This window comes from Phyllostomus hastatus, unplaced genomic scaffold (assembly GCF_019186645.2).
Source record: "Phyllostomus hastatus isolate PE091 unplaced genomic scaffold, TTU_PhHast_1.1 phas_contig_17, whole genome shotgun sequence".
Lineage (NCBI taxonomy): Eukaryota > Metazoa > Chordata > Mammalia > Chiroptera > Phyllostomidae > Phyllostomus > Phyllostomus hastatus.
In genome coordinates this window covers 15,964,462-16,034,211 of record NW_025333664.1, presented here as the reverse complement: position 1 = coordinate 16,034,211, position 69,750 = coordinate 15,964,462, and the positions used below count along the sequence as shown (strand labels likewise).

The following is a 69,750-nucleotide window of genomic DNA, read 5'->3' as shown; positions in this document are numbered from 1 at the left end:
GTTCTGTGAGAGGGGACCGCTCTGGTGATACATCCAGCTCTGAATTTTCTAGGGTAATGGGGGACCCATATCACACATGTAAATGAGATCTACAGAGAATTTTTTAAAAATCTTAAAAATCTTTTCCTACTAAAATTTGTTGCTAAAAGGATGGGCTACAATTGACTCTGCTCTTTCATAGCATTTTTAAAAATGGAACAAGTATTTGTGAGCCATTTCTTATGTTTTGCATTTTCTAAGATCAGACTGTCTAGATTTATGCCTAGCTAAACCTACTTGCTAACTGCGTGATCTTGGGCAAGTTGCCTGACTTTTCTAAGTTCCTCATCTGCAAACTGGGCTGGCGGAAGTATCCATCTCATTGTGGTTATGTTAAGATGCTTCATGTAGTAGTTAGCACAAAGTAAACCATCCTGAGGTAAATATTGTCATAATTCTTAATTCTGGTATCCTTAAACCAATTTTTTAAGGGAAGTGATGCTATCCTATTTTATAGATGTGGAAACAGAGGCTCAGACTGTGAGCTAGCTTGCCTGTGGTGCATTTGGGTTTTGCTCCCAGGCCTCTTTGTTTTGGAAAGCACAATTGAATGTTGCCAAGCAAGAAGTTGCTTATTGCACAACTTGACCCCTTCCCTTACTCCCTGGCAGCTACTTGGTTAAAGGCCACTTAACTTTTTAGGAAACCAGGGGGAACTTTGTGTCTGATTTTGGGTTTCAGCATGTAGATGGAAAATATTTTATGTTGTAGAGAAGCGAGTTGTTGATGGGGAGTATGAACATGGAAACTTTTAAAGTGCAGAAGAAAAGAGGAAATGATGAGAAATACAGTGGCAAATATGGAAGGCAAGGAGCAAAAAGATACAAGCTACAAATGATTAGTTATATTCCTCATGAAGAAAATTAAAGAGTCAAATAACAATAAAGGTACTACTAGGAGAAAATTATTACGTCCTGTGGACTGAAAGGAGACAAGACGAGTCCTAATAACACTGTCCCTGAGATTGTAATTATCCATTCGTGTTACCTATTTTAGTTAAAATTTTTAAGTTTTCAAGAAAATAATTTTCATACTTTGGCATCTATGTCAGAACATAGAAAGAAATCAGAAAGTTAACTGGTTTATTTTATGAACCTCAGCATATTTCTTATCACTTAAACCTGATAGCACATGCATACAGAAAAGCTGTACACCAGTCCTTCTTAGGAATACATTGTACAAATATATGTACAGGTACTAAGGAGAATGCTCGTAAAACTGAATTCAGTAGCATGTTAAGCAAATTACCTTCCACAACCAAGCAAGTTTTTTAATAGGAACTCAAGGAGTGTTAGTTATTGGGAAATATTAGTAAACCCATTAAAAAATTAATTTGCTTGTGTTAGTAGATCAGTCAGTGAAACAATAAGTCAGTGATGTAGACTTCTCTAAGTAGTAGTAGCCCGTGAGAAACTGGAAGAGTAGCCTTGATAAAATCAGGCAAAGGATATTGACCTCGACCACTGTAGGTATCATTTGATTCATTCACTTTGGATGGCTATTGTTGTATTGGTTATTGTCATTTTTTTATCTGACAATCTAAGGGAAAAGAGGTCAGTGCCTCTGACTAAGCAGTCAGGTGTTGCATGTTTTAAGAATTCTTGAGGCACACCAGTTGAAAATCGCTGACTTAACAGAAAGACATCTTGGTTGCTTTTAAGTTTTGGCAATTGTAAATAAAGCTGCTATAAACATATGTGTTTAAGTTTTTGTTAGACATAGTTTATCATTTGGATAAATAAATGCCAAGGTGTGCGATTGCTATATTGTATGGTAAGACTGTGTTTAGCTTTGCAAGAAACTGCCAAACTGTCTTCCAAAGTTGCTGTACCATTTTGCGTTTCCACTAGCAATGAATGAGAAAAAATGTATTAAAAATGTTTCTAGAAAGCATGATATATTATAGAGAAAATAGGATCCAAAATTAAATACACAGCATGATCTCAATTGTCTTTTAAAAAAATGGAAATAAAAGAACTGGAAGCAGGTACACAAGAAATGTTAAATCATTTCTTAAGATTATGGTTGTGCTTATTCCTGCTTGTTTGTAAGTTTATAATTAATATTTATTAAACGATGAACAAGTATTGTTTTTATAATTAGAGTAGTGAAAAGAGGAAGTAATTTTTCCTTTCTTCCTTTGGTGGTAGGAACCTGCAAATAGCCGCCTACCTCCTCACCTTATTGCACTTGACTCCACAATACCTGGATTTTTTGATGACATTGGGTATCTGGATCTCTTGCCATGTCGCCCTTTTGACACAGTTTTTATTTTCTATATGAAACCAGGCCAGAAAACAAACCAGGAGGTAAGATTTCTGAATTTGGGGGGTAATTTTTATGCTTTTAAATATAAACAATTTTATATGGCTTGTGTTTATCCATGGTAGATGAGTTATACTTGATACTTAAAGCCTCGTGAACCAGTTCAGAAACCAAGTTAATGAAAACCACGATGCTTGGAGTCTCAAGCCTTGACTCTCAATGAACTGATTTATAGTAGAGCTATAGCATGTTTTTCTTCTCAAGGAATTCAGATTCATAGGACAAACTAGCCACAAAAAGCTAAAGCTAGGCCTGATTGCTTAAGAAGAGTAAAGCAACAGATATTTACTGAACATTCTTCCCTGTGACTCAATATACCAGGGTATAGATGTGATTAACAATCCTTTCTCATAAGGAGCTCATCTTCCAGGTAATTTCACAAGCAAATAATTTTATTGGAGGCATGCATAGTTTGCAGTGGGGAAATAATATCTAAAAATAGGGGACAAAAATAAGACTAAGTAAAACACAGTTGTATATGTGTAACCAAGTGACTAGGAGAAGCATGGAGAAAACTATAAGATAGGTGAGAATGGAAAATAGAGCAAATGGCAGGCAGGAGCCTTAAAGTGTCTGTTTGAAATGAATAGTAGAAACATGGAATAGGCAGGTAGTTACCAGCTGTGACCAGGAAGGGGCCAAAGGAAGGTGTGTGAAATACAGCATGCAGAGTGCAGGGCACTGTGACTGTATGGCCTTGGAATTTTAGTGTAATCATTGTAAGACCATAAGCTAACCAAATTGAGCACACCTTAAGAAATTTATACAGGTTAACAAAATGTTTATACTAGAAGCACTGTTTCAAATTCTTGGTGACCTACTAGAAAATGAGATTGATTTATGAGAAAGTTCTTCATTTCATGTAATTGATTCTATAAGTATTAAGTGTCTGCTCTCAGTTAAGTGCCAGGGTTACAGGCATGAACAAGCTCTACATGATTTCTGTTCTCCCAGAACTACTGTTCAGAGGGAAAGACAGATGATTAAATAAACTATCATAGCAAAGTGTGCTAATAGGAGGATGTTACAGGTTGCCATAACAGGAAAACCTAGGCTGCTTTTAAGAAGCTGTCTTTAGAGAAAAAGACATTTAAGCTGGTATTTGAAGTATGCATTGACAATGGGTAAAAAGTAGATGCAGGTTACTGATAAGTAATAGCATATGTAAAGGCTCCAGAGGTAAGAGAGAATTCAGTCGTCACAAAATGCTTTGAGGGTTCAACGTGCTTGGGTCTTGGGAGAATGTGGACTGCGGGTAGCCAGGGATGAGACTGGTGGACTCAGGTTTTTTGGGAGAACCTCAGGAGAATTGGATTAATTGCAGGGGTTGGGGTTCTGTTATGAAAGAAGTCTAATGCATAATTTATGGGAATAATAGGGCTATTTTTTCCTGATACTTGTAAAAGAAGACACAAACCCTTAAGGTAACTCTTAAACTGTTTTAGTTTGCTTAGCTGTCTAGCCACTGAGCATGACTAGGAAACATTGAAGATTCTCTGAAGCCTCTTTTGTAATGCCTGAAACCTGCCTTCCCTAGCCATAGGGTAGGTTTAGATTAATTTCCAGCTGCCAGAGAGTGGCCTTCAAGTTTAATTTGATTCACTTACTGCATCTTGACTAAATTTTCAGAAATCATTTATTTAAAAGTTTTACTTATGAATACAAATTTTAATTGGAAGAAAACTGGCTATCAAATCTGTTTCCTGGTACTTGTAAGAATATGAAGGGATATGGGTAAACTAAGTATACTTCTAAGAAAAGTGTTTAGCGCTGGCTGGTGTAGCTCAGTGGATTGAGCACGGGCCTGTGAACCAAAGAGTCGCTGGTTCGCTTCCAGGTCAAGGCACATGCCTGGGTTGCAGGCCAGGTCCCCAGTTTGGGGTGCTCGAGAGGCAACCACACATTGGTGTTTCTCTCCTTCTCTTTATCCTTCCCTCTCCCTCTCTCTAAAAATAAATAAATAAGATCTTTTTTAAAAAAAGAAAGAAAGTGTTTAAGAGATGATGTGTTTGACAGATGATGGGCTGGCAGTGATGCCCAGTGGATTGAGAAGTAATAGATGTTAACATCTCATACTTTGATTTTTACCAGGCCTCCTGATGACCTTGACATAACTAAGCATTCTTTGAACTACATCAGTGATATGTGGACTGGCCTCATCCGTCTTTGTGGGGGTGGGGAGCTACTGAAAATAGTGATTCTGGGATCCTGTCCCTGCTCATTCTGAATTGGAAAGTCTGGAGTGGGCTTAGAAAGTGTTAGGTTTAATGTTAGGAATATCATTTCCCCCTCCCTGTTTAATTTGTAGAGGATGCCACACCTTTCTTTGTCATAGGGTTTTCATCAGCAATGCTATAGCTATTTTGGGCAAGATAATTTTTTGTTAAGGGAACTGTCCTGTAAATAGGACATTTAGCAGCATTTGAAATAACAAAAATGTCTCTAGACATTGCCAAGTGGCTCCTGGAGGACAAACTTACTTCTGTGAGTACCACTGTCTTAGAACAAGGAGCTTTTCTTTTGAGGGGCTGTAAAAAGCACAGGTATTATATTTAGTACTTACTGAAGAGGGGAGAACCTTCTGGTCGGTCCTTCATTTTTTTTCTGGAATGACTGCATTCTCTTCTTTGGACTTAGGGAAACATGTTTTTATGCTCATTATTATACCTAATCTTCATTGAGTTTTTCATAGGTTTGTATTTCCAATAGCATTTGTCAAGGTTGGTAATTAAATAACCACATACCTAGATAATGTTTTTCTACTCACCAGACAGTAACCTCTATGAAGGCAGGGACATCGTGTTTTGTTTACTTTTAGTAAACATGTCTGGTTTAATAATTGTTTTGCTAGGGAGGGAGCTATTACTTGCATTATCTCATTTAATCTTCACAGTCATCATTATTTCCACTGTATAGATGAAGAAACTGAAACAGTGGGGTTAAGAAGTTTGCCTAGGTGCAGCAAGGATTTGAACTCAAATCCAACTTGAAAGCATGCATTTTTAACTGCAGCAATATGTTGCCAAGTTTATCCTTAGCTTAGGATTTGTGAGATATCTCAAAGGTAACCAATTTTTATGAAGATTTATTTTGATATGCTTTTGTTTCTTTTACTGTAGCTGATGATTGGTATATATTTCAGATTTTAAAGAATGTGGAGTCTTCCAGAAATGTTCAGCCACATTTCCTAGAATTTTTGCTCTCCCTTGGCTGGTCAGTAGATGTGGGCAGACATCCTGGTTGGACTGGACACGTTTCCACCAGTTGGTCTATTAACAGCTGTGACGACGGTGAAGGAACTGAACAAGGTAACACTCACAACGGTCATTTGTCGTCTTCTTGTTTTGTTACTCTTGAAGCCCCCTTTGCTATGAGTTTGTAGTCTTATTTAAAAAAATTAACAAATAGAGGTATATAAAGGAAAGCCTCCTTCCCCTAATCGTAGTTCTCATAGGAGGTCACTTTATAATAGTTTGTATATTTTTCTAGACATTTTTTGTGTTTATGGGAAAAAGTTATAAATAAATAAATAAGCACATGTCATATATAAATATATTTAATATAAAATTGATGCCTTAATTATCACAAAGGTAATATGTTCCTTTTATAGTGTGAATAAACAAATTTCATTTTCTATAATAATATTGTAATAAATTTAGTTTATTCAAACAATACAGTTTCCTAATAAGTTCTTCTTTGTCTAATAAACAGTACAGTTTTCTATTAACAGGTATGTTTTATAGACTTTGTGGCTATCGTTAAAAATTACCTTCTAGGGATATTATATAAAAACCTTTGTCGTAAACAGCTGACTGTCTCCGAGAGATTCAGGCTCATCTCTACAAATCCTGAGGAGCTGTAATGAGAATAGCAACTACCAGAGCAAGTTTAAATTTACACTTGAGGCCTTTGCCCCACCTGGCTGATGCTCTTTGCTCTATGGTTCCTGCAGTCACTGGAAAGTTGAGGTTATCTCTTTGCCGTGGGTAATGCTTGTGTCCAATGCTTTGAATTGTCCATTCCTCTTCAACATAAATATACTTTTTCAAGGTCTCCCATTATATACCATTGTGACTTGTGACCTGCAGTTTTTCTTCCTAATTTCAACCAAATTTGAATTAAATTATTTGGGGACATACTGTAATTTTAATTTTCTCATATTCCTTAATATGTGCTTGAGTATATTTATAGACTAAATTCCCACAAGTAGAATTGATAAAGGATATGCACATTTTTCGATTTGATAAATATATCAGTTGGATGGCTATGGTTGCAAGTAACAGAAAACCTGACCCACGCTGGCTTAGATTTAAATGGTCATTTATTGCCTCATGTAACAGATTAGTGTACATTTTTATTGTCACTTGATCAGCACTCTTGTTCTATAATATTTCTCTTCAATTTTCATTTATCTCAGCCCACCATGCGTTGGTTTCGTCTGCAGCCTGGTTTCTCTCCTAGTGCAGGAAGGCAGTTCCAGGCTTTACATTCACGTGCCACACGAGCCTGAAGGGGAGAGATTAGCGGGGTTCTAGAACTTCTCTACTCCCAAATCCTGAGATGCTCAGTGATTGGACAGCCCCAGCCTGTTGCTGTGGCAGGAGAGCTGGAATGGCCCTGATAGAGAGCTATAGACCAGGCAGAGCTGGTGTGACGAGTCAGTCCTAACCACAGTTCACACCTCCTAACACAGAGTAGGGAGAGTGGAGTGGATATTGGGGCAGTAGATACAGAATGCCTTCCAGTCTAAAACAGGAGTCAGCAAACCATCGGCCGTGCCTGTTTTTGTCAAGTTTTATTAGAACTTTAAGTAACTTACAAAACACTTATTTATGTATTATCTAAGCTACAATGGCAAACTTGAGTAGTCATGGCAGAGACCACATGAGCTGCAATTACTCTGTGATCCTTTACCGAAGTAGTTTGGTACAGTTTGTTCTAAATTTCTTGTTTGTCACGTTCTCACCAGCATTAAGTATCTTTCAGTTTGTTTGGTGAGAACCTTTATATTTTTAATTATGGTTGAGTTTTAGCATCTTTCAGCATGTTTTTCTTTCTTTCCTGAGGACTACTTGTTCATTTTTTCTTCCCAACTTATTGTCAGATTGTTGGTCTTTTGTGTACTGTTATCCAGTACTAGCAGGACATTGTGTTCATTTTAATTGAAAACTACACTGATTCTTGGGAATGTTACTTTTGTTAACTCAGTCTTGCAGGCTTAAGCAGATGCTATTACTAAAAGCACCTGTACATTTTACACTATATGCCCCATTGGGGAAGGGAAGCAGAAGCAGAGCTGAGGCGCAGCAGAGAGAGACCAGGGACAGAAATGCTTTGAAAGCGAGAGTACACACACGCACGCGTGCACACACATGCCCCAGCTCTCTTCAGAGGGACCATGGGAATCTTGTTTCTTTTGGTTATGACCTTTTCCAAAGAGACTGTTTCCTTAATCTGCCCCATACAGGTGAACCAAAGGCCCTGCTGATCGGAAGTGGTCTGACTTAGAGAAGTTTCAGAAACTATGAAATTAAGATTTTATGATTTACAGTTAGTGTAAAGATATTTAATGAACATTTATAATTTATTCTTTTTACACACTAATTGGTTCTTGTTGGAAATATGAGGTCTGTCCGGAAGGTATCCAGCCATATACTATGAAAAACACATATTATTGAAGAAGATACAAGGAACATTGTACATAGGACAATGATGCCTCAGTCCTCTTCAAAGTAGGCGCCTTGGGGCCTCATACAGTTCCCCCGGTTGCCATCAGCTGCCCCGTGCTATTTTCCTGTATCTCATCAATGGCCTGAAATTTGTTCCCTTTCAAAGGTGTTTTGGGGAAAGCTAGAAGTCACAGGGTACCTAATCTGGGCTGTAGAGGGGCTGAGTCACCCGGATGATTTGATGTTTCATAAAAAATCTCTGCACAAAAGAGATTTGGTGCATGAGCTGGTGCATAGTTGTTACGAAGCTGCAGTCACCAGTTACCCATAGCTGTGGCCTTCTGGATCACCCAAATAGTTTCCATGGAGGAATGTTCAAACTTCGTGAAAAATTTGATGCAGGTTCGTGGCTGTGTTTGCCCAGTCACTTTGAATGTGACAGCCACACAATACACATGCTCACTCAATGGCATCTCCCGCCCCCACTGACAAGTACAGTGAAGTTGTCGTTGTTCACACATTTGCATTCCAGTCCACTCTCCTTGGCTGCCAGGTTACATCGATGTCACACAAACTATTCCCGTTACATTAACAATGGCAGGGCTTTTTCTGGACAGACCTCGTGTACCTTCTGTTTGTTACTACTTTATAAATAACCAATTCAAATTTCATGAAGCAGGATGATATTGTTTTTTTCCACTTTTGGAGCAGTAACACACTGTTTCTCATTCCTAGATGAAGTGATTTCCTCTGAAGATGTTGGAGCTAGTATTTTCAATGGACAGAAGAAGGTGCTGTATTATGCTGATGCTCTTACGGAAATAGCTTTTGTGGTTCCTTCTCCTGTGGAGTCCTTAAGTAAGAGCATTTTTTGTGGTGCTGTTTTAGGATCAATTTTTGTATTTACTGGTTTGTGCAGTGTTATTGCATTAGGGGAGTTTCTGAGGTAATCTAAGGCATTCTTCTGTTTCTAAGGCATGATAGCTTTTATTATTTTATTATTATTGTTGTAATCCTCATTCGAGGATATATTTATAGATTTGAGAGAGGAAAAGAAAGAGAGAAACATCGATAAGTTGCCTCCCGCATGTGCCCTGGCCAGGGATCGAACCCACAACCTAGGTATGTACCCTGACCAGAAATTGAACCTGCAGCCTTTCGGTGTACAGGGTGACACTCCAACCACCTGAGCCACCTGGCCAGGGCAAATATGATAGCTTTTATATTATACAAAGGTACAGGAAGTTAGCTCCTCTTTCTAAGAAAAGTAAGACAAGCAGACTGACCCTCTAATACTAATCTTCAAATTGTGAAGGAGACCCACTTCAACCCATAGTTTGTCTTTCTTTAATGTAATTATTACCAGTACATAGAAGCCCTGTTTATTCATTTCACTAATTATGAGTGAGCCCCACCTGCTTCCCTACTTCCTGTGAGAGCCTTTATAGGGATCCATAGGGTCTTACAACTGGAAGGCTCTCATGAAGGCTGCAGATGGAAGCAGGAGAAACTTCAGCAGCCTAGAAAAGATGGTGATGATCTAGCCTGTTCTTCATAAGGATCAGGAGTGATTGTTACTTTTCAGTCAGAACTCATTCTTACTTCTAGAACCTTTGCTTCTTGCAAATTAAGCCCATGTCTTTGTGACTGACCGAGCAATAGGTGGAAAACTTCACTTTCTTCATTGAGACCATCTGTACGATGGAATGCTACTACCCATCATGTATTTACTGCCTCATCTCCAAGCTAATGACTTTTCACGGGTCCTGCCATGCAGCCTTCTAACCTTTGTACTTGGGCCCATGATTTCCCTGTCTCATACTGCGGGGCCAGTTGTATCTCTGGCAATAGTGGCCTTCCATGGTCTAGGTCAGTATCTTAGCAGCTCTTTGCCTTTGTGTTAAGGCTGTGATCTACCACCTAGTTGCAGAAGCCAGGCCCCATCTGTCCTCTGTGGGCTGAGTCCCTGCCTGGTGTATCTGGCCCAGCCTGTTTGCACCACCCCAGTTATCCCACAGCTAGAGCCATGCCCTTGCACTATAGTTCCTACAAGTGAGTCTTCATCTCCTCTCATGAAAGAGACCCTGTGCCAGCTGTGCCCCTGCTCCAGATCCACCTCCTTCTGTTTCTTGAGAGTTACCTGTTTTTGTTTTTATAATGCCCTGTGTGTTTGTCTCCAACCCCATCACTCCTTAATCACAGAAACTGTGTGGTCTGTAGCTTTTGGATGCCTCAGTGTTGCTTGGCCCCATGCTACATGTTGAATATACAACCAAAATTATTCAGAGAATAATGGAATGCTTTTATTATATTCTATCTCTGAAAAGTCAAATGTTTTCAAATCTTAACCTCATTTATCCTATAGGGCAGGAGCCGGCAAACTATAGCACACAGTCTGAATTCAGAACAAGAAGATCAGTTTTTACCTTTTTAAAGGATTGTAATTAAAATATAAAGAAGACTGTGCAATAGAGGCCTGTATAGCCAGCAAAGCCTAAAATACTTATTACTTAATTCTATATGGAAAAAGTTTGCCAACCCATGCTATAGAAGTAATACTTTGCTTAAGTGACTCAGGTTAGACTATTAGCCTAATCAGTTTACACACTATTGCTCCAAACAAGTAGAAGGTATTATAATTATTTTTTTTCTTTATCCCATAGCTGATTCATTGGAAAGTAACATCTCGGATCAAGATAGTGATTTAAATATGGATCTTATGCCAGGAATTCTGAAACAGCCATCCCTGACACTTGAGCTTTTCCCTAATCACACAGACAATCTTAATTCCTCACAGAGGGTAAGTCATTTTGTTGATACATCTCCAAAAATTTATAGTGGGGATAATTATAGAATCATGCCTGCAAAGCTTGTAACTTTAACCCAGAGAGTAATTATAACTGTACTGATTCATTAGTGTCTTCATTTATTAAAAGAAATTCTCACTGTTTTCTTTTTTCAGCTTGCAACAAATACTTCATTCTAAGACTCTAAGACAGCCTTTGTTGTTTTCCTTGATTTAGCCATTCTGCTACCACGCTTGGTTCTCTCACCCATTTCTTTGCAAGCCTGGGCTTTTATTTGGTCCCAGAGATATCCACTAAAGCTACAGTAGTAGCTCTACGTTTCACATCTTTAATCATGCCACATTCAACCTAAACAAGTCTGGCTGTATACAAGTGGTAGCAATTTGGAGAACAGTCCAGTGCATGAATGAATGAACACACTGAGTGAGGCACACAGCAGCTACTACAAGAAGAGAGCATTTAACTTTTATATTACTTTTTCCCCATATTAGTGGATGTTACGTCTTTTTCTGTGTTTTCTCCTCATGTTACCTCTTAACCCTTATTGGAAAGTGACTAAGTGATAGCAAGAGTGTAGGACCAGTTCATAAGTATAAGAAGATTGATTTAAAATAAATAAAAATGGCAAAAGGAGTATAAACTTGGCTGAGGCCCTTCTTCCATTATAAGGATTTTAATTTGGTTCCTTCCACAGTGAAAATTATTTCTAACAGAAGCATAGGCTTAAAGTATATGGGAGAGGTTTTCAACCTTAAAATTGATTTGGGCAAAAAAGTTAAGGTGTATAGGACTCTTTGAAGTAGACTGATTTTGAAAATCAGGAGTTGCTGTATTTAAAAAGTTTCGCAGAATATAGTTGGGAGATGAGTAAACCTGTGTGGGATGGTGATGCAGGATTTTAGGCACATCTGAGTACTTGCACTTATTTTCTGAATGCCCGCACAGTTATTCCTGAAAATCCAAGGAATGACAACTCTTAAAGCACATTGTTTTTATTAATCATATACTTTGCAGACAATTAACAAATTAAAAAAAGAAAGATTGTTATCTCAATAGATGTAAAAAAGCAGTTTAGCAGGGTTGCAGAAAAAATGTATTAGGCGGCATGCTAAGATGACCCGCAGTGAGTCTTGCTCTTACATAATATCATCCCCTTGCAGGGGTGAAACTTGTAAGTATGATGAGGTAGGCTGTGACTATGTTACATTTTATGGCAAAAGGGGTTGGTGGGTGTAATTAAGGTTACTTCAAGTTAATCGAAAGGGGGGATAATCCAGGTAAGCCTGACCTAACCACAGGGGCCTGTTAAATCTAGGGCTGGAAGTGAGATGGGGGAAGTCAGAGATTCAAAACTGATTGGGATCCGTGGTACTAAGCAAACAGTCTCTGAGTGTGGCTGGATCTCGATCACTAGTGCGGGGAAAATCTCTTGGTCAGTCGTTTTCTGTGAATGTCTTAGCAAAAACAGGAATTTAGGGGAATTGCCACAGTCTCTGGTCTAAGACATCTGTTTAAGACAGGTATATTTTTATGTTTACAAACATAGTTATTTTTAAAATTCATCCTCGGTGTGGGATTTCCCCTTCTGACACATAACTTTGGGCTTTAGCGTACACTCGGCTCTGATGCATGTCCTGAAAGCGATGGGGCTCAGAGTGCCAGTTTTGCTAAAGGGGGACTCGCAGTCCTCCTAGCCTTTCAGAGGGACTCAGTGCTGATTGGGCGGTCAGGAAAGCCAGAGCAAACTGTGTGGTTGTGAAGACCTAAGCAACGTTTTTTCTCCTTTCTGCAGACAAGAAAAAGGAATTTGGGGCATGAGGAGGTTCTATTGCAGTTGGTCTGAGAACTAGGAATAGCTTGCTGATGGGACATTCAAGAGAAAAGGATATGCGGGCAAATTATGATGTTGCCATGAAGAGGAAAGCATACTGCTTTCTGGCCATACAGAGAAACACGGATGATTTTAAGTGCTCATTAAGAAATTGCCTGCAAATTTTATTTTTATTATAATTCTAATTGATAATTATAATTGTTCAATGATTAATTGTCAATTACAGTATACCTTATTTCCTTTGAGGTTGTTCAGCCTTCATTTCCTTGTTCTAGGCTGAGACTTGAGAAGGAGAGGAGCCAAAGAACAGCTTGTTTGGAAATGTCTCTCACGCTTTTTGCCTAAATGGTTTCCTATGACCTGGTCCTTATGTCCCTGTGCAGCTTGATGACTGCATGGTTATAGATTTATTAAACCTGTTGTTTTGTTTTATTTTTGTTTTCTCCTCTTCTGCTTTTCTCCGGTTCATATAGCTCAGTCCCAGTTCCAGAACGAAGAAACTGCCTCAGGGCCGCCCCGTGCCTCCTCTTGGACCTGAGACAAGAGTTTCTGTAGTCTGGGTGGAACGCTATGATGACATAGGTACTATATGATAAGGACTTTGTCTGTAAATAAAAGTATAATAGAATGGCAGTGACTTACTAAATGTGTATGGGAAGCGGCAGCATAGGTGTGGTGTGGCAGCCGAGAGCTGTGACTGGAGATCAGCGGGCCTGGGTCTACATCCCAGCCCCACCACTCAGTTTCCTTAAGCCTTAGGTTGTTCACCTGTTAAGTGGAGACACTCATGGCACTTAGTTCATAGTTGAGACGATTTTATGAGACCAGTGGATGATATAAAGTCTAGCTATGCTTGGTATGATAGTTAATGGTTTGTTGCCAGTTGATCCTGCTCACTGCAGGACCTTGGAGAAGGGGGAGTAACTTTCCTCACCTTCTTCCAAGGAACCCTACTGTCTAGTTTTAGTGTAAAGATTAATTTGTCCTTAAAAATTCTACTGTGGGTAAGTTTTTCATGACTTTTATGTAAGCAACAAAAGAGCTTTAGAAATGCATGTTTAGCTTAGAATCTCATCCAGCTTGGAGTTGTGGGAAAGTGTGCTAGTTGCTTTCCAACACCTCCAAAACTCCTTCCAAGCCCTCAAAGACTACAGATCATATTCTCAAAAAACTCTGCTTTAGATGAACTTAGCAAAAATATGTCTTGAAGAAGAATTTTTTTTTTGTTTGTGAGGAATAGTTAGGATTATCTATTATAAGATAGCACAGTCCAAATATTTGTTGCCTGCTTGTGTAAAGAGATTAGAAAATTAGATTTCCTATTGTTTGGAAAATAGGAGGGAGATATTAATTACAATGCTGTTACTTTCTTCCAGAAAACTTTCCCCTCTCAGACCTGATGACAGAAATCAGTACTGGTGTGGAAACCACTGCAAATAGTAGCACTTCTCTGAGGTACATTACACTCTTATTTGCTTGAAGTTTATCAGTATGTCATTAAGTATAGAGAAACCTATTTTTGAGAATATGTTGATTACAGCTTAATCAAGAAAGCTTATGAAACAAAAGGAATAATGGCAATAATAAAAAGTTAGAGCCCTGGCTGGTGTGGCTTAGTGGATTGAGCGCCACCCTGTGAACCAAAGGGTCATAGGTTCGATTTCTAGTCAGGTCACATGCCTTGGTTGCAGGCCAGATCCCCAGTTAGGGGTGCATGAGAGGCAACCATACATTGATGTTTCTCTCCCTCCCTTCCCCTCTCTCTGTAAATAAATAAATAAAATCTTAAAAAATAATAAACAATTAGGGAGAGAATATCAAAGGAATTTGCAGATAAATGCACAAGGTGATCAAATTAGCAGAATTTTTAAATGGCATAATTGCTATTTTACATTTATCTGTAGCAAAAAGACAAATGGAGGCAAATATTAACAAAGACTGTGATAGTAGGGTAGCAATATTAGATAGGAATAATGGAGTTAAGTTGGTCAAAACATTCTGGACACACAGCCATTAAAATATCCTCATCACATGAGCTCTTTAATGAGAAAATATTTGGAAATTTGATTAAAACGTTATGACTTCTGTTTTATCTGCTCATGCACAAAAAAGATAAAAAGAAAATAATACGATGGCAAGAATAGTCACAATATATCTACCTAGCCTTTATAGTTTCAAAGTTTTTTGCTTACCTGTTTTTGGTGTAAACACATACTTTAAAGTAATTCCAAGGGTACAATTAACATTTTCATTTTGCAATTGGGATAAAATAGGTTTAAAGAGGTTATTTCTCATCATCACACATTCAGTAAATGAAGGAGATAGGAATCTAAATCCAAATGCTAACATGATCTTGCACATCTCACAGAGCTGCCCTTGACATCAGGCTAAACTTGATGTTGTAGCTTTGAGTAAGTTCCTGCTAGTTACATGATCCGGTTTGTGTTGCATGTAAAGTAAATTTAGTCTCACATTGTTAGATTATTGTTGTAGAAATGAAGTCAGTAAAGATCATGGATTTACATTATTATGTTTTAAAATTTCTAGAAGAGGGCAAGTTATTATTAAAACCTGGTGTTTTTTATGTCAAAGTATTTTAAAGCAATTTAGAGATACCCTGAAGTTATAAGTGCATCAGTATGAATTTAAAAATTAGAATACTTTTTAAGTAGGTAAATATAACATTATCATGATAATAAAGTTAGTAACAATTTCTTGATTTCATCTGGTAACCAGTTTATATTCAAATTTTTCTGTTTTTCCTAAAACATCCTTTATAGCTAGTTTGTTCAAACCAGAAGCTATCCAGGACCTTGCATCTGGTATTCATTCCTGTGGTTTTAATTCAGAACAGTCCTGATTTTATTTTTTTTCTATGTGACACTCACTTGTTGAAGAAATTAGTTCAAAACTCTTTCTAGTTCAAAAGAGAACGTTTAAGTTTCTGATTTTTTTTGTTGTTTTATTTTCTTTAGATTAAAAATTTTAATATGATCAGACAATTTGTATTTAATTTGTAGATTAGTGAAGTTTAGAATTTGTCTTGGACAGAATTAGTATAGGATTGATTTTTATTTAATGTCTTGAAAAGTTAACTCACTGTTGCTTCTGCCAAAATCACTTTACTTATGTAGAAGGAAAGCTTACTGTGTTGCAAAAATAAACAAGCAAAAAACCAACCCTGACATGTAATAACATCACAGAGTCACACTGGTACCCCTGCATGTATTGGCACATCTCTGGCACGTGACAGGTAACTGAGTCTTCCAAAGGGATGATTGCTGACCTGTGGCTTTCTTTGGCTGTGCCAAGATGTGGCCTTTTATCACCACTGTTGGGGAGGCCCTCCCAACTTCCTCCCCAATCCCTGAAAGAAATTCTATTAGGGGTTCCCCATAGTGGGTTCCACTTTTGCTCTGAGATGCGTGCATTGGCTGTAACGGAATTTCCTGCACTCGGACTGGCTCCATTTGTGTTCCCGACAAGAAGGAGGCACTAAGTAAAAGTCTCATAGCTGGTTGCTGGGTTCGTAACTCCCCACAAAAGGTTCCTCTGGCCTTTTCTTTCACCTCGTGTCCCCACTGGATTTCTAAGCATGTTTCTAGTGCCTTTTTTGTCAGTCTAAAAGGCCTGACCACAGTGATGGGTATTTAGGGTCAGGCGTTGGTCAGGGGCTCCCTGGAAGGGGCCTGGCAGACTGGGCCCTGGACTCTTCTCACACACGTGCGGCAGCAAGCCACTAGGTGTTCTTACGTATGAGGGACTTCAGCACTCGACCGTCTGAGTAAAAAGAGTTTTCTTTTCTTAAGATCTACCACTCTTGAAAAAGAAGTTCCTGTCATCTTCATTCACCCTTTAAACACTGGATTATTCCGGATAAAAATTCAAGGAGCCACTGGGAAATTTAACATGGTCATCCCTCTTGTGGACGGGATGATCGTCAGCAGACGAGCGCTCGGTAAGGCCCTCACGTGTGGCTGAAGGGTTATGGGTTCTTTCTTTCTTTAACATTTTTATGAGCCAAAAAAGTAGTAGAAATAAGGAAATGCTGATATTACTTACTAGGGCCTACACGTTAAAAATGCTGTGGTCTTGTGCAAAAGGAAGCATCTTTTGTTCTGTTTGGAACTGTGCTCAACCTAGTAAGTATGAGTGGAACTATAACTTCCAGTGTTAGAGAAAGAACATAGCTGTTTGTGCTCCAGGGCAGGGCCCGGGTTGTCAGACCACATTTTGATTCTGGTTTTCCCTGTCATTGTTTCATCCGACCGTTTTATCTTGGCGGAGCTCTGTCTTGCTCTCTGGGGGCAGGGAGAGTTTTGCAAATGGGAAGATAGGGTTTGAGTTTATAGAAAATAGTTCGCTTCAGTACTGAGAGTTCACCTAGCTGAGTGGTTATTCACATTGTTTTAAAACCCTCTGTTTTCAAGGTTTTCTGGTGAGGCAGACGGTAATTAATATTTGTAGAAGAAAGAGGCTGGAGAGTGACTCCTACAGCCCGCCACATGTCCGCCGGAAACAGAAAATCACCGACATTGTCAACAAGTACCGGAACAAGCAGCTGGAGCCAGAGTTTTATACGTCACTTTTCCAGGAGGTTGGACTCAAGAACTGTAGTTCTTAGACTCTTGAACTGTCTCGGACTCTCGAACTCCAGTTTGGGGCTGTAATATCAAAACAAAACAATTTAATAGGTGATCACTGTAAAAATAAAAACAAATCACTCCCCAAAAGCTTACTGTTTAATCACCAGAGTAGAAGAAACACATTTAAACCCATTTGATAGAAGACCTCTGGCTTCCTAGAGAAATGGGCTCCCAGACACAATCATATTCCTGCTGGTAATGATGATGCACATTTTAGCCATAAACTTTCTTTTTAAAGTGACAATTTTAGTTAAAGCTGAGCCTTTTGAGGAGAAAGGCTTTTATGCATCTCAGTTAAACACGTGTGTTGGTAGTATCAAATCTGCAAATTAGAAGTTGAAGATAGTTTTATACCTCACTTTTTAGGAGGTTATGTTCAAAGTTAAAATCTGTCTCAGAATCTTCAGGACCTTTAAAGACTCGCAGTGACAGCATGGAGGAGGAGGGAAGAAATCTCAACTTTCTGTTCACTCGTAGGTCCATTTGTCATCCAGTGTCCAGCTGACAGAAAAGGACATGTTTTTTTGCTCACTATGAAGTGTGACATTAAAATCTTTCATATTTTCTCCACATTTCAAAAAGTTGCTCTCGTCACTGCACAGACCTGTCTGAAGGCTTCCGCTTCCGGGCAGCCCAGGGGCGGACCTGACGTGGCGGCATGGCCCTGCCCCGAATGAGGTGCTGCTGGAGTTTGTGGCGTTACAAGCTGTCAGGCAGCGGTGATGCACCCACTCTCCCCAGTGTTGTCTAGCTTGGTGATGTAATGACAGGTTAAACATCAGAGATTTTGATAAACATGTTTGATAATTTCTTGGTAAATAGTTAGAAATGTAAATTCACAACAAGGGTTGAAAATTATTTGGTTTTATCCGTTGTCTCTTATTTCAGGACCAAGCAGGACACTGCAGTAGTTTATGAAGGATTCTGATTTGGGGTTCAGGAAATAGCCTGTCATCTCTACTAATTCAGATCTCTCCCAGAGAGCTACTGGACTCCCTCACGATTGACAAACATTAGTGACCACCTCCTTGAGTGGCTGCTGTTAGAAATGGCTGTTGTCTTCTTTTCTGGACTTTGCCAGCTGAAGACACAACAGATTCCAGCCTGGATTTTGGAAATGCTTCTGTTACCTCACCGCTACTTTTCTGCCAGGATTACATGTTTTGAGGTGGCTAGACCCAGAACATCTTGGCTAGACCCAGAACATCCTTACAAGGATGACTGTCACAGTACTAGAGTAGACAACACTCATTTCTCCTATTCTTGTGTGCTTTCTTCATTATTAAGATCATTTTATGTTAAGAAAATAAGTGACATTTAAAGTCCAAAGAGAAATGATCACAGTTACGTACGGGGTGATTTCACACTTGAACTCTGACGTCAGTAGATTCTGTAGATCAGAGCTACATAACAGTCTGTTTGGTTTGATGTTAGTTTAATTAGAGGGCAGAGGATAGTGCGTAGGGCCTAATTCCCTGTGCAGATACTTTTGTTCCAGAAGTATGTATTTTTTCATCTTTGAACAAGAAACGTGGGCGTAGTGGCTCTTGGTTTTAAGTTTGCTATAATTTTTTCTTCATGTTTGTTTTAAGCTCAGGTAAATATAACCTCCACCTTCCGTGACTCCAGTTTCCATTCAGGATATAGTCTTATTCAGTAGTTGATTTTCTCTGTAAAATGGGCAATAAATTTGATGTTTCCAGGTGGTAGCGTGGGGGAGGGGTACATATGATAAAGTTTAGAAAGATCTACTCTAAAAATATTGTAGTAGCTCAGCAGGTATAAGGTGAGGTTTAGCAACTTTCATGGAAGTTCCAGGTTGACGGTTCAAGGGCAAACTGGGCCCTTGTTCTAGTGGTTGTGAGCAAAGATGGCTATACACTGGTGTGCAGCTTACAGCATTGCGGAGGTCGAAAATAGCTGATGTAGGTGTCCTTCCTCCGTGTGATCTTTCAGATAAAACTTTTACCTTTGTAGCTTTACTGTCAGCAAAATGTCCTGTGGTGTGCATGTTGGGGGCTAGGCTTCCTGATCCTTCAGTTTGCTCTAATTTCTGACAAGTCTTTGTAATTTGAATGGCTTTGGTAAGTGGGCAACCATGTCGGATGGAATTTGTGATCCGAAAGACTTGGTGGTCTCCCAGGGAAGGAGGGATGGATGCAGGACTGTGCAGTCCCCAAAGGCACGAAGCCCCAGTATGTAAGGCGCGGACAGTACGGGGCACACAGACCTCATCAGGTGCCGGTTCCTTCTGCTCAGTGTAACAGCTACCTAAAAAAGAAGTGTGGTGAGAACCCTTGCACCTTTCACTAGTATTATGGGTTTGAGTTCACAGTCACTAAGTTCACCCAGCTGCCTTTGTTAAAAATCGCTTTGCATAGAAAAAATGCAGAAGAGCATATTTAGTTTCTAGTAATACTTTTTAGAAGTCCACTTGATAAGTTCGCTAGCATGTGTTCATAACCTTTTCGGGGAAGCTGGGACTGCTTGGATCTGCGGCTTAAACAGTTTAGTTGCTGCATGTGACAAGTGCACTGGGAGGTGGATGAGCATGGCATTCGGTGACAAGGAAGGCAGACCCGAGGGACAGCGGCAGGGAGGCCCTCATGCTTCTAGCTCACGTTTGGTGGGTGGGGGCTTCCCTCCCCCTCTCTCCCTGGAAGCACTGAGGTCAGGGACAGGGCTTTTGCCTTTTTAACCCTTTCCTCATTCAGCCAACTCTCCCTTTTGTCCAGTGCTTCCTCCTAACTCCCTCCCCACCTCCTGCCCATTGGCCCTTTGACGGAAACAGCTACATGGAGGGTTGATAACACACACACAACACATCACATCCACGCGGTCCTCCATTCCCAGGTCCTCTACTTCAGGGCAGGCCGTTCTCCTCTGGACTCGAATACCGAAACCTCTATCTGTGGCAGCAACGTCGTGAGGTCTGCATGAATGGCTGCTTCTGCATCCACTGAGGGAGTATCTGTCAGGTTCTGCAGACCGATATTTAGGGAGGCAGAGTCTTCAAGGGTGTTTGTCTCTACGGGTAGGTGGGACTTTACCCAGAGTGGGAGTCAGCCTTGCTTGCGCCCAGGCACCCTGTGTGGCAGTGGGTGAAAGATGTCATAGAGGTCATTTGACACTCTTGCTGGCGGAAGTACTCTGTTCGGCATCTGAAAACCCATTCAGGCTACAGCTTCCTAAAAAGAGTTGGTTTCTATGTTTACATGAAATGAGCAGTTGCATTAGATGGTCTGTTCTCGGATTTCCACGACAGCCTCTTCCCTGAGACAGAGAGATTGGGGGTAGCCCGCCCGCTCGGCGTGGAATCAGACGGGGTTCTCGGTAGCTAAAGAAGCCATGTACTGTACAGTGTTTTTCTTGGAGTATCAACTCATGTTCTCCAGATGCTTTTCTCTTTTTTTAACGGTGAGGGAAAAGGAAAAATTTGGGATTCCACAGTGCCTTGCATCTAGTAGGCGCCCAATAAATATTTGTTGAAGCAAACCAAGTTTCCCAAGTCCTTGTCTCTTGCAGTGACCAAGAACATCTTTCTCCTCTGAAGGGCTTGGCAGTTGTGGCTAAAAACTAAGCAGTATCATTATTTGCTTGAGATCACATATACAATTTGTATGAATTTCGGTATGTTGCCAAGACATGATCTTTTTCTTATTGTATTTTCTGTAAATATTTCTGGCAATGAACTGTAAAGTAAAGGCGAAATGTAAATAAGGCGTCCCTGCGTGCCCTCGCCTCCTGTGTTTCCTCTTCGTCGGTGAGGGAAGAAGGCCCAGAGGCTGGTTTGTATTTATGCCAACCCTTCGTCCGGAGCAAACCCATGGAATACTGAATGTAATACATTTAGTCAATTAAATTTTAAGGCGATTCTTATCTGCTTAATGTCCCATGTGCTTTCGGTCCTGGGTGGGGGGTCTGACTCCTGCGTGGGTGTTCCTAGTGTCCTCTTCCCGGGAGCTCTGCTCTGCCCCGGCTGCCCTTCCCAGTTCAGGTCTGCGGCTCTGCCCCCGGCTTTATCAAGTTTCACATGTACTCAAAATTCCTAAAACTGTTTGGCCTTCTGTGCTGGAAGGAGCTTGTACAGGTAAAGCCCTGCCAACAGGGGCAGCGGTCGCCAAGGGAACAGGGAAATGCCAGCTGTGCTGTCTGCCTGCAGGAAACAGTTTTGCCGGGCTGGCCCATCAGCAAGGGGGAGAAGTGCAGAGGGGTGACGCTCCCACCCCTCTTAGAGCAGGGTGGGCTGTGCAGGGTGCCACGGGGCCACACTGACATCTCACCGCCTAGATGACACGGTGGGTGGTTGTACCACTTGAGGGGACAGCAATGGGTGCCTTTGCCGAGAGCCGCCTCCTGCAGCCTGACACTGATTCCACGGGAAGCTAGTGTGCAGCCCTCTGACGGCGCCTGGGAGCTGCGTCCCCTGCGGTGATGTGTTCACGCCTGCCTGCCTGCCTGCCACGGGACCCCCGGCTGGGGCCCGGTGGCCAGGGCTGCTTCTCCCTGGGCTGACTGCACAGTGGCCCCATTTGGGGATCCAACAAGAAAATGGCTGTTTAAGCCTTTTCCACCTGTGCTGTTCCACTCTTTTGGACCTGTGTTGTAGTACCATCTGCCCAGACCTTCTCTTCTGGGGTCTCTGATCATCCCACAGCGGGGCTAAGACTCCCTCTGAACACAGTCTCCAAGCCCCAGCATTCCCCTCCCTTTGTTGTGTTGTGGCTGGCCCCACCTGCGCTTCTTACAGGCCGGTGGCTTCCAGGGTGGCCACCCTGGAGGCAGTGCTTATCCCAGCACCCACTTCTCTAACTTAGTAGCTGGGGGAAGTGAGAATTAGCCCCACCCCAAGAGGATCAGGGAGGTGGCATGTCCACCCCATAGCAACTTAGCAGCCATTCAAACCCAGGCCTGCCTGCCTGGGAGCCTGGGCTTTGTTGTCACTGCCCCAGCTCCTGACCATTCATCCAAAACAGCCCTCCCTCCCTTTGCCTGAAGGACACTGTGACTTCCTTGTTACGACATCACCGGCTCAGTCACAATTGGTTTGAGGGCAGAGAGTGGCCCAACCCACCAGATCCCCAGGGCAGCCCTGCCAGCCCAGCTCAGGCTGGCCCGGCTTGGCCACTCACACACCATGAAGTACCCGCTGGTGCCGCTGGTGAACGACCTCACGTTTTCTTTCCTGGTGCTCTGGCTCGGCTTGCCCGTGGCCTTGCTGTTGTTCTTGTTGATCGTCTGGTTTCGCTTCTTACTTAGCCAAGGTGAGCCATCCAGTCTGGGCCCTAATCCTGGAGCTGGGCAAGGGGTCCTGAAACCTGTGCAGAGAGAGGGGCTTCCTTTGGGTATTTGCACTGCAGGCTCAGAGCTGACAAGTGGTCCCCTGAAAGACAAAAGGACCGACTTGGTAGTTTGGAGTTTCCTAACCTAGAGGCCAAGAGTGAATCCCCGAGTTTGGGAAGCACATGCATGTGCATGCCTGTGTCCCCTCAGGGCCACTGCCAACGCGTAAGGTCTTTGGTGGTGGCACTGGCCCTGGAAAGTGGTGGCCCCGCTGGGCAGATGAATTAGTAAAAGGTGCCTGTGAACGCAGCCAGGACACGAGACTCAGTGAGCAGAGGATGGGCTGGGCTTCAGTCCCTCCGGCCCCCTCAGCGGGGGCTTTTGTGCAGCAAATGGCTTGCACAGTTCGGTGGCAGCCCTAGGCCCTGATCAGTGCCCGTGACTACTCACCCTTGTCTGCCCAGAGCATACATCAGGGAGGGTCTGGGTGCACTGGGACGTAGGATCGCAGGAGCGGGTCAGCGTCTGCCCTGAGCTCAGCATGCCGGGGTGGAGCTGGCCTCTGGGAAGCTGGGGGCCAGTGGGCCGGGATGCAGCCATGGCCACATGGCAGGAATGATACTCTGCTTGCCAGGCATCCTGTCTCCCTGGGCCTCTTCCTGGGGTTAGCTTGACCTCCCACCTTCTGCTCTGCAGCCCCATAAACTTTGGCCAACTGGGCAGGCAGGGAGGGCACCCAGTGTGCTGCCACCTCCGATAGGGCGTTGAGACGGGGTGAGGAGTTCACCCCCTAACCTACCCCATGACCTCAAGTGTGGAGGCTGGCCATGGTGTACTTATTGGGAGTTCCTGGTGAGAGCTTTATTATTTTTAAAATAAATATATAAATATTATTTTTAAAAGATTTTATTTATATATTTTTGTGAGAGGGGAAGGGAGGGGAAAAGAGAGGGAGAAAAACAGTGTGAGAGAGATATTGACCAGTTGCTTCTCATATGCCCCCAACCCAGGACCTGGCACAACCCACAAACATGCCCTGATCAGGAATCAAACTGCTGACCTTTTGGTTCACAGGCCAACTCTTAATCCACTGAGCCACACCAGCCAGAGCCTGGTGAGAGCCTTTAGAAAGCATTTAAAATGTGATCTTATTCCCAGGGTGGACCACAGCCCTCCCCGAGGAACACATCTTGGGTGTCAGGCCAGTGGCGGATGAATGTCAGAGCACTTGTCTGTGCAGTGGCTATAAAAGCTGTCTATCTCTCAGACTACAAGCACCTACTGTGTGCCCTGTGTGTGCTCCTCCTGTGTGGAATCCAGGAGATGTGGGCCCAGATTGCAGCCTTGCGCTTTAATAGTTCATAATAATTGCGAAGCTTTTTCAAATGCTGTGTTGGTACTAGGACTTGCACTCAGCACTTGATGTATATTATTTCATTTAACCCCCAGGATAACCCTGTAAAGTAATCCTCACTGGGCAGTTCAGGAAACTGAGGCTTGGAGAGGAGAGGAAAGCTGCCCAGGGGCACACACCTGTGGAATACTTCAGAGTGCCGATTGGTGTCAAATCCTGGCCCTGGCCCCTACCAGCTGCGCGGCCCTGGACAGGTCCCCCCGAGCCTTAGTTTTCTCATCTACAAAATGGAGATGAGAGTGGCCCCTGCCCTTTTGGAGAGATGTACATCAAGGACAGAGTGCACAGTATGTGTACACACGTGGCACACAGTAGGTGCTTGCAGCCCGAGAGATAACCTAGTCAGTATTGGTTTTGTCCAGGTAGGAGGAAGCGTAGCAGCGGCTTTGGATGGCTGCTCTGGAAGGGGAAGGGACACCTTCCCTAAAGTTTGAGGCTCTACCCTCTTGTGGTGATTCACTCTTGGAAGCCCCGCTCCGAAGCTGTCCACAGCCTGCCCCGCCCCGCCCCACCCCTCCCACACTTTCTCCCGGCAGGCTGTTGACCCGCTTACATCTCACGTGTCACTAAGAGAGAAGTGCTTTTGTTAATTTTGCGATAAGCGGAAACTGTCCCTAAAGTGATTGAGTGTCACTGCTTCAAGGTCCTGGGCTTCTTGGAACTCTCAGTATTATTGCGTCTGTTCCGTCCTTGTGCCGGGAACTGGCCCTGCTCCAGGGTCTGAGCCTGCCAGGGTTTGGGGGACTAGAGCTTGCCACGCCCTTTTTACTGGAGTCAGTTTGCCCTGGAACCCAGTGAAAAGCAGACAAGAGTAGCTCTGACTCTGATCCCCCCTCCCCGTGCCCGCCTGCCTGGCCTGGCTCTGCAGGGCAGTTTCCGGGCTCAGGACGCAGAGGGTTGAGCAGCACGCCATGTGGCCAACCGTGGCCAAAGAGGAGGCAGTTTCCCAGGTTGAGGGAGGAGAAAGTGGGTGGAGAAGGAGGCTCCCTGGCGAGACTGGGGCAAAAAAAAGATTGTGGGCAGCTGAGCCCTGGGGAAGCTGACCATGGGGACAGCATTAGTCCCCTGCCATGATATAGGGAGAGGGGACGAAGCCAGAAGTGATTGCCCTTCAAGGGCAAAATGCTCTGCTGAGAACAATTCCTTCGTGATTTGAAGGGAATTTGCAGAAAGAAGGAAACCTCCAAAGAAATGGATTTAGGGCTGAGACAGAAGTGGGCACCATGGGCTACCCTGTTCAGGGTTTTGACCGCCCCTCATGTTGGTCCATGGAGCGAGCTGTTAATTCCGAAGCTCCCTTTGAAGTCCCAGATCAAACAGGCACCCCAGTGGGCCTGCATGGGGCTGTGGAGGGGGAGGCGGGTTTGAGTCCAGCGCGAGCACTTCCTGGCTGTGAGCTGGACATCGTGTTTCTGAGCCTCCCTCATTGTAGAGCATGAGTAACATTGGTAGCTGCCCCAGGAAGTGAAGAGGATTAAATGAGAGCAAACATGTAAGACATGTAGCACATAGTACGTGTTCAGAAAACAATCACCACATCTCGTGAAGAAAAGTCACTTTGAGCCATTGTGCTGGCTTTTTAACTCATGACTGTCAACGTGGTTGAACGCCCATTTTACATGTCTTATTTCAGTTAACCCTCATTACAGAAGAGGCTACTGTTGTGCCCATTTTACAGATGAGGACACTGAGGCTAAGTCTTTTCTGTCTTTGGCTCTTGGTCTGCAATCCGAGGGCTTTCTCCAGCCTCCTTTGCTTCTTGCAGCCCGCAAAATAGAAGTGTATGTAGTAAGAAAAAGGACATACCTCCCCTGCCCCCTCTCCTTTCTCACCTTGCTTCCCTAGGTGAGCCGTGTTAGCAAGCTCATGCCCCTGATTAATAACGTCTTCCAAAAAGAAAAATGGAGAAGAGCGTGTTCTTTGTTTTCCTATTTTAAAAAAGAGATTTTGCCGTATACATTTCTCTGCAGCTTGCTTGTAACACATCACAGACATCTGCAAGTGGAAAGGTACAGACGGATGCAGGTGTTTTAGCAGCTTCCTGACGTGCCATTGGGTGGATGGCCATGTCTCCTGAGGTGTGGGTGTGCCACACTGCAGTCGACCAGAACCCTCACTGATGGGCGTGCACGCATGTGGTTTCTAGGGGGGTTTATTGTTGTGTGTGTGTGTTACCACAACACAGTGGGGCAATGGAAACCGGTGTGCACATACACTCAGACACTCGTTCATGAATGACTGCTGGACAGATGGAAGGCTGGGTTTGTGTCTCGACCGTGCCCAGTACAGGTAGGTCATTTGCTCACCTCTAGGGTCCTTCCCGGTTTAGTAGGTGAATGTGGCCGTTTCTCAGTTACGAACCGCCTTCTCTGATCCCTGATCACCTTTCAAGGCCTGAAGTCTTCCCGAGGGCTCAGGGCTGTCCCATTTGCAGTCAGTCACTTGTCCTTGGCCCCTGCCCTCAGACGGGGCTGCAGGCACACCCAGGCCGGGCAGGGGGCTCCTTTTGGATAAGGGATAGGAGACAGGATGTAACCATCCCAGAGGCCTTGTCTGTCTGTCCACAGATTCAGAGGAAAATGACCCAGATTTATGGTTCGATTGGGATCCCTGGAGCAAAGGCCCAGCTGAGTCTCGCTGGCACGAGACACTCCACAGCCAAGAGGAAGAGAGGCCTGGCCAGTGAGCCTGCCCTGCCAGGTGAGGCCCTTCCAGGGAGGTGCGGCCGGGGGCAAGGGGAGCCTCAGAGCCTGCCCTCAGCCTGGGGTGCTGCCGGGGGTGGGGGAGCCGTCTCCCTCCACCACTGGCGAGCTCGCCATCTCGGCCGCGCCAGGGAACATTCTGCCTCATGGCGTTGGAGTCCTGTCCTTGCCCTGTCGCAGGACCAGCCACCTCTGTCATGAGCCACTTCCTTACAAAGGCGCCCCTGTCCTTTACTGCTTGGCCTCCCCTCCCACAACTCCCCCTGGGGACTGCTCCCTGGCCTGGCTGTTCCCTCTGCCTGGGACCCTGCTCCCTAGACCAGGGGCATCAAACTCATTTTCCCCGGGGGCCACATCAGCCTCGCGGTTGCCTTCTAAGGGCGGAATGTCATTTTAGGGCTGTATAAATGTAACTACTCCTTAACTAGGGGCAAGGAGCTCGGTGTTGCCACTGGGTAGAAACAAGGTGCTGGGCCGGATAAAACAAGGTGGAGGGCTGGATTCGGCCCGAGGGCCTTGTGTTTGCCACCCGTGCTCTAGACACACACTTGGTGGGCTCCCTTACCTCAGGTTTTTCTCAAATTCTCTTTTCCTGCAGGGCACCTGACCACGCACTTTATTATGGACATACATCTCCCCAGCTTCATGCACTGCGCCCCCTTTCTCTTTTGCCACAGTGGGGGCTCAGCAGCTACTTGTGGAAGGAATGAAACAATGTAACAATAACATTAACAGCTGATACTCACTGGGAGCTTCACAGGTACCAGGGCCGGTGCTGAGCATTTCCCTCCGTGAGCTCGTTTTTGAAAGCCTACACAGAGCACATTATTCTTATCTCCGTTTTACAAAGGAGGGTGCAGAGGGCAGCGCAGTAAGGGATGTGCCCAGCACAACGGCCCTGCAGCCAGTGTGCACCTGGGGGGCCTCGGCCACTCCGAGGGGGCTCAGTGCCATCCCTGCACCCGTGACCCCCCACGTGTGTCTGTCCTGCTCCAATCTCTTTTCGGAGCCTGATAGCCCTTTGTGGCCAGAATGGAATATTTTTATTCCCTTTGCTAACCCCAACCTAGCAAAACACGACACGTGATCTGCCAACCTCTCTCCACCTGCGCGAACGGCACTACCATCGGTTAGTCTAGCTGCCTGAGCCGCACCCCTGGGAGTCAGCCTCATGCCCTCCTTCTCCTCCTGCCCCACGTCCGGTCCCAGCCTGTCCTCCATCTCTCACACATGCACTCCTCTCAGTCTCCACGGCCTGCCCGGCTCCAAGGTCTGCCCCTGCAACATGTCGCTAACCCCCGACTCTGCCCTGTGGGTCACACCTCGGAGCCCCTGCCTGTCTGAATGGAGGAAGGAGGTGGGACTGAGAAGCAGGGACCCTCAGTTACAGCGATTCCGAACCTTTCCAGGTCACGACCTCGGCGGCCAAGGGCCCTTGGCCCAGAAACACACGTGTGCATGCACTCAGCGTTCCGTGTGGGGGGCCGGCTTCACGGGGTGCGACTTGCGTGGCCCCACCGGGCCCTGTGTTCAGAAGAGCCCAAGCTTGGTTGAATACTCTGCGTGGTTGTTGCTGTCTTGAGATTTTATATATGTTTTAACAATTTTTAACAGGGGCCTGCGTGGTCATCTTTAATGGGGCCCACAGAATATGTAGCCTGTCCTGTCCGAGAGCAGTTAGTGGGGCAGGAAAGGGAGACATTCAAACTCTGCCCAGGGGCTCTGCCCTGTATGTAGAGCCCTTCCCGCTCCCACGGTGTATCTGTCCCTCTCTTACTCTCGTGCCCTTGTCGTCCCTAGACCCAACCTGCCATCTGTCCCCAGCTCGGTTTTCCTGGAGTCAGCGGCGCGGCAGCAGTGGACGAAGTGGATGGGAGAGACTGGCCGGGGAGGGAGGAGGACTCGGGCGAGTGAGGGGCTTCCCTGAGCCGCCTGCCTCATCTCCTGCAACGATGGACACGCAGCCCCCAAGGATCCCCCAGAGGATCCCCCGGGGCCCCGGGGAGCAGCCCACGTCTGTGAGGACAGTGTGAGCAGGCACGCGCGGAGGCGTTGGCCAAACGAGTTGGGAGGGGGTCCTAGGGCAGGGCTGGGCCAGGGCGCACGGGTACGTATTAAAGAACACAGGGGCTTCCAGAGCTCAGGAGACCCCTGAGAATGTGCTGGGCCTGACCACGTCCACTCACTTAACAAGCCGTGGGGCCTGGGCCTGACCCCGGCGCCGACCTGAGCCATCCTGACCCCATTCGGGCACCCCTGGCCCTCCCTCCCCTCCACGCTAAGGGCCGGGGGACTCCGCTCCAAACTTCCGTTTCCCCATTTCGAGCTCACTCCTGGGTCAGCCTTCAGGTTGTTTTCACCGCCACGGACTTTATAAACACCTGCAGAGTGTCTACCACAGGCCTGGGTATTTTAACAGTACTTCACGTTCAGTGAGCGCTTCCTATGTCCCAGGCGCTTTGCTGTGACTATATGTATTATTGTTTTTTAACCCTCGAAAGAATTTTATCAGGCAGGTTATCTCTGTTTTGCAGGTGGGGAAACTGAGGCACGGAGTAGTCAAGTAACTTGTTGAGTTGAAGTGGTAGAGCCAGGATTTGAACCTAAGTCCTGTGACTCCAGAGCCCAATGTTTTCCAGACTGGACTGTTGCGGGGAGCTGTGGGGGAGGCATGCTGAACAAACCCAGTCGGTCCTTGCACCCCCCCTGGCCACCCCAGAGGCAGCGGGGTTGACGGACTGTAGAGGGGACCAGCCCTCTAGGGAATCACCAGGCGCCACCTTCACTCCCTGCTTCTCTCTCACCACACACCCACCAGGCTCCACTGGCCTTTTCAGTTGTCCACCAGAGACAGAATGGAGCCGGAATGGTTATCTGGTCTCCTGGACCTTGGTCTCCCTGCTCGGCCCTGCTGGCATGAACGGTCCATCCAAAGCACAGATCAGAACCTATGGTCTCGCAGCTCTGGCTCCGGGCGAAGGCCCAAGTTCCTCGCGGGGGGAGAGAGCCACCCTTTGGCACCTGTGCCTGGCTGAAGTTGCTGGGTGAGGTTTCTGTTCTTACCAGCCAGGCTGCAGGAAACACCCTTGACCTTCTGCCTTTGCACACAGCTGTCTCCGGGACAAACTCTGAAAGGAGAAAGTGTTGAATGGAAGCTCTATGCAATGCCGGTTTGCAGGTACTGCAAAGTTCTCTTACCCACAGGCGGCCCCAGGAATGTACCTAAAAGGGCCCATTTTTCCTGGCCTTTGCCCCACTGTGCACCCCTGACACACATGCAACACACACGCCCGGCTCCTGCACGTGCCTTGTTCTGGCGCATGAGCATTTGTCAACCCCGTGTTCTCCTGGGAGCTTTCCGGGCATTGAATAAACACTTTTGGTAACAAACCTCCCCAGTGGCTGAAGCTTCACTCTGGCTTTGTCTGGCATTTTCTCCGACCACCCTGCCCCCGCTCCCATGCTGTCTGCCATTGTTCAGCCTCCTGTGCTGACCTGGAAAACTGAGATGAGTCACTCCCCCCCACCAGCCCCTTGCCCCCGACCACCCTGGAGGAGCCAGAGAAGCCCCGGGGTGGACGGGGCTCAGACCGTGAGGGACAGCTGGCACAGCCAGGCTCTGCCGGAGGGCGTCTGGTCACACTCCCAGGAGCCCCCATGGCAGAAGGCAGGGGAGACAGCTGCTGGGGGGTGGCCCTGGCAGGTGAGTGAGTAGCTCTGGGCGGCAGTGGTGGGGGCTGGAGGAGATGCCCTCCTGCTTGAGGGAGGGGCTGAGACCCTGGGCCTTCAAGGGTGTGGGTTGGGGCCGCCCTCCTGGCAATTTGTCCTGTTAGGCAGGACACGTGTGTGTGTGTGTGTGTGTGTGTGTGTGTGTGTCTGGTAAACACACCTGTTGACCTCCTAGTGACAGCCTCCCCGAGAGACATCATCCCCACCCCACCCCACCCCTTCAGCAGCCACGCTGAGTGTCTGACCCAGTGCTAAGTGCTTTCCCCTGTCTTATCTTTGCCCTTCCCAACGACCTCGTGAGGTGGGTCACAGTTCCATTTTCGGATGGGGAAACTTAGGGGCACGGAGGGTAAGTAACTCACCCAGAGTCGCATAGCCTGGAAGTGGCCTGTTTTTCTGACTCTTAACTGAGATGTGTTTCTCAAGACCCACAAAATACCCCGGGCTCTTCCTGGACTGCCTGTGCTGTCCATGTTTGCAGTAAACACAGCCAACTCAGCACAATAAGTGTACGTGCCTCCCCAGCCCCAGGAACTCAGGGGTCTGGGAGGACGGTCACTAGCATAGGCGGGGGCACTGCGGGGGCTGTCAGAGATGAAGTGTCCATTCAGTGGTCTCTGGGGCCCTTTTCAGGTCTCATCTCTCAGGCCTGCCCTTACTTTCCACCCCTGAGCTCTGGAACCCTAAATGCAAGCCCCTCACCCACCCCCCACCATCCCATCAAGCCTAGCTGTCACCCTGAGCAAAATGGAACCCATCTCCTCTGTACTTGCTTCCTGTGGCTGTCACATGCAAACAGACCGGGGAGCTTGGAACAACAGAAATGTCGTGTCTCCACTTCCAGAAGCTAGAAGCCCAGCATCGAGGCGCAGGCAGGGCCAGGCTCCCTCCGAACCTGCTCGGGAAGAAACCGTCCTCCTCTCGTCCAGCTCCTGCCCCTCCTTCACTTGTGGCAGCGTCACTCCCGTTTTGGGCTCCCTCTTCACGGGTGTCTCTGGGTGTCGCGTCATCTTCCATCCGTGCACGTCTGTGTCCGAGGCCCCGTTGTGTCAGGACCAGTCATTGCATTAGGGCCCACCCGGAGAGCTGCGTTTAACTTGATGGTCGCTGTTGAGACCCTAATTCCAAATGTCACATTCTGAGGTCCCAGGGGTGGGACTTCCACGTACAGTCCTGGCAGGACACGGTTGAACCCCAACACCCTCCGTGTGCGGCCTGAGTGTGGTAACCCACGTAAAGCTCTGAGCATAGCCCTCGCTGGCGCTTCACGGTGTGCCGTGAATTGTTGCCAAAAGGAAACATTTGAGCAACTTACAATGCTTGGTGCACCTCGTGTGCCAGACACAGCCTGGGTGCTTGGCATGTGTTACCCCACTGACTCCTCACAGCCGCCCCTGCAGTCAGTGAGGTTTGCAGAGACGTTAAGGCCCTGAAGTCACACACCCTCAGTAACAGAGCTGCGGGCGAACCCCAGGCCTGCGGGTGTCCACTACATCACACCGGGCAGGACATCGCCACAGTGGGGAGTGGGAGCGGCTCAGAGGGGAGGGGCAGGAAGGCAGGGAGGAAACGCTGAGCCCGTAGCACGTGACCCTGAGGAGCTTCCCGGGTCCGAGGGGCACGGAATGCTCTTGACGAGAGCGAGTGGGTGGGCTGGGTTGCAGGTTGCCCAGTGAGGCGCTGGCAGGCTGCCAGCGTGCAGGGCCGCCAGCGTGCAGGGCCGCCAGGTCTGAGTCACTCGCTGTGACCTAACCGGCCCGGCCGATACTCCAAGGCTGGGACCCGGCCAGGAATGTTGCCCGGAGCGTGGACACACTTCACTTCACTCTCAGCACACACGGCGCTCCAGGAAGCCGAGAGGGGGTGCTTCCTTAAAGGAGCTTGAAAGTGCAGTTTGTTCACGATTCAGGCTACTCTGTCTTCCTCTTGCTTTCTTCCCAAGGCTTCCCTACACGTAAGGGAAGTGGTAAGTTTTCTGTTCTGCACTAGAAACTCACTTACTCAAGCACTAACTTACTAACTTACTCAGGCATCTATTTATTCATTCGTTCATTCACTCATTTACGTATCCACCCATTCACCTAATGGCTCACTGATTCCTTCCTTCATTCCTTCGCTCGCTCAGGCACTCATGCTCACACATTCATGTGCACAGGCATGCCCTCTTCCACCTGTCAGTCACCCACCCACCCATCTTATCCGTCAACCGTCCATCCATCCATTCAGCCTTCACTAAACACCTACCATGTTTTCCACACAAAGCTTCTTGTGCCTCCCAAAGCACTTGTTCACCCACTGTTACTGCGACTTCAACTTCCACACGTGGGGAGGGAGGGCCATTGCACCGGTGGGGGGGCCCCCAGGTGCTGGGCCTTCCAGGGGTGCAGTTCCGGAGTCTCGCGACCAGGCTTGGGAGAGATGTGGGCAGCCAGTCACCTCCGCAGCCCCGGTCTGCACGTGAGAGCCGGCGATGGCTGCGTGGGACTTGGGGCTCCCGAGGGCCTTTGTCCTGAGGGCTCCTCCCATATTTCGATGCCAGGACGGCCTATCTCAGGGCCTACCCCTGGGCGCTGTGGAGTGATTTCCTCCAGGCCGGAGCAGACCATGGTGACCTGTGGACTTGGGCCCCTCCTCGAGGAGCATCCTGGGGCCGCTCTTCTTCGTGTGAGGGCAAATGCGCTGCCTGGGAGGGTCACTGACTCCCAGCGCCTTGCATGTGGGCAGGGTGGGCCAGGGCAATCTGGTGGGTGGGGGAACCATGGCTTTCGGTCCCAGCCAGGGAGTAAGGGGAGGGACTCCCGGCCCATAACAGGTATGAGAGTAGGGCACAAGCTAGGGCAGCCAGGAGGAACGCCCCTCCCTTGTCCCTACCACTGCACATCCCAGGCTGAAAGTCAGTTCCCAGGGAGACTCTTCCAGACCCCCACATCCGGGCACTTCCGCTTCCTGCTCCCTTAGTGTCCTTCCTCCCCTAGGCACGCCCTGCCCGTTCGCACCCTCAGCACACACCTGCTGGCTTGCTTTTCTGTTTCCTGGCGTTTCCCAGAGGAGACCCGGGCTCAGAGCAGGTGAAAGGCCTGCTCACAGGCACACTGGGCGTGGCCAAGCGGGGGGTGAAGACCCCAGGCCACGGATGCTTTTCTCCACCCCAGTTAGCCAGGTACTTTCTTAATGCTGTTTCATTTACAATTGAATGGCTGTAAGTAACAATGATGGCAACACAAATTATATTTTATGACTGTTTTTCAAAGGTGCCATTTTCACTTTGCCTTCACAGTGTGGGCAGGTGGGCAGGGCTCAGGGGTGTGTGTGACTGCCTGTAGGTGGCCCTGGCTGAGCCAGCCCCGCCTGGGAGGAGCTTGGACATCTGTCCTGGTGAGGGGGTGTCTGGGAACTGGGTGTACAGGCTTCCTCCTGCTTGAACTGCCGAGTTGCTGACTGAGTCAGCCCCACGGCAGTAGTAGCCACGACGGCGGCGGCAGCAGCAGCAGCAGCAGCGCGGAGGCTCACCTGTGAGCTCATGGCGGAGCCTGCCCTTCTCCCCACCACCCAGATGGAGAGGCTGGCCCCGGTGTCCCTGGCCTCGCCGTGCCCCCGGATCCCGCGGGCCCGCATCGCCAGGTGGCCAGGGCGCTGTGCCCAGCGTTGGGCTGACCTGGGCTGCAGGTACAGGATTCTCGGGAGGAGATGGGGGAGGCTTGGGTCCTGGGTGCCTCAGGGCCAAGGCTGAGGAAAGAGGGGACCATGTAGAAGACCTACTATGTGCTGGCAGTGTATGTTGTCTCAGTTCTCACATCATCTCTCTGAAGCAAGAATTCCCCTCCCATCCTACAGATGAGCAAACAGCAGCTCGGAGAGGTCAAGGAAAGGGCCCAAGTGGTGTGGGTGGATGTTAAACCTTGGTCCAGGAGGGCCCTAAACCCCAACTCTTCCTGGGACTCAACCCAGCTCTGGGCTCCTGCTGCTGACCTACAGGGTCACTGATTTTTGGATTCTTAGAGATAGGAGTGATTCGAAATATGTGCTATTTCCCGTTCTTCTGGATATAGAGAGCGTTAGGGACCCCAGGGATTATTTGGGGCTAAGGATCCAGGACCTTAAGCTGTGAAACCTTGGCTGGATTAGTGTGGCTGTGTGGTCACCGGGCCTGACAACCGGGTCATTCCTCCATCCTGCTCAGGTGGCTCTGACAGCCAGACCAGAATTTTTAATAAGTCCTTTCTCCCCATGTATCATTATAGCTCATTACCATAGGGTTATTATAGAAATTCAAACAGTGCAGAGGTATGTGTGCCTACTCCCAGAACTACTGCTGCTAAAGTTTTGGCATGCTCCCAGGGAGAAGTTTCTGATGTATATGAGGCTATGTATGTGTAGTCCCGCACAAATAAGATCATGCAACCGTGTGCATCTAGGTTTCCTTCATCCCCTTAATGAAGGCGATGGGCAACAGAGGGAGTTTTGTTGCATTCCCTTTGTTACTTCAAACAAAACAAAACAAACAGAAATTACACTCTGACTTCCAGAACAGTAGTTTTTCAAACTCCGGAGTTCTGTAAATCTTGTGTCTGAATCCAATCTTTATGATGTTCTTGAGTACTTATACTCAAACTGTTTATACTGGCGTCTTTATATTACATGTCAGTGATATAAAGACCTAACTCATTCATTTTAATGGCCTCCCAGAACCCAACTCTGTGGCTGTTCTTTGGTTAATGTGGATCCGTCGCTGGCTAATGAACTTTTAGACTGGCTCTGACATTTAACAGTTCTAGGCAATACTTCAGGGAATGTCTTTGGGGATTTGTGTGGGTAAAACTCATTCCTAGAAGAGCAATTGCTGGCTTAAAAGGAACAGTTTGAATCTTGATAGATCCTGCCCGATACCCCTCCAAAAGTGTTTCCACCTGTGGCAGAGAAGCCCCTGTTACCCCATTCATTTGCACCCGGGACCTGAAGACTGACTGTGGCCTGAATGTGGAGAGTAGATTCGGGGAGTATGAGACCTGATCCCAGACACCTGAGCCCATGGAACGCCCTGAGACAGGAATGACTTCCAGGCTCAGGGAAGGGGCAGGAAGCTCGGGGAGCTCATTTCATTAATCTGTATTCACTGAGCTCCTGTGCACGGGGCGCTCTGTCCCATCCTGGGCAAAAGTTACTCAGGACAATGTGATCTTATGGACAATTGATTTTAATAAGCCAAAGCCATGTCTTGTCTTGTCTTGTCTTCTCTTCTCTTTCCTTCCACCAACCTACCTACCTATCTATCTTGGCTGTTCCCCTGACCTCCGCCCACCCTCCCTTAATTTCTTGATTCAAGGCCATTGATATTGAATTCACTCTAAGAGTGCCTGACCCATTGAATATACTAAATATTTACCGAATGAAGGAAAAAATGAGTTTTGTTGCATTCCCTTTGTTACTTCAAACAAAATAAAACACAGAAATAACACTCTGACTTCCAGAACAGTAGTTTTTCAAAGTCCAGAGTTCTGTAAAGCTTGTATTTGAATCCAATCTTTATTATGTTCTTCAGCATTGAAAAACTAGTCAAGTCATCACACACCTCAAGTGTGTTATATCCCAAATATTTTTTTGGTCCATCAAAATGATACAGATTTCAGGATCCATAAATGCTTCCGATTGAACTTACACATGAGTTTACAATAGTGTCATTGTTCTCTATTTTGTTTATTGAAAAGAGATTCCATTGCGGAAAAAAAAAAAAAGGTGAAAACCACTTCCCTGAGACAGGGCTGGTTTGTCTGCTCCAGCGCAGTCTTCCTGTGTATGGGTTCACAAGGTCACTAGGTCAGTTCTTCCTGCCCTCTGCGGTCGTTCATCTCAGTGGCCACTCATTCATGCGGCGTTTATTGACGTAACCCCCTAAGCTCCCAGACGCCAGGCTGTCTCTGTTTCGTGCACTCCTCCAGCGCAGCGCCCAGTGCATTGTGGGCGCTCACGGACTACTCGCTCCGTGAGTGAGATGCTCGCTGCTGCTGTGGGAGTCCCGCGATGGCGTGGGGATGTGAGGACGAATGAGATGCTCCCGGCCCCTACAATGTGCGCACGCTGGCCCCGGAGGCAGATCTGGGACTGACCCACTGGGCTAAGGGGCACTGATTGCTGACCAGAAAGGTCTGAGCAGAGGTGACCAGGGTCAGCATTGCCATCAAGTAGAACGTCCCAAAAGCGAACGGGACGCAGAGTTGGCTCTCTGTGTGGGCCGCATCTTAAAGTCAGGCAGTGCCCCAACGTGAGCAAGATGGCTCTGGAGGGGGTCCCTCCAATCTTGCTCCTAAATCGAAATATATTTTCCATTAATTCAGGATTGCTGTAAAAAAGCAAAAAAATAGCGAGTGAAATGCACTTCCTCCTCCCACCTCCAACCCACAAGAACAGTAATTGTGAACAATTCAGTGTAAATCTTATAAGATTTTGTGCTTCATAAATACACATTTCCATGTATGTATGTGGAAAACATATGTGATGTAATTCATGTACACAGTACATATGCCTGTAGCCTTTGTATTTGGCCTTTTCCACGTGATGACATCCTTTCATGGAAACGGAGAGATCTACACTGTTCCCTGTGAAGGCTGCGCGATAGTTCATTTTGTGACTGAAACGCCTTCTGGTATCTAAGCCTCCTGTGCTGGTCTAGGCTGTTTCCTCTCCTCTGGGAGGGGGTTGCTACCTGTCTGAACTAGATGGCATCGTCTTGGACACGTATCTTGGGGCACTTGTCCTTACGAGAAATTCCTGGGGTAAAAATCACCGAGCCCAAAGGTATATACTTTGAAATGCATCGCCGAGTGGTTCCCAGGAAGGTCGTATCCAGTCACAGGCTCACCCAGTGGGTGCCAGCTTTTGTTTATTTATATTCTTGACGTTCTTCACAGGGCATGTGGGCTCTTTTTAGTCTTTGCGAATTGTATGTTGTTTCGATTCACCTGACCTTTGCCAGCAGCGTGGTTACACATCCGTCCACACGCTGAGTGTCTGACACATCAGAGAGGCTGGGGACCCACGGGGAGTCTAGTGCAAGGGTCACATTCCCTTAGTACCAGGTGATGAAGCACCTTGGCCGACTGCACACAGGTAGTCTGTGAAATAGATTTTACCTGTTTCACTCGTGTGTAGCCACGAGGCCTGTGCCATCACGGTTAGTGCCAACCTACCTCTCCACTGACCATGCACCTTTAAACCCCCAAACACACCCCGCTGTGCGTGACCTCAAGCCCAGAGCGGGTCACCCACGCACAGTTCACGTGTCCCAGTGGTAGAGGACAGACTGCCCCTCGAAGCCCAGCGTCACCACCTAGCAGCTGTGGGGCTCCGGGGAAGTTCCCTGACCTCCCTGAGCCTCAGTTTCCTTTTCTGCCAGATGGTTGCAAAGGACAGTTCCCACCTCCTTAGAGAGGACAATGAAATGGATGCACGCGGGGCCCTTGGCACAGTGGGAGTGCGTAGGGTGTGCACAGTACGTGCCAGACGCTAGAGTCGAAGGGAAAGCTCTAGGAGCTGACTCCAGGAGCCCGGGTCTGTGTGAATTCAGGCCCCTGGCGCCTCGGAGCAGCAGGACGATCTGCCCTGGCGCCCCAACCCTCCCCCCACCGCACCTCTCTGAGCCAGAGACTTCATTGGCAAAATACATCATTCCTTTTTTTACTTCAGTGCTTTTTATTTTTCAGTTACAGTGACATACAATTTTATATTAGCTTCAAGTGTGCAACCCAGTCATTCTAACCCTACTCACCATCAAGTCTTCCAGGATCTCTACCACGGAACTGCCCCCTTGGGTGCTGCCACCCTGGGGATAGCTGCCACTGTGCCCCGAAAGCCATGGCAGGCCGATGCTCTCGCCAGTAGGATGGCCTGGCTGACCCTTGCCTGCAAACCCAAAAGGGCAGGTTCCTTCTGACTGGGCTTCCTATTTCCTCTCTTGCCTGACTGTTGCCTGGAGCAGAGGGGGAAGGCTTGAACTGCACGAATTTCATGGAAGGGTTAGGTCCTCTCCTTCTGGCTCTGGGATTCTTCCCCTCTGCACCTCACCCCATCCCCTGGGGTGTTGCTGACTCCACCCAGGTTGGCCCACAGAGGCCATTAGAATGTGAGGTTGTCATTTCCTTGACACTTGCCAACCCTGGGTGTTAACCTGATGTTTGCCAATCTGATGGGTGAAAATACTTCATTGTTTTCATTTGCATTTCCCTGATGACTTGTGAGGTTCAACATCTTTTCCTATGGAGCATTTTTGTACTTTATCTTCAGTGACGTCATTCGTATCTGCTGTTTATTTTTCTATTGTGTTTTTGGGTTTTTTTATTGACTTCTGGGAACTCTTTATATAAGACAAGATAGTAACACTTCAGCATTTTTTGCAAATATTTCCTCTCAGCTGATCACTGGTCTTACTAACTTGTTTACGGTGTTTTTGTTGTACAGAAGTTTTAATTGTTGATGTGACCATAGCTCAGGCATTCTCTGCTACAGCTTCTGGATTTTACTTTGCTGGGGAAGATGTTCCCCTCTATGCCTTATTTCTTCTGGACTTTGTTCTTATCCACCCTAGTGCAGGCTTCTATCCCCCCCACCCCAGGAAATTCCTTTGTACTTACCACCATAGTAACCTGTTCCCCTGCCTGCGAGTTTTGCATATCTCCCTCCCTCCCCGATGTTCCTTTCAAACTGAGTTCCAACATTGCCTCCTCCAGGAAGCCTTCTGTCCTCCACCCCATCCCACTGTGGTTACTGCTCTTTCCCCTGGACTGTTTGCACCATCAGGTGCTGGGTAGGCTGCTCGTCGGCTGGAACACAGTGTTGCTTCTAAGTATCTGATAGGCCACTTTCTACGGGCCAGGTGTTTTGCATGTATTGCATCCTCACAGCTGTGCAGATGCCACTGTCATCATCTTCACCCCATTTTGTAGGGTGGGGGAGGGAAGACTAAGATACTTTCCCATGATCACACACCAAGACTGGGGCTTTTCTCCAAGCCTTAGTCACTGGCCTTTATCCCCAGCGGTCATCCTGCCCCAGCCCCGCAGAAGCTCTGGGTTCCATGGTGCCTCGAAGCCACCAGAAGGCTTGTTTAAACCAGATCGCTGCGCCCACCACCAGACGTCCCAATTCGGCAGCTCTCGGGCAAGGACTGAGGCTTTGCAGAGTAGACTCACGTGCCCAAGTTTCTAGTAACTGGAATCCAGCATCCGGTTTTGAATCTGAGTTCGTTAAAGTGAAACAAAACAAAAAATTCAGTCCCTCAGTCCTGCTAACCACATTTCAAGTGCCCAGCAGCCACACGGGACTAGTGGCAGCTGAATTGGCCGACCCAGTTCTGTGCACCGCCCTACGTGTCAAAGAATCTGATTGAGTGACTCAGGCAGGGGCGGGCTAACGTCCCTGGCATCGTTCCAAGGAAGGAAGAGGCAAGCCCCGGCCCCCCGGGAGCTTTCAGAACCTTGCTGGCAACCACCGCGGCTACATTGCCCCTGGGAGCCTGCGTGAGGGGCTGCCGCCACTCGGCTTTAGCCAATTTTTGTCACTTTGGGACAGGGACCCCAAGATTATCATCTCTTTTGATTTTTGTTTTGAGAACATTGGAACTAGAGGATTTTAAAATGTGAGACTTCATGTTCAAATGACGGCAAGCTATTTGCAATGTGTTCAAATGCGGTGGGGGTGGCCATGCTGCCACTTCAAGTGGAGATTGGCTGGTCCTGATCTTCTGGTCGGGAACATTTCTCACCTCAGAGGTCACGGGCAGGACCTTAATCTCCTCCAGTCATCTCAGACATGCAGGCTGCCCCTCCCAGGAGTGCCACGTGAGCATTTGGATGCAGTCCATGCCTTCCCACCCCATTCTGTAAAACTCCTGTGCAGTTCTGCAAACCTGGCCACGTACCAACCCAGGCTGTGCAGTGCAGTCACCTGGGCCACTTCGAACGATGCTGATGCCCAGATCCCCTTTCCGGGGGGGAGGGGGGGTTGCTGCAATGCAGTTGGTCTGGGGTGTTGTCAGGGCACCGGGTGACCCCAGTGCACAGTCAGGGCTGAGAACCCCCGGTCTGTGGGCCTGGTCTCCACACCCAGACTGCAGCATCTTGGCCCAGTGGGTCTTGCATACGTCTCTGGCTCCCACTCCCCTTCACAGGCTGGGGGGAGCATCCACACCCGTGCCTTCCTGTCTGCTGGCCCAGCCTCAGGTCTGATTCCGGAAGCTAGCTTACAGAGACCATATTTCAAAGTGTCTTCATTCTTGTTGTCTGTGACACGAACTAGTCCTGCTGACAAAGCCTGTGACCATCTCTGGTAGAATCGGTATGTGGAGGAAGTGTGACGAGCACCTCGGGACCGCCGGAGACGAGCGTGCTGCCGGAACACGCCGGTCTGTTGTCGCCTCTCGGGGATCTCGGGAGCTCCGTTACGATGACACTGAAACGTGTGCGCCCGGAATGTGCCTTTGATGTCTCATTCCTTGCCCAGCCCCCACCCTGTCCCCACAGGGACTGCTTCGGAGGTGGCAGGGCGGCTGTGGGCTGATGTGCAGGTTGTGCGTGAGTAAGGCTGTTACACCGTCCACAGCATAGTCGCATAGGAAGTTTTATGAGATCACTTGCGTGCGCATGGAGTGTGCCCTGCCTGGCGAATCCTAAAACAGCAGAGGGGAGACCCTCCTTCGTAAGCCCGTGTCGACACACACGGCCATGTCTATGTTCTTGGGAGAGTATGGACCTGCACGTTCCCTGGCATGCCCACGTGCATGCACATGGCTGTGCCCCGAGACTGCCTTTCGCCCTCTGCTCTCGGAGCCCCGACTCCCCCCTTCACTTGTCTCAGAACCTGATGTGCCATCTCTCCTGGGGGCTGGAGGGAGAGAGGGGCATGGAGTGCACCCCAAGTATCTGGGAATGGGTGTGTGAGCGGGGAGAGTGGGCTCGCTGCTCTTCTGGCGCAGCTGCTGGGGTTGTTGAATAACACACTGTCTCTGTCAGCTGCCACTGTGTGGCAAATGGTCCCAAACTCAACAGCAATCCTTCATTAAAGCAACACTCATTTCTCATGCCCGTGCCTGATGGTCAGCTGAGGCTTAGCTGGTCTGGCCTAGGCTCTGCTGGGTGGCTCCCTTTCCTAAGCTGTGGGCCTGGTTGAACTTGCTCCATCTGCTTGTGAGGCTCTGGTCTGTGTTCCCTCTGGGACCCAGACTGCAGCCATCCAGGGATAACTCTGCCTGTGGTGATGGGAGGTGAGGAGGGCCAGCCCCGCCACACGGGCATGAGTCACGCCACGGCGGGGCTCACGTCTGCTAACATGCCATTGGCCAAAGCATGTCAGGTGCCCAAAGCCCAAGTCAGTGGGTTGGGGAGGGGCAGGAACCTGTCTGTAGCGCGAGGAAAGGCAAAGTCACACGGCAAAGGCTTTAGATAGGGAAGGATAACGAATCGAGAACAACGATGTGATGCATCCCCTGCTAACACAGAGCAGGATGGCACAGACGGCACACTCAGGAGTCTTTGCTGGGAAGACATTTTCAGCCACCACGAAACGTGGAGCAGGACCAAAAGTGACTCTGCGTTCCTGCGGGGAGTCCGTTCCTGCAGCCCAGGGACCAGACAGTGGAGAGGCTGCGGTCTCGTTTTTCCTTTCTTGAACCTTCGCCTGTGTCCTCTTTGAAGCCAGGGGGCGTTGCAGCTGGGTATGACCAGGTTCCTCTGGGCATCCGGCATCCAGCTGGCCTTTTCCCACGCCGGACCAGAAGCTGGTGTTGACATTTCATCACGTCACCTCTAACACAACCCAGCTCCCAGAACTTTGGCTGGTAATGCTGATTTCCTGGAGGTCTGAAGAGGAGACAAAAGATAGGATCGCCTCACACACCATACGGCCACACCTCCCGTGGCGGCTTCACTGACGGTCAACTCGCCCCTTCCTGTCCCTCCTTTGTCCTCACCCCCAGCACCTTACCCGTCCCTGTGTTCCCCACTCGGCTGAGTAAAGCTTGGCAAGTCCCCAGCTGTGATCAGCTGTCCCTCCTCCAGCACGCCCCACCAGGGAATCCGTCTCACCTCAGCAGATCACACTCCAACGATTCCGAGGTGGGGGTGGGGGACCATCAGGAGTCGGACCGGCCTGTGGCTCATGTGATGACAGGGGAGTTCATCTGATGAGAGGCAGAGCTGGGGCCAAGGTCAGGCTGATGGTATTTCCTCCCCCAAGCACATGCTGCATCTGACCAGTGGGAAAAAAATGTCACCATAAGGACGTGGTTGAGAACATGAGCTGTGGAGACAGACTTCCTGGGTTCAAAGTTCAGTCCCGCCATTTACTAGCCAGGTAACCTCACACAAGTCACCTACTTTCTGCGTGCCTCTGTTTTCTCACCTGTAAATGAAATGATACTAATAGGAACTTGTGGGGGCTGCCTGTGTTAACCATGCAAAGCAGTGCTCTCAACCGGGACAGTTTTGCCCCCAGGGGCCAAGTGGCCGGGTCTGGAGCTGTTGTTAATTGTCATAACTAGAAGGGAGGCTTTTGGCACCCAGTGGGTGGAGGCCGGGATGCTGCTAAACACCCTTCAATGTGCAGGACAGCCCCCCAGGACAGCAATGAGCCAACCTAAAGTGTAGCTGGTGCTCAGGTGGGGAACCCTGGTGCTGGGCTCAGAGCAGCGCCTTGAACGGGGTCAGTGTTAAAGTGTCCTGATCAGCACGTCTGGTGCCTGCTACCCCCGGGGCCTGCGTTGGGGCCACTGCATTGTTACTGCGGCCACATGGCTTGTGCCTGTGACTAGAGCCTCCTCCGTAACTCGGTGTAGCCTCGAACATTCATGGAAAGGAGAGTAATGATAATTATTGTTATTGCATCAGTTCCTGCTTCTTCTGCACCTAGTGTAGGCTGGATATTTTGCCAGGCATCTTATTTACGTGTCTTAGGATCCCCACAGTGAGGGGAGCTGTGGTTAGCCCCCCACACCGCAGAGGACGTGGGGGCTGGGAGAGGTGAGAAGTCCCACCTGAGGTGCTGGGACACAGATGGAACTCAGCCTCTGTTTAACTCAGGAAAGCCAAGCACACAGCCGCTGTCCTTCTGCATGACCTGTCAGTGTCTCCTCCGTCAGGGAACCAGGGCTGCCCTGAGAGCTCATGTGCCACTCAGGGGGAAAGTTTCAGCCAGGCTGAGCTGGAGAGGAGGCCCGGCCACGCCTCCACCAGCACGTCTCGACGAGCGGCATTCTTGAGCCCTCGGTCACGCTGGTTTGGGTTCTCTGAACAGGTGCTCAGCCTGGCGTGGGTTTCCTTGGCCCCACCTTCCAGCTGCTGCTCTTGCCCCACGGTCCTCTGGTTCCTAGGGTCTGCTGGGACCCCACGGGCAAGGGTCTGGCTCAAGATCATCTTCCCAAGCTCCCGTCCTCACCCCTGATTTTTCATTTTGCAGTTTTGGAAACTGAGGCCCAGAGAAAAAAAGAGACATGTCCATAGTCACACAGAGAGTGACTAGGAGGTTTGACAGGAGCCAGAAACGTCTAGGGCACTGCCTCCTCCTGCAGGCCACGTGGAGGGAGAATGAGCTCGTGTGTGTGTGTGTGTGTGTGTGTGTGTGTGAGAGAGAGAGAGAGAGAGAGAGAGAGAGAGAGAGAGAGAGAGCATGTGTGTAGAGAAAGCCTTTGCATTCTGGAAAGCTCCCAGCAGCTGTGGGGGCAGCCCTGGACGCCTGGGCTGGAGGTGTATGTCACCCACAGGTTGGGCTCATGAGCCTGTGGCCAATTCCTGCAGGACAGGAGCTGGGGGCTGCTTGCTGGCTAGGCAGTCTTGGGCAAGTCACTTGTCCTGTCCGAATCTCGGGTGGGAGGCACCCAGAGCCACATATATTCATCGAGCTAGCGTTTGTTGAGGATTCCTGCTCCAGCACCTTGTGTATACTCACTTTCTAGTAACTGGCCAGAGTCCAGGCTCAGTAACCATTTGCCGATGGAATGGAGTGATTCTCAAGCCCCAGGCAGTGTCCATGCAAAGATGAGGAGGCTGAGGCTGGCTGGGCTCACGGCTCCCCAGGGTCACTTCAGTAATGAACAGCAGATCTAGAATTCAAAGTCAGGAGCCAAAGTTCTTGACTTCTAAATGTAGACATCTGGTTATCTGTGGCTTAGTGGGCATGTCATGAGCGCTCAGTAAATGCCTACATCAGAGACAGTTCATCACGCTGTGCATTTAGAACTGGTGTTCTTTTCTGCACATGCTGTACATCAGTAAAATATTGCAAACTGCCCTGGCTCATGTGGCCAGTGGATGGAGCACCAGCCTATGAACCAAAGGGTCACCAGTTGGATTCCCAGTCAGGGAACATGCCTGGGTTGTAGGCCAGGTCCCCAGTAGGGGGCGTGCAAGAGGCAACCACACATTGATGTTTTTCTCCTCTTTCTCCTTCTCTTCCCTCTCTTTAAAAATAAATAAATAAATAAATAAAATCTTTTTTTAAAAAGTAAAACATTGAAAACAAACAAAAAAAATGGCCTCCGTGCAGCTTGGAACAAATTTTGTGGTTGTGCTGGGGCCTGTTCCCTAGATAAATAGGGGACTCGTAGCCACACCGCAAAATGGGACCTCGGGACGGTGACGCCTTCAGAATTGTTGGGGGTTTTTCCTGAAAAGTTCACCCAAGGCAATGGCTGTCGCCCTCCTCTCACGGCTTAGCTGTGAAGGCAGCGACACCATTAGTAACTTTTGTTTTGGTTTACTCACTGCAGTTTTCAAACTGTCACAAAAACACACAGATGCCAGTAATTTCCAAGCAAATTACAAAGCGACCAAGGAAACCGAGCTGTGCACCAGCATGAGGTGACAACAGATTCGCAGCAGGCGCGCTGACTAGCAGTTTTCCCAAAAAGCATAACTAGAGCGGAACAGCCAATTTTATAATTAACTGGGAATTGGTCTCCAGTCAGGCTTCTGCTTCTCGAGAACAGCCGAGCTGTTGCCCAGGGAGAGGCTGCGTGCCCTGCCTCTCCCTCTGGGCCCACAGGGGCCCGAGGTTTCTTTGCTTTCCCACATTTGAGTGTGTTTGGGGATGAAGGCGTTTGTGATCTGGAGTAGAGCTCAGTGGGTGGGCGGGACACTTGGGGAAAAGGCACAACCCAGGGCCTATGGGTAAGAAGCTGGCAGGACAGGCCTTGTGCAAAACGAACATGGGCATTTGTTCAAAAATTACCACAAATTTCAACACGCTGACAGCAGAGCCCTAAACCAAGAAGGCGGTCCCTCTAGGCAGGACCACACCCACCCACGACACTGGCCTCGGGGACATTATCCCACCTGCAGAAGGTGGGGGAACAGCTGTGAACGGGGCCTCAGGCTGCGGGGAAAATACAGCCTCAGGGACTCCAGGGCACAGAAGTGCAGGAGACGGCGGCCAGGTATGCTGCAGGAGCAAAATTAGCAAAAACAAAACAAAACGAAACAGAAACATCCCATAGAACAATTGTTTTCGGAAGAAAATTTGGCAAGAAACCCTTCGGCTCAGCAGTTCCACTCCTGGCACTCCCTCTCCCACGGGCACCTCTGCGCAGAGGCACGAGGCGGTAAATGCGAGGCTGCTCATCGCAGTGTCCCTGGGGACACTGACAAGTGGAGACGCCCAAGCATCCGTCAAAGGGGCCGCATCCAAAACCACCCTCTACACCCCGAAGAGGAGATTTCAAGCAAAATGCACTGTGTGGAGGACCCTCCTGTGATTCAGCTGCTTCTTGGTATTATCCAGGGCCCAGATTTTGAGATTCTTTCCTTTTCTTTTCTTCTCTTTTCCCTTTCCTTTCCTTTCCTTTCCTTTCCTTTCCTTTCCTTTCCTTTCCTTTCCTTTCCTTTCCTTTCCTTTCCTTTCCTTTCCTTTCCTTTCCTTTCCTTTCCTTTCCTTTCCTTTTCGCTTCTCTTCTCCTTCCTTCCTTCCTGCCTGCCTGGGTGGATCCCCTCTGTGTGTGACTGCCAGCTCCCCCCGAGACCTATTTTTATCTGGGTCTAGAGCATGTTGTTGACATCCCAGAATTCCCACAAGAATCCCGAGTGTGTCCTTCCTCAGACCAATTCCTGTGGCTGGAGGAATGCACATGATGGTTCTTTTGTTTTGTTTTTTAAGCAGCAGCTCTGTTGAGATGTAATTTATGTACCATGTAGTTGACACGTTTGAAGTGTACAGCCCCTCAGCTTTTAGTATATTCACAGGATTGTGTAACCATCCTCACAATCCATCTGAGAGCATTTCCTTCACCCCCAAAGCAACATTGGGCTCAGCAGCAGGCACTCCACAATAGTTCTTAACCCAAACTGGCCGGGAGGCTGGGGAGGGCTCCTGGCTGCTGCACAGCAGGAGGCAAGCGGCAAAGATGCTGGGAAGGCAGCCGCCAGGCCCACCACCCCTGTGCTCCACTTGCTGTTGTGACATCCCTTGCCCCCAGGCGCTGACCACCTCCTGCAATGGACCTGGCTTTGAGATATGCTTTCCCTATCTCATCAAGTCTCACTTTAAGACTGTAGCCCTGGCTGCCTTGCTCATTTGTTTAGAATGTTGTCCTGATACACCAAGGTTGTGGGTTCGATCCCCTGTCAGGACACAGACAAGAATCAACCAATGAATGCATAAGTAAGTGGAACACAAAGCAATGTTTCTCTCTCTCTAAAATAATTTTAAAAAATAACTGTCTCTTGTGCAACAATCAGCAGCCAGATCTCCTGTAAACGGGATGCGGTGGCCAGGACTGGGGAAGCCCAGCCTTAGTAGGGGGCACAAATTATGCAAAGACATGGAGGTCTGAGAGAGGCCGGAGAACTTGCAAACTCATAACTGGAAAACAAGTGTCCATGGGGAAGTTGCAGACGATGAGGCCCAGAGGTTTCTTTCCATCAATCTCACGCTTCTAGCAGTTCTTGTTTATCTTATTTGCTGTGCTGTTAACTGCACAAAAGTTCCTGTCGTAGGTTCTTCGTGGGTTTACTCTTGTTTCCCCTGTCGAATGCTTTTTTTTTATTTGTTTTTTTAGAATGCTTCTTCATCTGAAAGGGATATTGGTAGCTTTGTCTTTTTTGTTAGCCTTCACCCCATGTTTGGTCCATCTTTTTTACTTTTGATTTGTGCTCTTTTGCTTATTGTGTGCTTTTCCCTGGCTTTACTGAGATACAATTGACCTATGACATTATGTACCTTTAAGGTGTTCAGTGTAATGATCTGATTCACTTGCGCGTCGTGAGACAATGACCACAAAAAGGTCAGTTAACACATCCGTCATTTCACGCCGTTACCATTCTGTGCATGTGGTGAGCACATTTCAGATCTACTCTCTTAGCAAGTTTCAGATAAAAACACAGTGTTTCAACTGCAGTCACCGAGCTGTACATTACATTCCCCAGAAACCATTCATTGTCTAACTGGGAGTTTGCATTTTGGGGGCAGCATCTCGTTTCCTCTGCCTCCCAGCGCCCGGCAACCACTACACTACTCCACTTTCTGTCTCTATCGGGTTGGCTTGTTTAGATCCCACACATAAGGGAGATCATACGGTGTTTGCCTTCCTCTGTCTGACTTATTTCACTTAGTCTACGGCCTGCAAGGTCCAACCATATCGTCACAAAGGGCAACATTTCCTTCTTTTTATAGCTGAGAAACATTCTGCGGGATAGCGGGATAGCTGTACACCACATGTTCTTTGTCCATTCATCCAGGATGGACATTCAGGGTGTTCCTGTGTCTATTGTCATGCTGTGGGGAACACAGGGGTGCAGATATGTCTTTAAAATACTGATGTTTTTAAAAAAATTTTAAAGATTTTTATTTTATTTTATTTATTTTTAGAGAGAGAAGGGAGGGAGATAGAGAGAGAAACATCAATGTGCGGTTGCTGGGGGTCATGGCCTGCAACCCAGGCATGTACTCTGACTGGGAATCGAACCTGTGGCACTTTGGTTCGCAGCCTGCGCTCAATCCACTGAGCTACACCAGCCAGGGCAAAATAGTGATTTTTTAAAAAAGATTTTATTTATTTACATTTAGAGAAAGGGGAAGGGAGGGAGAAAAAGGGGGAGAGATACAACACTTGGTTGCCTCTTATATGTGCCCCGATGGGGGGTCAAACCTGCAACCCAGGCATGTGCTCTGACCAGAAATCTAACCAGTGACCTTTTGCTTCTTGACATGATGCCCAGCCAGCTGAGACCCACCAGTCAGGGCCAAAATAGTGGTTGTAACTCCTCCTCACGTATACCCTGAAGTGGAACTGCTGGGTCACATGGTAGTTCCATTTTTTGTTTCTGAGGAGCGCCCCCACACACTGTTTTCCTTAGCGGCTGCTCCTGTTCTCACTCCCACAAACAGGGCACACGGGTTTCCTTTTCTCCACGTTCTCACCAGCTCTTGCTATCTGTCATCTTTCTGGTAACAGCCATTCTAATACGATCATATAGGTTTCAAGTGCACAACTCTATAATACAGCATCTCTGTGTTACACTGTGTGTTCATCACCCAAAGTCACACCTGCTATGAATGACATTTTTGTTGTTGTTGTTGCTTTTTTTTAAAGATTTATTTCTTTTTAGAGAGAGGGCAAGGGAGGGACATGGAGGACCCTGGCCGGCAGGATCCACATACACGGGTATGTTGCGGTTGCTCGTGAACAAATACACACGGACCACAGAAATCCTGTGGAGAAAAAGGGACGGCATGGCCACTCTCTGAGAGAGGGAGGGTAAGAGGGCCAGAGAGTGCCAGCTCCTGCCTGGACAGGCTTTTATTCCTTCTCTGGGTACATTACATGCAGGGTAGTCCTCATTTACTACACACAGGTTCACTGCAGGGGACTGACTGCCTTTTACAGGTAACAAAGGAAAGAATGCTGCTAATTACTTCAAAGAGAAGGATGTTGCAGGTCAGGGGGAAGGGTGGTTGAACTGGTCACACTTCATAATCGGGAGGTGTAGCTCAGATTTTAGGAAGTTGCAGTAAGCCCTTGCTGCCTCAATTCAGGGTGAGGGAGTTTTAGCAAAAGCAAGTCTCATAGCAGCCTCAGTACAATGCAGGCCTGATTCTCCACGGGAAAACCTCTCTGTGGACGTGGTCCTGTGTGCCACTCTCTACCCACTGGTTTTCCACGTGAGGGCTGAGCTACATTTCCACGCCATATGAAGTGATTCCCTACAGAGGGAGAAGGAGAGAGAGAAAAACATCAATGTGTGGTTGCTTCTCACGTGGCCTCTCATCTGACCTTCAACCCAGTCAGGTGCCCTGACTGGGAATCAAACTAGCAACTCTGGTTCACAGCCCACGCTCAGTCCACTGAGCTACACCAGCCAGGGCTGAATGACTTTTTAAAAAGCCAAACTGAATCTTTTTTTTTAAACAGAGCAATTCCAACCACCTATGTTTATTGTTTTGTTTGTCTTTTCTTTGTTTCCAGATGAAATAGGGCATTTGGTCTGTAGTCTTGCTGGGATCATTACTGAACTCAAATATCTGTAGAATTTTCAGAATGTACTTTTTCCCCATTTAAAGAAATCGGCATGCATTCCTCTCTCTGATGACAGGGTGGTGTACAACCTGTCTCACTGAAGTGTCCCGGGGTCTATGTGGATTCCAGCTCCCAATCTTCCATTTCTCAAGGATGCTGCAAGCAGCACCGAGACTTTATCCCCAAGTTCATCTGAAGCCCCATGATAGCACTTACCAGGGCCAGGAGGCCTGCACTGTCCATTCTGGGATTATCTGCACAAAGTGGAACCAAATAATTTGTGTAGAAGTTTGTGCACAAGAGGAGATGCAGGCATTTGGAGCTCTCAGTGTAAACCACACGGCCGAACCCAGAGAGGCCGGGCCAGGGGCCTGGGAAACCCAGCTGAGATCGTCCCTCCCTGTCGTGCAGAGGGCATCCTCTCTGCTTCTCTTAGGAGACTGGCTGCTCTGGCCCCACCAGATTCACGTGGCTTTTCAGGTCACACACCTGACACTGACCCCCTTGATCCCTTGGTTCAACACCTTGAGAGGATCTGATTGGCTCATGCGATGTGATCTGGTACTTTGGTCTGTTCCAATCTAGCTGGAGGAGAGCTGGAAATGACGTGGGCACATGTTCTAAACAGGGAAACCAGGGCTGTGGAAGTCAAATTCACAAATAAGGGGGTGTGGGTGGGGAGGAGATCATTGACATTTTGGGTAAGATTTCGGTGAGATAATTCAGAAGCTGCACTGTAATTTCCTCACATGCCCTGGTGTTTGATTCCCTCTTATCAATGTTGACTGTATGTGGGCCCAAGGTTGTTGGCTCTGCCCAAGGAGGTGGAGAAAAGCAGAGCTATCTGGCCCTTTCTCCATCCGCTGCAGCCTTGTGTGTTTGTTTCCATGTGAGTCTGAGGGGGCAGGGGGTAAACTGGCCCACATGCCGAGACCAGCTTTGTGTCTGTCTGTCTGTCTGTCTGTCTGTCACCGCCGAAAAGTGTGCTTGAGGTGCTCGCCCAGCTCCCAGAAGCCCCGGGCAGATTTCTGGAGAACCACAAAGCCTTGGGACACACCCCATCACGAGCAGAGCTTTGCCTGACTCCTCTCCTCCCTTCCCGCCATGCTTGCTGCAGCTCTGGCCACGCGCCAGGCCCAGTGAATCCGCTTTCGCAGAAGAGCCCCCCGAGAGCACACCCTGCAGAATGCCCCCACTCCCGGCTGTCCTCAGCGGAGAGCTTGTCCATGGATGGCTTCTGGATGGAGGTGGAGCGGATCCAACAGCGGGACGTGCTGAGAGAAGAGGAGGGCGGCGGGGGCGAAGGCCGGCCGCAGGAGGGTGAGGAGCCCTGGGGGTGGGGGGGACTGCTGGGCGGGAGGGAGGCCCTCGTTGCAGGGGGGACCTGTGCAGACAAACATCAGAACACGAAAGTTCTTTATCTCTCTCTTGGATGGTTGCAGTATCCTCTTCCCGGTCTCCCTGCTCGACCTTTGCTCCCTGCCATCATACATTAGATTATGTCCCTCCTCGGATTAAGCTATTTAGCACATAATTATTTCTTGCCAGGCACTGTCTTAGGCATTTAGGATATATTTGAGTGGAATTCTAAGTCCTGTGCTCAATATCCCCAAGTGTCTCCCCCTGCCTGTGTATCTATTTTCTATTATTACATAACCAATTTAGCCAGTTCAAGTAACTATTATTATTATTATTATTCTCATAGTTCCCGGGGTTGCAGGGCTCGGCTAGGTGGTTTTCACTCAGACTCTCATGCAGTTACAGTCAGATGGTGGCTGGGGCCTGAGTCATCTCAGAGGCTTCCTCACTTCTGTGTCTGCTGGTGCATGTGACCACCAGCTGGGCCTCTTCTGGGACTGTCACCTGGAATGCCTACTCTTTGCCTCTCTGTGTGGTCTGGGGCTTCCTCCCAGCAAGGCAACTAGGTTCCGAGAACAGGAGGAGAGAGAAACAGAGAGAGAGAGATCCAGGCAGAAGCTGGCTCTCCATTTACGGCCTGGCTTTGGAAGGAAGGTAGCATCACTTCTGTTATATCCTATTTCCCCATGTGAGCCCATATTCCAGGGGAGGGGAATTACACTCTGTCCCTTAGTAGGGTGAGTGTTGAAGAGTTTGGGGACGTGTAAAACCAGCACATCACAGCTCACAAGGCTCTTACAAAATCGGCCCAGACCCCTCTGCCTCACGCCCTCCCACCCCGATTTCCTACCTCTGCACTTCCGCCACTCCGCTCGGGCCTCCCAGCTTCTTGGACCACGAGAGCACACTCCCGCCTCGCTGCTCCTTCTGCCTGGAGCGCTCTTCCCCCCGGAATCTGTGTGACTTGTCTCCAATCAGGACTGGAGAAGTGTCACCTCCTTGGGGACCTTGACTTTCCTAAGGAAGGCAGCATCCCACCCCTCACCCTCTAGCCCCTTGCTGCGCTTTATTTATCAGTTATTTACCACTGGACAGCATGCAGAACACTTACTCATGCACTTGTTTGCCTGTGTCCCCAGTAAAATGGAAGCTCCTCGAGGTCAGGGACATTGCCCATCACTGTTTCCCCTCAGCGCCCAGGACAGAGCCAAGTGCATTGTTGTGCTCCATCCTACTTGCTCAGTGAATAAGGAAATGAAAGGGCTGTGGCAGAGAAACCTTGGTTTGGCATCTAAATCAGCTGTGCTGATCCGTGGTGTCCAAAACGTGGGAGACTCAGATCGCGTAGGGCTCATGTTCTCCATGGCTGGGCCCACGTGCCCCTGTGGGGGTTTCTGTTGGATTTGGGAGGGGCAGGAAGTTCATTGCTACATTCCAGAGTCAGAACATACAGGCTCTCTCCCTCAACCTGCTGCTTCCAGGAGAATGTGATTTTACAGGTTTATTCCAGATGCTGGTTAATACCATCCTTACCCCTCAAATTCTCAGACGTTTTGTTATGTCTTGTCCCCAGTGAAGAGTGTGGTTTGTGTTAGGGGGTCTCATCAGCAGGTATGCGGATGTTTCTTGCTTCCATGTCAGCGCTTGTGGCTGAGTATGTAGCTGAGTGTGTTCATTTGGGTGGTCTCCTTCCTTCTATCGGCAGAAGGAGAAGCCGAATCCCAGTGGCTGCAGGACACAGGCCTGTCGGACCTCCTGGGTGGCCTGGGCTTGGACGGCCATCACCAGGGACTCCTGTCTACCCTCACGCAGACCCAGGTGGCTGCCGTGTGCCGCCGGCTGGACATCTACACCCGCTCGGCCCGCAGACGCCACAGGGCACCCATCCGAGATGTCAGGGACATCTTTGGGGGCTTCAGTTCAGGGGTAAGTCAGTGGCATGAGGGTGACAGCAGGCCCTGTCTGCCTGGGCCCGTGGCAGTGCCACCGCATCCTAAGTGAAACAGCAGTTCTGCTGCAAGGCTGTGTTGGCGTGTGCTCGCGTGCCACCGCGCCCCCATGCAGCATGCGGGTCTGTCTGCTGTGTGCGCCAGTGCGCGTTGGCCTGTGTGCGCCCAGGTGGGCGTGAGGGCTTAGGTTCTCCCTCTGTATAACTATTACCAGTACAATTAGAATGCTCATCGTTGTCCTTTATATATCCTGCTGACACTTTTAGGCTGACAGGCTATGAGCATTTGATGCTTTCTTGGAATGTTTGAAAGTGGTGCAGCGCGGGATTAATACGAGAGGCACATGTGTGAAGGCGGACAGACCTGGGCCCAGTGCCCGCACCCCCACTTAGCAGCTGTGGGGTCCTGGGCAAGAGCTCTGGACTTCGGCAGCTCCATGTGTGAAGGCGGGGGTCAGGAATGGCTTCTGTTTCCCTGGGTTGGGAAACAGAACTAACTGGAAATTGTAATTTGTTTAGGAACTACCTTCAGAGAATGGGGATTCAGGGATGCCATGGACCCAGCTCAGTTCCGGGACACCGAGGTCTCCTCCAGGTAGGTGGGCTTGGTTTTCCAGGCCCTGGGAACCCCCGAGGCGGCACAGAGGGGCTGCTACCTCGAAGCATTTTCCTCTGCCTGCCGGTTCCTTGCCTTCCCTGCTTGGGGGCAGTAGGATGGAAACCCAAGGGACAAGGTGGGCCCTAGAGTGGGGTTTTCCCATTAGACCCATGAACCTCTGCCTAGAAAATTACTTCCTGGGTAATGAGCCTTAGCTAGGAACTAATTCCTGTGGCAATGGGCCTTAGTTAGGAAAGCACTTCCTAGGGCAATGGGCCTTATCTAGGAACTACTTCCTAGGGCAATGAGATTTAGCTAGGAAACCACTTCCTAAGGCAATGGATCTGATCTCTAATGGTATTGATTTGAGTTTGAACCTGGGAAATCACTTCTTGGGGTAAAGGGCCTAATCTGCTTCCTGGGGTCATAATCTCAGTGCTTTAATCTCACGCCATCTTTACTTGGCCTGAGCAAGGGTACAAGCCTGAGAATCTGCTCCCTGGGGACTCTGGGCGGGAGGAGGCAGGGAGGCAGCAGGTGCTGACCACCTCTCTGTTCTGTTTCCCGCAGTGGCAGGGCCCGAGGGGCCGCAGGCCGGGAGGGAGGAAGCCTTCCACGTGGACTCCGCCTACTCGGAGCAGGCGGCCCTGCGCCTGCAGAGGGGCGGGCAGCGCCCCGGAGGCACCGACGCCTGGAGCAAGGGCTCCCTGCCGGTGAGGGCGCTGCGGGCGCTGCGGGTTCTGCGGGCGCTACGGATGCTGGTGGCGCTGGTGGCCTGACTCCCCCCACCTCTTAGGAAATTTGCCGTGACCTCTACTCCAGCATGAAAGTGCTTTCATTCACGCAAATAGAATTTTTCTTTTCCTTTTGAAATAATTTTAGAGTCACAAGAAACTGCAAAAATAGTGGAGTTCCCATGTACTAGTCACCTAGTTTCTCCCAGAGACACTATCTTACGTAACCACAGTGCAGCAAGTAAAGTTTGTAAAGAATGACTTTCTGTTTCTACAGCATCAGAGATAGTGTTCAACGTTATCTTCTAGCCTTGGTGATTTGATTTCCTCATTAAACTATGAATAATAATAGTTAATAATGCTGAAGATACTGCATATTAACCTTTTACCATAGACCAGGCATTACACCAAAACTATACATACGTAATTTAGTTTTATTCTGTTATGTTGGCAGTAATTGTGTAAATACTTAAAAATAGTAATAGTATAATAATTGAGGACTCACTATGTGCCAGGCACCATGTTTTATACAATCTAACAAATTGAATCGCCCCCTAAAATCCTGTGAAGTGGGTACTGTTATTAGCCCCACTTTACAGGTAAGAAAACTGTAAAATTTTCTTACAGAAAGGTAAAATTATTTACCCAAATTAGGTAAAGTTGGTATTTACCCAAATGTAGGTAAAGTGAGAATGTGAACCCAGAAAGTTTGCCTCCATAGCCCACACGGCAAGCACTGGGCTGTGCGAAAGCCATAACATCATTACCTACGACCACAGCGCGCGCCCTTTCCCCTCTCAGGGCACTTGGATGGGCACTGGGGCACGAGCTGGTCGCGTGCTCCAGGCAAACGCTAAACACATCTGCCCTCTGAGCCCTGCTCTGGCCGTTTTTCACCTTTTCCCTGATGGCAGCAGGAACCATGCCTGAGGCGGCCTGCAGGTCCCCACGCTGGCCTCTAGATGGCGAGGTCGAGCACCATTTATTTTTCAACTGAAGTTCTATCCGAGTGAGGAAGAGGAGCATTGGAGTGCGTGGAGGTGGGGGTGTAGGGGTGCGGGGTCGGGGGATGGGGCGGTGGCACAGCTAAGGATAGGGACAGATGGGGTGAGGGAGGGCAATCGAGGCCCAGAAGGGAAGCGATAATAAGAAGCCCATGGGGATGATCCCTTTCTTCCAGCCCCTCAGACTGGAATGCAGGCAGTAAGAACAGCTTCCCATTACAGGGGCCTCGCTATGTGCTGGGCACCCTTTATACCCCTTAGCCCACTTTGCCCTCACAAAAACGAGGAGGTAAGCAGTATTTTATAATTACACATGGGGAAGTAGAGGTTCAGAAGGTGGCCAGTCAGAGGCGGAGCTTGGACTTGAACCTGGGGTGGAATGCTGAGCCCCTGCTCTCAAGCCCTCTGCTTTCCCTCCTCGGTCCTAACCGCCTAGGGGTGGGAGGGGTGGGGTGGGTGCAGGAGTGGGGTGGGGGGCGGAGCCTCAACACCCTTACCAACCCGTGGCTTGATAGCCTCTGCTTCCCTCCCCAGAAGTTTAGGATCCCCAAAGGCAGGCTTGGCCTGACGAAGGTGGGAGACCTGTCCTCGCAGGACATGAAGAAGATCTCCGCTCTGGCCCTCATCGAGCTGACCGCGCTCTGTGACGTCCTCGGCGTGGACCTGAAGAGGAGCAAGGCCGGCAAGCTGAAGGCAGCAGGTCAGCAGCCCAGCGCCTCGGGAACCCTGTGGCCGGAGTCCCGCCTTTCTCGTCCAGGGGGCTGCGTGGGGACTCCCCACCCGGACATGCTAGGCTGCTCTATTTCCCTCCGTGATATGTATTTTTTTCCTGCACATGAAAACAATTCCTGCTCATTGCAGGAACTCTGGGAAATAGAGTAAAATCCAAAAAAGAAAGATGCAATTCAGGTATAAGCACTATTCGCTTTTAGTGTGTTATCTTCCCCCCACTCCCCACGCCAGACTGCTGTCATATTTGGTACCCAGCGTGCTCTGGGGCAGTGGCCCATTTTCTTTCAACACCTCTTATCCAGCTGAGACTTTCTCTGTGACACACCGAACATTTTCATTATTGCCGAGGCCCCGTGTCCTGCTTGAGAGCAGTTGGAGCTCAGCCACTGTCCAGAGAGCTCATTTCTCACGCAGGGAGAGGGGTCTGAGTCTAGCCACCCAGGAGATCTTGCAGGTGGGAGTCCAGGTATTGTTGCAGAAGGCGAAATGCCCCTTCTGCTCTCTGGCCTTCCCGCAGAAACTCGCCTGTTCGGCGTGCCCCTCGAGGCCCTGCTGGAAGCTGACCGCAAAGCCCTCCCCAGCACCCAGGTGCCGCTGGTACTTCAAGCTGTAAGTTGTCTCCAGATGGGGCTGATTTAGCCAGTGACAGGCTGGCTCTGGGTACCACTGATGGCTAGCCTGGGGGATGAAGGTGTGGACTTTAGAATCAGGAGACCTGGGTTCAAATTCTGCCTCTGACCCATGCTAGCTGAGAGACTGGAGGCGAATTTTTGAACCCCTATGAGCCTGGCTTCCAGTATTTGTGAAGTGTGGTTATAATAACAGTATTCTCTTATTAAAGATTGAGTGAGAAAAATGCATGTTTTAAAAAAAGAAAAGCTTTCAGAACAATAGCTGGCTCATGGAAGGGACCAGGAAAGCTGTTTTTCTTCTCCTGGTTCTTCCCTCTTCCTGTGTTCATGGCAGACACATACCAGTTTGAGTCTCACTTTCCAGTGGTTTGGTTTAAACATTGGGTCCTTTGTCCCACAGCTGCTGTCCTGTCTGGAGAAGAGAGGGCTGGACACAGAAGGCATTCTCAGGGTGCCCGGCTCCCAGGCCAGGGTCAAGGTAATGGTTTGGCTGCCCCAGCTCACTGAGGCTGCCTCTCCCAGCACCCTCACATGTGGGTTAACCCCGGAGAGAATCCAGGTCGCGGTCCGCCAGTGTCCTGGCTTCAGTCTCTGTTTGGGGCGTGGAATTCTGGAGGGTTTGCAAGGATAGAGGTGGTACTGTATAGCGTAGGAGCCAGGCTGTTGACAAATGTTAAGTGATTTATGCACATGAGGACATTTAATCTGCACGAAAACCCTAGGAGGTGAGTGCTGTTATTGTCCCCACTTTGCAGATGAGGAAACTGGGGCCCAGAGAGGTGGTGGAGCAACTTTTCCCGGAGCCTTGGGCCAACTTCTCATTAGTGCCCCTCCTTCCTTCAGGGGCTGGAACAAAAGCTGGAGAGAGATTTCTACACTGGCCTGTTTAGCTGGGACGAGGTTCGCCACAATGATGCATCTGATTTGCTCAAAAGGTTTATCCGGGAGCTTCCAGCACCTCTGCTCACTTCTGAGTACCTCCCGGCCTTCACTGTGGTGCCCAGTGAGTGTCCCCCAGCCCTTGGCAGCGGGAGAAGGGCTTCAGTGGCCTGGGATGGAGAGGGAAAGCAGTGGGAAGATGGGACTACCTGTCCCCTGTGATGTCAAGCATGTGCATATGAGTATGTGTGTATATGTGTGTACATGTGTACAGTGTGCCAGAGGTATGTATAGTATACCCATCTGTGTGTGTTGTATATATATGTGCATGAGCGTGTGTGTGCAGCGTGATGAGGAGAGGAGGAGGTAAGCTTTTGTGCACCACGGTCCTCATTAGTTCTCACACGGACCAGATTTCTTCCCTTCATGTCCATGGGGTCCAGCTATCAGGCTTGTCTGTGGGCATCTGTGGGCACACCTGTGTGTGCATGTCTGTCTGTGTGCGTGTCAGCAGGTCGGCTGTATGGCACAGGTCCCTCTCTATATTCTGCGTGCTTATGTTCCATCCGTAGAGTGCAAACTGTCACTTCTATTTTTCTCAAAAGAGGAAAGCCACCCACCTGAGATCCCCCTTTCTACCTTGAGGGAAGCTCAGGTGTGTGCATGCACGTGCACGTGCGCTTGCACGCGCTCTCTCTCTCTCTCTCCCCCCCCTCTCTCCCTCTGATTCTCCAAAAGGCTGCAGGGCTCAGGCGGTCTCATTCTCACCCCTGCGCAAGAGGCTGGGGACCCTGAGAAATCCTCTGCTGCCATTGCTTCTTACATAGATTAGGTCAGATCAGATCAGGTCCCTCCTCGGCCACATACCCCCTGCAACCCACTTGTGATAAAGGGCCACAGGGCCCTCCTCCTCACTCAGCCTTGCTCTGCCCCACCTCCTCCTGGTCCCCCTACATCCCCACCCTCTGGCTTTGATCTGCCCCTTTGTCCTTCCCCTCAGGGCTTCTGTACTTGCTGTTCTCTCTGTCTGAAACCCTCCCCCCACTCCCTTGGCTGCTGCCTTCCTGCCTCTCGGACGCCAGTCAGTTCAGTGTCAGCACCTCAGCCGCCCTCCCTGACCGGCTGTGCTGCCCACCCAGGCACCGCTGCTCCTAACACTGTGTCATTTTCTCCTTGGTGTGAGTCAGCGTCTGGAGATGCTTCGTTATTTCTTTGCCCGTCTGTTGTCTATCTTCTCCCCTGAAACAAGCTCCATGAATCTGTGACCTGTCTGCTTCCTTGCTGCTACGTCCCAGGTCCCTAGACTGAAGCTTGATGGTACCTAATAGGCACTTGATGGTATTTGCTGAGTGAATGAATGAATGAATGAATGAATCCCCCAGGGTCTGAGGGACACAGCCCTGGATGCTTGGACTCTGTGTCCTCCTACACAACTGACATTCAGGCTCCAGCCGATGGGCCTGGTCAGGCTCTGGTGAACTCCTCCTCTGAAATCTGTATCTTCCACCTCCTCTTCTCCCTGGAGACCCCAACCACAGGTGTGGGGCAGCTCATGCCTTGCAACCCTCAAACACAAAGGGTTTCATTAAGCCAGGGGAGATACCCATCTCCCCTCCTAAGGGGGAGTTGCCAGCCCATTGAATTTCTGACCTTGGGAGCTACTGCTCGGGTTGCGTGTCCAGGTGTGTGTGTACATGCATGTGGGGGGGTCATGGACACGTGGGTGCTACTTTTTATTCACACTGTACAGAGAGTGAGCCTCCCGACCAGCACTGGTTGGGGCTCTGTCTGAGCCGACTGGAACCCAGGAGCCATTTCCCGGCCTCATGAAGGAGGGTTTCCTGGAATCTCCCCTCCCCAAGGAGCGGCCTCCAGACTAAGCCTCCCGGGGAGACCTGAGACCCAGTCCGCCCTCTTCCCCCAGACATCCCCGACCCGAGGCAGCGCCTGCAGGCCCTCCACCTGCTCATCCTCATCCTCCCGGAAGCCAACAGGAATGCCCTGAAGGTGAGAGCTCCCTCCAGCTGCCTCTGCTCTGGCCTCTCAGCTCACAGCCACAGCACTGGCTCCATGCGCCCATTCATTCATTCATCCATCCATTCATTCATTCATTCATTCATTTGTCCATTCGCCCATTCATTCATTCAACAACTCTGTCAGGTGCTGGGGTGCCCTGATGACCAAGTCTTTCCTGAGGCTTTCCCCCTGAAGCAAGCAGCTGAGCCCCTAAAGGCCGCAGTGCTCACTAGAGCGTGCGCTGCCCAGCGTCACAGGGAGGAGGCTCAGTGTCCGAATAAGATGGGTGGGTGATCACTGAGTTAGTGAAGAAGGTTGGGGCCACCCTTTCCTACAAGACTTCTCCGAGCCTTGACATGCTGAGGCTCTGTGAGCCCCTACGTGGGACTGGGGTGTGTGGCAGTTTCCAGAGTCAGTCATCCCAGGGGCCTTTTTCTGTTGGGGAAAGCACTGCGTGACACCGGTGTTCCGTGGAGCACCAGTTTGGGAAATGCTCTCTTAAGGAACTGCCACTGCTCTATGGGAATGGGTGCTCAGGACTGGGGACGGGGGCTGGGGTGCAGCCTCGGCTGAGCTCCAGCACCCTCCTGGCTGACCTTGGGTCCAACCCAAGGCGTACTGCTAGGGCGAGGCCGTGAGGAGGCCCCAGGTCTGCCAGAGCCCTTGTCTGATGTGGACGCAGGAGGCCCTGAGGCGGTATTCATAGCCAGGTGGAGCTGGACCTCTGTGCTGTTGAGGAGACAGCTTCTTTGAATCGTTGTTTCCTTTTCAGTGAACTGAAGATAATAATAGCGTCTGTGTAATTGTTTCTGGGTGGGGGGTGGATACAAGAGCTAATACACAAGGAATCACAGACTAGACAGTGTGGGACTTAGCAAATGTCCACTCTTTCTCCCCCACTCCCTCCCTCCCATCCTTTTTTCCTTTCTTCATCCTCGTCTACCGTCCATCCATCCACCCATCTTTCCATCCTTCCATCCCTCCCTACTTCCGTCCACCTTTACTGGCTGTGTGGCCTCGGGCACATTCTCTCAGCCACAGTTTCCTTCTCTGTAGAGAGCGTACACATGGAAGAACCTACATTACAGAGTTGTGAGGATTAAACGAGATGATACATGCATGCGAGATGCTAACTAAGGGGCCAGGGACACAAAGAATACTGGACACATGGCAGCTATCACCGTCTCCCCACTTCCCTCCCACGGTCTCTGCTCCCCTGTTCTTCCCCTTGCATTTTGGGCAGATTCAGACTCCCCAGATCCAGGAAAAGGAGCTGCCTTGGGCTCGCTAGGAAAAGACTTACTCACCAGAGTTGTGGCTCTTCTCTGCCTAGAAGTTCAAGTCTGACCTGGAGGTCCCACCCATTAACCTCTGAGGGAACAGGGAAGGGGAAAAGTTTTGGCCACATTTTGCAGAGCAGAAAATCAACACAGAGAGGTCATGGGCTGGGCTGATGGCAAAGACGGAACTGAAACCCCTATCCCAGCCCCCAGCTCCTCCCTAGGCCCCCGAGTAGCTTGGCAGGATGCTCTGGGGAAGGTGGGGGAGACTCCGGCGGTGTGCCAGGATTTGAGGGAGGTTCTGTGCCCTTCCCCAGGTACTCCTGGAATTCCTCAGGAAGGTGGTGGCCCGGGAGCAGAGCAACAAGATGACGCTGTGGAATGTGTCCACGGTAATGGCCCCCAATCTCTTCCTGCACCGAGGGCAGCCCCCCAAACTCTCTAAGGGCAGGGAGAAGCAGCTGGCGGAGGGCGCAGCCGAGGTGGTGCAGATGATGGTGTTCTACCAGGACCTGCTCTGGACGGTGAGTGCTGTGGGACAGCCATGAGTGGAGGGGACAGGGGGTCTGGTCCATCTGGGCAGCAGGCATGGGCCCTTTTTCTCCTCTGCGTACAGCTGCCCCGTTGCCCCTGCTATCCATGATTGTGAGTACTGTCCTTTCTGTACTGTACTAGTACTTTCCTTACTGTACTAGAAGAGATCACTAGTTGTCTCTTCTGGGACCTTTGTTGGCTCCTATGTGTGGCCATTATCTTGTTTTTGCCCCTGCCTTAACATGCAAAAGGTGTCCAGGCTGCCACACCTCTCAGCCAATCCACCGCCATCTGGTCTCCCCCAGATCAAGGGTGTTCCTTGAGCCTTCATGGATAACTCCTTCACTTTAAAGCTTTCATGATGTTGAAAAAGCCACCCTTCCCCTGCCCCTGTAGGCTTAGGGACAGGGGCCTGCCTAAGACAGAAGCCTGAGCCAGATGACCGAGACACCCCCGGGCCCCAGGGGCCTTACCCTGAGTGACAACCCAAAGCAGGGCACGGGCGGGAGCAGGGAAGGAGCCCCTCAGTGGTGTGGGCTTGTAAGGCCCGCTGACAGCTGAGGGTGGAGCAGAAGCACCAAGTCCCCTCCAGCACTTGAGACTCCCAGGGACGCAAGGTAGCACTGCCCACCACTGCTGCTCGGGCCACCTCCCGTAGAAACGTGTCACCTCTCCCTTCCATCTCTCACGGGCCCTTCCATTAAGTCACACCTCCACCCACCCACCCACCCACTCACCTGGCAACCGATCCACGCATCCTCCCATCCACCTAGCTGTCTTCCCTCCCTCTTCTCTTTTCTTCCTTCCTGCTTCCCGTCCTTCCCTCCAACCATGAAGTCGCTGAGATAGATTTTTATTCCAGAAACCAGACAGTGAAGCTCTCCGGCTCTCCCCAGTTTCCCCCTCATCACATCCAGGCACTCCTTCGTTTTCTGAACACGCCACATGCCAGCTGCTTCCCCAGACCCATCCTGCACTTCACGCCTCTGAGTGTTTGTGTATGCAGCTCGCTCTGCCTGGGATTCCCTTCCTTTTTTAGACAGGGTGGCAGCCTAGTACCTTCTGCTTGTTCTTCAGTATCTAGTTCGAGAATCAACTCCTCTGTGTCCACTGCCCATGGTTCCTGCCTTCCTTGTGCCCTTCCAGCTCTCAGGTTATGCGGCTACTGAAACATGTTGGGTTATAACACTTTTTATTGAAGTGAGTTTTAAAAATTCAAGAAATACCTACATGCTTTCTAATTGTAAAAGCCTGGGGACACAGATGTGGATACATAAATGGAAGATTCCCCCCCCCCCCCAGTTCTTCTAGCAAGCGCGTCACCCTGTTTGGGTGTCACCCAGCCAGGACACAGAGGGGCCCAGAATGGAACCAGTTCTATCAGGCCCCAGAGCACAAGCTCCTTATTATCAGGGTCTATGCAGTTGGTGTTCTCCTGACTCCCTCTGGTGGCTTCTGATTGGAGAGGAGGGTATGGGTTGATCTGGGCCTCTCCGTGGGAGTTCGCCAATGCAGGGCTGGCGCGGGGTTCTCCCGGCACTGGCCCACTCCAGGCGTGTTTGGGGACCACCCTGCCTGAGTGTGCCCGTGAGCAGCCACCCCACAACAGGTGTGGGATCCTCCACTCTGTCCTGGGAGACCCCTGCCCACTAACCCCGAGGGAGGGCGCTCTCAGAGGACCACACTCCACGAGGGACCTCGTTACAGGCCCTGTGACCCCTCTCTTTCCACCAAACCAGTGCTTCAGCCCGCAGTTCAACAAATGTGTGCTGGCAAGTCCCACATGGGGTGGGGGGACAAGGAAGACGCCACGGTGACTCTGGCATGCTCTGCCTCTCTTCCCTGCAGGCCCATGGCCAGGCTAAGACTTGATTTTTTTCTGGCCAGGTCTCCTCTTTCTTGGTTGCCCAAGTGCGAAAACTGAATGACAGCAGTGGCCGCCGCCCCCAGCTCTGCGACTGGTCGCTCAGGACCTGGCTGCGAAGGATACACACAGACAGGGACAAGGCGGGGGGTGGCCAGGAGGCGGTGAGTGCCCACCCCCAACCCACCCCGATGGATGGAGAAGGAAGGCGGAGAGGGGGGTGGGGGGCAAGGGCTACCAGGCGGTCAGGAACGGCACCTCCGATTAAGGCCACCAGGGGGCGCGCCAGCCCCTCCGCAGCGAGCAGTGAGCAGGTGTCTCAGAAACCAGGGAGATGACTTGCCTGAAGGAGGAGGAAACGGGCCTGGTGCTGGGACTTATGGAAGCTGTCTCCCCTGCCCTGTTTTTAGGCAGCCCCTTGTGTGCTTGACCGAGGGTCGCTTTGTCGGGTGCGGGGTGATTGGGACAAGGAGGGATTAATAGAAAGGAAGGACCCTCCAAAAATATTGAGTGTTCCTGGGAGGAGTCCTGGACAGGGTTCCTTATTTAGAGATCCAAACAGAGAAATGGACCGGCGTCGAGGTGTGCATGATATGTGCGGGTGATGGACATCCATATAAACCTACGTGCATGTGTTTGCAGGTGCATTTTGTGCACTCCTGTTGTGTGTACCAGTATGAACGCATGTGCATGCATGTTTCCATGCCTGTGTTTGTGTATGCACACTGAGGGGTGTTATGTATGTGAACAAAGTATGATCTGCACAAGCAGCTGGTGTGTATGTGTGCATCTTTGATTTTTAGCGTGGGTACTTGTGTAAGTGCCCAGGTATGCATATTTACACGCACACATTTGAATTCCAGGTGTGCATGTGTGTGCCCGAGCATATGGCTCTTTCTCTCTCTGCAGACTCCCAAAGTGGCAAAGATCCAGGTGGCCTGGCTCATCAAAGACACCCTGGAGGTGCCCCTGACCCCCAGCACCACAGTGACTCATGTCCTCAGGCAGTTCACAGGACGCCTGAGCCCTGGTTTACAGGGTCAACAGGGCAGTGAGGACAAGGACAACCTCCTCCCATGGTAAGGGGTCTCCCCAAACAGGAGCATCTCCCCTGCAGGGAGCAGGTGCAAGGAGGGTCTGCACCTCAGAACTGAAGGCCACCAAGGGGGGTTGCTCGGGCTGTAGGCCTTCGCCTTTCTCGGGCGGCCAGAACTGGGCTCTCCAACCTTCTTAGAGAGCTTCTTGGCTTCAAATAACAGTGATGCTAGCACTCACTCATTCGATTTAACAGGTGTTTAATGAATACCTGCTATAGGCCAGGTACCATGTGGAATGCGAGAATCACGGGGCTTGCAAGCTCACTGTGGAAGAGACAGACATGACTTAAGCAGTCACACGGTCAATATTGAGTTACTGTATTTGGTTTTATAAGAAATACAGGGGACAATATGATGTAAAACAAGGCTCTTGGTGGTTTTGGGGAATGAGATAAGCCTTCCAGGCCCAGAAACTGCATGTGCAAAGGCCCCGAGGCAGCGAGGCCAAAGAGCTGAAAGAGGATCAGAGGGGCTGATATGCAGCTGTCATTCCAGGATTCGAGAAACAGCCGAGCTCTCAGGAGCCTCCCTGGTGGAGTTGGCAGGAAAGACTCTTGGACTGTCGGGCATTAGCAAGTGTCTAGTCCAGTTCTTCCTTCTACAGACGGGAAGACTAAGGCCCCAGTGGGGAAGGGGCTTGCCCAGAGCCACAGGGCAAATGGGGAACAGATTGTGGAATTGAACTCCTCTGATAGTTATATGATGCTTATAACTATAATGATCATATATAATCATACAATAGCCACAATGCTTTTCGACTCAGAATTTGCTCCTCGCAGCAGGCCCCTGTCCCCACAAGTCACCCCTCATCTCAACACCCTCCCAGCTTCCATCCTGAGGCCCAGCAGATAGGGGCCTTGCAGTGCGGGATCCATGGCCGGCCCTCCCTGAGAGCCGTCCACCGCCTCTTCCACGTCTCTGGAGGTTGAACTCCTTCGTGGCTCTGGCTTTCTCAGGAGGGTCCTTATGTCTCATCTCCCGGCTGGGGCCAAACTTAGCGAGGACTGCCCCTCCACACCTGGGGTCTGTAAGCAGTTGCTGGTCTCGCAGCCTCAGGCAGGAGACATCGGTGATTTTCTTCTCTTTGTCTTGCAGCAGCCAGATGAGGACGTCAGCCGGCATGGACCTGGTGCTCTATGAAGTTGGAGGGAACATCAGTGAGTCCCGAGGGGAGTGGGTCTGAGCCCAGGTCCTGGCGCTCTCTGACCTTGCTCTCTGACCTCCAGAGCTCGTGGGCCCCTCTAGGGGAGGCCAGCGTACACCTAGGGTTGAGCCTTCCCCTCAGGCTTCTTTCTCCCAAAAAACCAGGGGAAGCCCTGCTGTGAGGTTAAGGGTCAGCTTGTGGCCACACTCAGGACTCCATCTTGGAGTGTGCAGCATGGCCTCCGCTGGGCAGTCATGGAGAGGGTGGAATTTCGGTTTAATGTGATGGTTGTCAGCACCGCCAGTGACAGTGATGCCTCTGGGCCACCCTAGCGGAAGTGGACCCGCTCCCGGGACTGTGACCGTGGACTCCTTAAGGAATTCCGCAGACACACGTCCACTCTGAGAGGCCCCAGGCTCCGTGGGAACCGAGGACGGCAGCTGTCCTCAGCTGCATTCCCTAGAGCAGCGGTTCTCAGCCTTCAGTGGTGCCTCAGAATCACCTGGGGGGCTGTTAAGACACAAGTGGCTGGTCCCTGAGAATCTGCACTTGTAACAAATTCCCAGGGGCTGCTGATGTTGCTGGTGCAGGGACCACCCGTCGAGAGCCACTGGCCCAGGAGCAGGGCCAAGACAAGTCTTAGGAGTAGTGACGCAGTGAGGGGGTGTTCCTTAGGAAGAGCCTTACCAGGGACGGAGGGAAGGAGGGAGGGAGAAGGGGCAAAGTCTAGCCTTGGCCACAAGGGGGCTCTGGAGCGCCAGCTGCATCAACGTGCTTCCTTTTAGAGGCCAGACGACAGTTTTCCTACCAGTGTATCAGTTGGTCATTGGCTGTGGGCTGCCCTGGGGCGGGGCCGTAGCCTCCTGCGCCAGGCCTTCGACCCGAGGGGCGGTCAGTTCTCCAAAGCGAAGGGTAGCTGTGAGCCACAGCAGCCAAGGCTCACACAGCTGAGCGGGAGGCAGCATACGCTGGCGTGGTGAGGGGCTCCCCCAGGCAGGCCAGCAGCGCCTTCCACAGACACCACCACACAACCTCCTTGTCCCCTGCCTTCCCACAGGTGAGCATCGCCTGGACCCAGATGCCTACCTCTTAGATCTGTACCGTGCCAACCCTCACGGCGAGTGGGTCATTAAAAAGAGCCCCACCTAAGTCCTGGGCTGTGAGGAGCAGCCCTACACGGGTACAGCCAGCGTGGAAGCACAGCAGCTTAGGGGGAGCTCCAGCTCTTCCTCCAAGGTGCCTTCTCTGCAGTGCCCCTGGGTCCGGTCCGCGAAGGACTCCAGGCTGCTGCCGGCTCCTCCCCCGGCACGCTCGCCCTGTGCCCTGCGGGTCCCCCTCAGGATGGTCCTACACCACGCTTGATGTATGACCTCACCACTTGGGGGATGAAGTTTTGTCCAAGATTTCCAGCCCCGAGGAGAATAAAATATGCAGCACCTCTGTCAAGAGGCAGTTAATTTTTTTTTTCCAGGAAAAAAATTGCTTTCAAGCAGCCCTACAATGAGTGGTGGGACAGACTTGGAGACAAGCCAGGACAGCTCTGTGGCCTCAGGCCAGCCCCTTGCCCTCCCCGAGCCCCTTGAAAGAGGAGGAGGTTGGGCCTGGGGGTGGTGGCTAACACCGTAGCCATAAGCACCGCCCCCCAAGACCTGGAAAGAGGAAAAGCCTCCCTTCACCGCTCTCACGTGTTCAGTGTTGCTTTGTACAATCTTGTCATTTTTGTAATGTGATATTTAAATTCTGTTTGAACATTAAAGGCATGAGATAAATGTCACTTATCCTTTGTTCAAGTTTTTTTTTCTCCCCAGCTCAGTTCTCACTGAGCGTTGTCCTGGCTGTGAGGTAACATGGGAGCTTGGGGATGAGAGCAGAGGTGCCGCGTTTCTCAGCTGGTCTGGCCACACCTTGAACCTGCAGCCCCAGGAGGGGCTGGGAGGAGACCTGGGGGGGGTGGGGGAGCCATGACAGCAGTTGCTGAAGGCGACGCTGCAAGAGCAGCCTCTCTGGGATCCTGTCCCCTCTCCTCTCCTTCCTCCTTCCCCCTTTTATTCACTCATTCCGCAGTGGGTTTATGAAGCCCTTCATATATGTCAAGAGCTTCACAAGTTTGATTTTCACAGTAATCCAGCGTCTCTGTTTGCGGTCCCCCAGAGCAGACCCTGGAGCAACGATTCAAGTGCGAACAGTGGTCCCCAGGAAACAAGGGCACGGGGAAGTAAGGTAGAGAAGGGGAGGCAGCCCATACCATGATGTGTTGTCAAGGGAGCTGATGCCATGGGCAGCCAGAGCTCAGTTTTCCTGGAGAACTCTGAGGAACAACGTAGAAGATGTTCCTCAGAGTTGTCCCCACACAAGGCGCAGGGGAGCTGGGGTATGTAGTCATCCACTCCTGTGAGTCAGTGGCTGAGGGCTCCTCCTGAGGAGGGTGGGCGTGTGTTCCCTGGCACGGCCCGCCTTCACGAGCACAGGCACAGTGGGCTCCCGGAGCCAGAGACAGCCCTCAGGCGAGGGGGTGCTGGCAATGAGAGGTCGGCACTGTGCAGTGAGATGGTAAGGGCTGCCGGCGTCTCGGTGATGCCCCGACAGAACCTGCTTGACCCTGTGAGGTGACGACAGTGGCGGTGGTGATGTGATGCTGATGACAGTGATAGTAATGGTGATGATGGCGGCGGTGATGATGGCAGTGGTGGTAGTGGTGGTGATGATGATGATGATGATGACGGCATGGTGATGGTGGCGCTACTGATGATGCTGATCTAATGGTGGTGATGATGATAATGGTGAGGACGGTGACAGTGCCGAGAGCCTTGCAGATTCAATCCTCGTGATAATCCAGTGTCTTTGTCTGGGTGATGATGTGATGGTGGCAGCTAACAGTCCTGAAGACTGACTATGTGCCAGGCACTCTACACATATTCACTCCTTTAATCCTCACAACGTCATGAGACACGTTGTTATCATTACCTCTTAACAGGACAGGAAAATCTGAGACTCAGACAGTTCACATCACCTGGCCACATGGCTGGCCAACTGGTGACAGGACTCCATACCCATGCAGGCTAGTCTGCAGTCAAGATGCAGGCTCTCAAACTAGTTCATCTAAAATGTCCATATTTTAAAACATTTTGGCGGTAGTCACTTCCTCGGACTCCCTCTCTCTCTCCCCACCTCCCATAATGCTAGCACCCTGAGGACCAGAGAGAAGGCATTTCTCTTAATCAAGAGAACCTAGTAAGGAGAGATTGACATTAATCTTGGAACTGCCTGGCAGGGCATTTGGAACTTGTAGCTGGTTAAGTGCCCTTGAATGGCCTCAGTTGCTCCAACAGTCCCATCCAAAGAGCCCAGACTGAATGCATCACTAGTTTAGTCCAGTACTAGCCCCACAATCCTATGAGGTGGGAACTACTGTGATTCCATTTTACGTGTGAAGAAACTGAAGTCCAGAGAGGTTAAACCACGTGTGTGAGGTAACGCAGAGAGTGAGAAGGTTGGAGACCCTATTCCAAACCCAGGGCTCTTTCAGTCACACCAGGATTGCCTCGAGCAGGAGCAGGGCCCGGTAGGTGCTGGTGAGGAGGACAGTCGGGAATGGAAGTAGGGAGGTTGGGTAGATTATTCAGGTTGGGGGGGGGGAAGAGCATGGGATGCAGCCAGAGTTGCTGCCTCTATCCCCCAACTCCTTCCTGCCCCCTGTAACCCACCTACAGGCTCTGGAGGACCTCCCTCCAGAGCACCTCCCAATCCCCCATCTTCACTCCTCTGCTTCTGCTGTCACCCTAGTCTAAGTTGCTATCATCACGATGCCTTTAATGACAGTGATAATGATCATGACAGCTATGGTGATGGTGGTGATGATGGTAACAATGGCCATAGTGACCGTGACAGCTGTGGTGATGGTGGTGGTGATGGTGACTGTGGTCACAGTGATCGTGATGGCCATGGAGATGGTGGTGATGATGGTGACAATGGTCACAGTGATTGTGATGGCCGTG

At 49.7% G+C, this 69,750-nt stretch overlaps 3 protein-coding genes across 8 annotated transcripts in view; all 3 read left to right on the top strand.

Annotated features, from left to right (window-relative positions):
- RALGAPB (Ral GTPase activating protein non-catalytic subunit beta) overlaps positions 1-21,200 on the top strand; it is an 85,890-nt gene extending 64,690 nt beyond the window's left edge. For all 5 annotated transcript variants that reach the window (XM_045832637.1, XM_045832636.1, XM_045832635.1 and 2 more), the window contains 8 exons: positions 2,190-2,348; positions 5,507-5,672; positions 8,769-8,891; positions 10,697-10,833; positions 13,145-13,253; positions 14,048-14,126; positions 16,481-16,629; positions 17,102-21,200. In XM_045832637.1, coding sequence (XP_045688593.1) covers positions 2,190-2,348; positions 5,507-5,672; positions 8,769-8,891; positions 10,697-10,833; positions 13,145-13,253; positions 14,048-14,126; positions 16,481-16,629; positions 17,102-17,295 — 1,116 coding nt within the window. In that variant the 3' untranslated portion in view covers positions 17,296-21,200. The remainder of the gene's footprint in view (positions 1-2,189; positions 2,349-5,506; positions 5,673-8,768; positions 8,892-10,696; positions 10,834-13,144; positions 13,254-14,047; positions 14,127-16,480; positions 16,630-17,101) is intronic.
- Positions 21,201-22,417: 1,217 nt separating this feature from the next.
- Positions 22,418-30,101, top strand: ADIG (adipogenin). Its single transcript, XM_045833178.1, has 3 exons — positions 22,418-22,581; positions 26,582-26,714; positions 28,517-30,101. The coding sequence occupies exons 1-2, from the start codon at positions 22,455-22,457 to the stop codon at positions 26,698-26,700; spliced, it is 246 nt and encodes an 81-aa protein (XP_045689134.1). The 5' UTR covers positions 22,418-22,454; the 3' UTR covers positions 26,701-26,714; positions 28,517-30,101.
- A 3,813-nt stretch (positions 30,102-33,914) lies between these two features.
- On the top strand, positions 33,915-67,506 carry ARHGAP40 (Rho GTPase activating protein 40). 2 transcript variants are annotated; one of them, XM_045833280.1, is made up of 15 exons: positions 33,915-34,111; positions 51,052-51,254; positions 52,999-53,219; positions 53,761-53,836; positions 54,410-54,552; positions 56,115-56,277; positions 56,827-56,918; positions 57,342-57,419; positions 57,785-57,944; positions 59,745-59,827; positions 61,434-61,640; positions 63,538-63,678; positions 64,424-64,593; positions 65,707-65,768; positions 66,813-67,506. In XM_045833280.1, the coding sequence occupies exons 1-15, from the start codon at positions 33,966-33,968 to the stop codon at positions 66,902-66,904; spliced, it is 2,037 nt and encodes a 678-aa protein (XP_045689236.1). In that variant the 5' UTR covers positions 33,915-33,965; the 3' UTR covers positions 66,905-67,506. The 2 variants fall into 2 exon arrangements, with proteins under 2 accessions (XP_045689236.1, XP_045689235.1); XM_045833279.1 differs by having other exon boundaries at positions 56,112-56,277.
- Positions 67,507-69,750: the final 2,244 nt, after the last annotated feature.

What these genes read in the sequence shown, in the direction of transcription:
- ADIG (XM_045833178.1), top strand. Translation starts at nt 22,455, where the DNA reads ATGAAGTACCCGCTGGTGCCGCTGGTGAACGACCTCACGTTTTCTTTC. An exon ending in TCGCTTCTTACTTAGCCAAG is followed by an intron (nt 22,582 to 26,581) that starts GTGAGCCATCCA and finishes GTCTGTCCACAG; the next exon opens with ATTCAGAGGAAAATGACCCA.
- ARHGAP40 (XM_045833279.1), top strand. Translation starts at nt 33,966, where the DNA reads ATGGCGGAGCCTGCCCTTCTCCCCACCACCCAGATGGAGAGGCTGGCC. An exon ending in CGAAGGCCGGCCGCAGGAGG is followed by an intron (nt 51,255 to 52,998) that starts GTGAGGAGCCCT and finishes TTCTATCGGCAG; the next exon opens with AAGGAGAAGCCGAATCCCAG. An exon ending in ACCAGGACCTGCTCTGGACG is followed by an intron (nt 61,641 to 63,537) that starts GTGAGTGCTGTG and finishes TTTTCTGGCCAG; the next exon opens with GTCTCCTCTTTCTTGGTTGC.